The 72089-nt window shown below is 34.5% G+C and overlaps 1 long non-coding RNA gene and 2 pseudogenes across 1 annotated transcript; 1 reads left to right on the top strand and 2 right to left on the bottom strand.

Moving 5' to 3' along the window:
* Nucleotides 1-19511: 19511 nt before the first annotated feature.
* On the bottom strand, nt 19512-21103 carry LOC105771589 (protein SRG1-like; annotated as a pseudogene).
* A 28314-nt stretch (nt 21104-49417) lies between these two features.
* Nucleotides 49418-50834, bottom strand: LOC105771710 (protein SRG1-like; annotated as a pseudogene).
* A 14385-nt stretch (nt 50835-65219) lies between these two features.
* On the top strand, nt 65220-66260 carry LOC128041813 (uncharacterized). Its single transcript, XR_008196668.1, has 2 exons — nt 65220-65645; nt 65933-66260. It is a non-coding gene; the product is annotated as an uncharacterized LOC128041813 (long non-coding RNA).
* The last annotated feature ends 5829 nt before the right edge of the window (nt 66261-72089 follow it).

The following is a 72089-nucleotide window of genomic DNA, read 5'->3' as shown; positions in this document are numbered from 1 at the left end:
AGTATAGTGTAGTAGAACAACTACACAAACAACCAGCTCACATATCAATATTAGCCTTGCTCTTGAGCTTAGAGACACATCGTAACTCATTGATGAAGGTGTTAAATGAAACTTATGTCACTGATAATATTTCTGTAAACAAGCTAGATCGTTTGGTTAACAATCTGAGTACCAATAATTTCATCTTCTTCAATGATGATGAAATACCTTTAAGGGGCATGGGATCTAAGAAGGCTCTACACATCACTACTTGCTGCAAATGATATACATTGCTAGGAGTGTTAATCGACAATGGATTTGTACTGAACGTCTTGCCTCTATCCACACTGAATAGGTTGCCAGTGGATAGCTATCACATGAAGACGTGCCAAAATATAGTGAGAGCATTCAGTGGTACAGAAAGGAAGGTGATGGAGAGAATTGAAATACCACTCTTAATTGGTCCGAACACATATGAGGTAGACTTTTTTGTAATGGATATCAAACCCTCTTATAACTGCTTGTTGGGCAGGTATTGGATTCATTCGGCTGGGGCAGTGCCATTGTCACTGCACCAAAAACTGAAGTTGGTAACGGAGGGTCGACTGGTAACAATAAACGCTGAAGAGGACATCATTGCATCCGTAACTATTGACGCATCATACATAGGAGCGGATGAAGAGGCAATAGAATATTCCTTTTGATCACTGGAATTTGTTAATGTAACTTTTATTGTTGAAGGAAATAAGATCACAGTGCCAAAAATATCCAAAACCATGAGGATGGGTCTGCAATTGACCGTCGGGAAATGAGCTTTGCCTAGAAGAGGGCTTGAAAAATACCTTTAAGGAAGAGTCGAGGCACCAATGCTGGTGGACAAACAACACTGTTTTGGCTTAGGGCACAAGCCAGATGCGAGACAGTAGAAGAAGAAACTGAAAAAGAAGCAAGAAAGAAGAAGTTCACGACTAAGTGGGGGAGAGGTAAACTTGAGCATCAATGCCATATCTGAAGAAGGAATTGGGGAAGAAAACTTATAAGGCATTTGCCCTTATATCCTCGGAAGTGTTCTGAACAATTGGACTGCGGAAGAGATCCCTGTAATTTTTAGAACTAATTCAGAGTAATGTTCAAAACACACTTATTGCTCTAAGCATGGGAGCAATAGGAATCATTTTGTGAAAAAGGCATATGTCCACTATTTTAATTTCAATAGAATAATGCATCCTCGTGTCTCATTTGGAAAATATTCTTTTATTTTTTCATTTCATTCATACTCATACCACACAAATAATTATTCTTAGATTCATTTTTCTTTGGTTCTTCTTTTATTCCTATAATAGGTCTCCGGATATCAATGATACGAGCGACGCTGCTGTTGACTCAGAATCTCCTTTTGAGTAGGATATGTGTCTAGAGGAACCTCAAGACTTTGAAGATGATCGATATTATAACTTATCTCCCAACTTGTTAAGGATGGTACAAAAGGATAAGAAACAGATCCTACCTTACAAAGAGTTGATGAAAATTGTGAGCTTAGGAGACAAACAAGAAAAGAAAGAGGTGAAGATCAGAGCTTACATCACTGCAGAGACAGCGAGACCTCATGAGTTACTCCGAGAATTCAAAGATGTCTTCGCATGGTCGTATCAAGACATGCCTAGTCTAAGTATTGATATCATAGTACACCAGCTTCTCATAAAGAAATAATGCAAGTCGGTTCAACAGAAACTCCGAAGGATGAAGCCCGACGTCCTGTTGAAGATAAAAGAAGAGGTCAAGAAACAATTCGACGCTGGTTTCCTACAAGTGGTTAAATACTCAGAGTGGGTAACCAATATAGTCCCCATCCCTAAGAAAGATGGAAAAGTACGAATATGTGTAGACTACAGTGATTTAAATAAAGCCAGCCTGAAGGATAATTTATTGTTACCTCACATCAACACCTTAGTGGACAACACGATAGGTTATTATTCACTGTTCTCCTTCATGGATGGATTCTCCGGATACAACCAGATAAAGATACATCCTAAAGATATGGAAAAGACCACATTCGTAACCATGTGGGGAACATTTTGCTATAAAGTGAAACCATTCGACTGAAAAATATGGGAGCGACATATCAAAGAGCCATGGTAACTTTGTTTCATGATATGATGCACAAAAAATCGAGTTTTATGTCGATGATATGATCGCAAAATCCCGAACAGAAAATGAGTATGTACAAGTTTTGGAGGTTGAGAAAATTCCAGCTAAAGCTAAATCTAGCAAAATGTACCTTCGGGGACACGTCAGGAAAATTGTTAGGATTTATAGTCAGCGAAAAGGGATCGAGATAGACCTGGATAAAGTCAAGGCTATATAGGAGTTGCCTCCGCCACGCTATCAAAAGGAAGTCCGAGGTTTCTTAGGGAGATTAAATTACACTGCCCGGTTCATTTCACAACTAATCTAGAAATGCGACCCCATATCCCATCTCCTTAAGAAACATAATCCAGATGTATGGGATGATGAATGCCAGAAGACCTTCAACAGGTTAAACATTACTTGTCCAATGCCCTAGTACTGATGCCACCTAGCCCAGATAAGCCACTGATATTGTACTTTGGAGTATTTGGGAATTCTATGGGATGCGTGCTTAGCCAACATGATGAGTTAGGGAGGAAAAAATAGTGATATATTATCTCAGTAAAAAATTTACTGAATGTGAGATAAGATATTCGCCAATTTAGAAGTTATGTTGTGTATTAATCTAGACAACCCGAAGATTGAAACAATACATGTTGTACCATACGACTTGGCTCATCTCGAAAATGGACCCTCTAAAGTACATGATGGAGTCGATTGCTTTAAATGGAAGAATGGTCTGATAGCAAATTCTACTCTCCAAATTTGATATAATCTATGTGAACCATAAGGCAGTAAAAGGGAGTGTAGTAGCAGATTTTCTAGCCAGTAGAGCTCTAGAAGATTACGAGCCTTTAAAATTTAATTTCCCAAATAAATATCTAATGTATGTTGCAACCATTGAAGAAGGTGCTCCAAGAGAATATCCCTAGAAACTAAATTTTGATGGAACCTTAAACGCCGTGCGTAATGGAATTGAGGCAGTCCTGGTATCCCCAGACGGATATCATTATCCTTTCACCAGTAAACTTGACTTTGATTGCACAAATAACATGGTAGAATACGAAGCATGCATCATTGGTATTCGTGCAGCTATAGAACGCAAGATCAAGGTGCTGAAGGTATATAGGGATTCTGCACTAATGATCTATCAACTCAAAGGTGAATGGAAGACAAGAGTTCCTAATTTGATCGAGTATAGAAGGTTGTCCTAGAGTTAATTAAAGAGTTTGATGACATCACCTTCTACTACCTCCCGCGAGATAAAAATCAGATGGTCGATGCCTTGGCTACTTTAGCTTTCATGGTTAAAGTAAACAAACAAGAGGGTGTAAAATCTATCTAGATGAGTATTTATGAGTCTCGACACATTGTTACAACATCGAGGAAGAAGAAAAGGATGATCACCCTTGGTACCACGACATACTGCAATATGTAAAGAACCGTGAATACCCTGAGCAAGCAACTGAGAATGATAAAAGGATACTAAGAAGGATGGCCAACGAGTATGTCCTAGACGAGGAGATCCTATAAAAAAGAAGAAAGTATCAGGTGATACTAAGATGCATAGATGTTGTTAAAGCAAAAAAAATATTAAAAGAAGTCCATGAGAGTGTTTGTGGAACACATGCTAATGGTTTTACAATGGCCAAGAAAATCATGAGATTCAGATATGATTGGTCCACCATGGAAGAAGATTGTATTAATTATGCCAATAGATGTCATAAATGCTAAATTTATGGAGACAAAATTCATGTGCCTCCTTCACATCTTCATGTTATGATTTCTCTACGGCCTTTCTCTATGTGGGGCATAGATGTCATTGGGTCAATCTGGCCAAAAGCTTCCAATGGGCATCGATTTATCTTTGTGGTCATTGACTACTTCACCAAGTGGGTAGAAGCCACTTCTTATGTCAATTTCACGAAATCGACAGTTAGCAAATTCTTGAAGAAAGAGATCATATGTTGATATAGAATGCCAAAAAGGATCATATCTGACAACGCATTGAATTTGAACAACAATACAATGTCAAGTCTACAGTTAATTCAAGATCAAACATCACAACTTGTCACTATATCATCCAAAAATAGAATATGCAGTTGAGGCAGCCAATAAGAACATTAAGAAGATCATGGAGAAAATGACAGAAACTTATAAAGATTGGCATGAGAAGTTACCATTTTCCCTTTATGTTTATCGAACGCCTGTCAGAACCTCCACTGGGGCAACACCTTTCTTATTGGTTTATGGAATTGAGGTTGTCTTACCCATTGAAGTCGAGATTTCTTCTCTCCAAGTTTTATCAAAGTTAAAGTTAGATGAAGCAGAATGGATCTAATCTCGATATGATCAGTTGAACTTGATCGAATAGAAAAAGCTAAAAGCTATCCGTCATGGTCAGATGTACCAAAAACGGATGATGTGAGCTTATGGCAAAAAGGTTCGCCCCAGAGAATTCTATGAGGGGGACTTGGTATTGAAAAAGATCCTACAAATAAAAAAGACTTTAGAGGAAAATTGATGCCGAATTGAGAATGATCTTATGTCGTAAAGAAATCTTTTTCTAGAGGAGCATTGATTCTCACCTAGATGGATTGTAAAAACTTGCCCAATCCCTTGAATTCAGATTCAGTCAAGAAATACTTTACCTAAAAAATGGGGGAGAGGCCAAAGCGAAAACTCGCAAAAGGCGCCTTGACACCAAAGGGGTTTTGAGTTGAAAACTTGGGAAAGGACAGCTCAGATTTGGATCGAAGATTGAGCATGTGGTAGTCGTGTCTTCTCAGAAGGAGAAACGTTGCATCTTGGGGCATCAAAATAGTCCAAACTTCTTAGACACATATCAAGCTCAAAATGGTCCTCAGATATAAATTGAATTTACTATAGCAAATATTATCTCCCTGAAGTTGCAGTGGAGCAAATTGAAGCTACAAATCTCATCTCCCTGTAGTTACAGTGGAGCAGATTAAAGCGACAAATCCTATACCTCTGAAGTTGCAGTGGGTCAGATTAAATCTACCATAGTGAGTCTTATTTCCCTGAAGTTGTTGTGCAACAAGATGAAGCTACATCTCTTATACCGCTGAAGTTGCAGTGGGTCGGAATAAAACTACAACAACAAATCTTACCCTCTTGAAGTTGTAATGGAGCAAGATTTTGCCTTCCTAAAGTTGTATTGAAGCAGATACAACGAAGTAGAGTAACCAATGAAAGAGTGGGTTACTTGAAAAAGGGAAGCACTAGAGAAGGCTTGATTCAGCGAGACCGGACAGAACTGGTCCTCTTTTAAGATCTTTGCTCCCTTTCCGTTACACAACAACGAGCAAAGAGGGGCAGCTGTAAAGACCCAAATTTGTCTGGCCCAATAAACAAAACAAATAATAATAATAACAAAAGTTCAGTCCATCATACAAGCCCAAATCGAGGCTCAAATATATTACCCAATCTAATAAAACCCTGAAAGCCTAATAATATATCAACCTAAGCCCAAAACCCTAAAGACTAACAGAAATCTTAACAGCTTTGACGCCGTTCCTTCGCCACGTCAGTGGACACGTTGCCTAAGGTCTCTCCCCCTCATTTCATCGAAATGGCAAGGCGCGACTCCTCAACGCCATTGACCTCTACCACCACCACCTGTAAAGGAAAAAAAGATACGAGACAAACGATAGAGATAGTAGAAAAAAAGAAAAAGAAAAGAAGAAAATATATATAATCGGCTATAAAAGCCTCATAAACAGATTGTATTTTTACAGACAGAGAAATACAAAAAAAAAAGATTTTGAAATAGCAGGAACAAAGAAAACAAACAAAGGTAGTTTATTATTATTTTTAGAAAAGAACATAAAAAAATAAAAGATCTTTTTACCTGTCATTTCGCCTTCTGTCGCCGTCGGAGACCATCTCCGGCCCCAAATACCTCAGAACCGATTAGAGTTCTAACAAAGGTTCGATAAATATGGTGAGGCCGAGAGTTTTTTTTGTTATTTTCCCTTTTTTTATTTTAGAAGGCATTAGCCTTCAAATCTGAGTCCTAGGGGTAAAAAGAGGCTAAAAAGGTAATTTTTTTGTAACTCCAGCCACCGAAGGTGACGTCGCTGTCGCCGTTGCCATCACTAATGACCAATGGCCACGACAGGGCAACGATGGCCCTATGGCCGGACTCAGGGACACCTTCAAAGAAAAAAAAAGGATTTTTTTTAAACAGTTTAGAAATGATTTTTTTAAAAAACATTTTTGACTTAAAATAGGGTCACCTAAACGACGTCGTTTCATCGTGGCCCTAAACACCTCAAAATGGTGTCATTTTAGGGTCGACCCGATGACCCGACTCGAAATCCCTTAAGATCTACATGTTTTTAAAGAGGAGGGTCTAATTGCTACTTTGACCCTTCCGCTTTTTTGCTAATTTTCAATTTCGTCCTATAGTTTATTATTTTTACTTCTATTTTTTCCCTTTTGTTTTGCTTTTGCGCAATTTAGTTCCCCTAACCCATTGATGATCCCTCTGGGAATGGCACATGTAAATGGGGTTGGGATAATTTCCCTCTGAGTCTTTGTATTTTCCATTTTATTCTAATTTAGTCCTTTATGTTCTGTTTTTGTAACACCCCTATACCATGTTCGACTTAAGGAACCTGATATAGGAATATTACATTTGGTGCCAAATTAATTCTTGGCTAATTACTAATATAATTGAACATAAAAACTAATAGTTGGAACATACCTAATATTTTTCCTAAGTACATGCCATTCTAATCAAAACTTTAAAACATACCTTGTTGTTGCTTGAAGATGTGATGAGATGAAAACTTGCAATCTCAAATTCAACTCTTCAAAAATTTTTGTACCTAATCTATGTATGGAAATAAATTGTACGCTGAGTATACACCCAAAGATATTACTATAATTCAAATACTTAAGGTAAAAACAACATATATATATACACATTAAATCTTACCATTATTTTACCATTAATAAATTATTCATGCATTTAAAATTTAATTTAATTTTAATAATATGTATTTTAAAATAGTTTCTCTTCATTGTAATTTATATATCTTCTTACTATATCAATATCCATTTCATAAAATCATTATTTCATATATTTCATTTCTATATCTCGGTTTAATAACTTATTCTATTTCATATCTAAAACCTTACAACATTAGTCTTTCAATGTCTATTTCACATTCATTTCAATTTCCCATTCCATTTTAATAATTCATCCATCATCGATTTCAAAGGTCAATTTGTTCTTTTATATTCAATTTACAGATTGTAGTCTTTAAATACTCAATTCATAATTAAATCCATAAATATATTTCAATAACTTGTATTCAATTAAATTCAAGTATTATTTCACTATTTCAAATCATTTTATTTTCACTTCTCATTTTTACATAATTTCATATTACCAAAAACTATTTCATAAAATTTATCCTTATCTATTTCTTGAACCATAATTCTTACCTTTCACATATGTCATATTATTCAGATTTAGTTTTATCAGTAAATTTATTTCATTTGCCCCTATTAACTTGACTCGGACTCGGCGAATACACAGATTCCAACCAACACACCAATATGGCACATAGTGCCTAAAACGGTACAAAGTACCTGATCAGTATCAGTAACGGTAGCAGTAACAGTAACAGTAACAATATTCAACACACAAAGTGTTGAATCTGTAACAGTAACGATAACAGTATTCAACACATGAAGTATCGAATCAGTAACAGTAACAGTAGTCAGCACATAAGTGCCTGATTAGTAAGCCGACAAAAACCCGTACTCTTCCATATCCTATGACATGCCAACTATATCCGACTAGCCCGACTAGTTAATAGGGTATTTAATTTACTTTTCAGTACAATTTCCATCTTAGTTCAGTATCAATTAAAATTCCTTATTTCAATCAGTTTCACAGTATTGCAGTAATCCATTACTTCAGTATTCCATAATTCAGTTCAGTATCAGTCTCACATTTCAATTTCCACTTTCTCAATTCAATTCCAATAAAATCCATATCAATCACCAATTTCAATATTCCAATTCAATTCAATAATTCAATTTAAACCATTTCAATTTCTATTCAATAATCACATTTCAATTTCACTTTCTTAATTCAATATTCATCTCAATTACGCACATATAATCACAATTCAATCTAATTTCATTCAATTCAATATCAACTTATTTGATGAGCCAAAATTATGAAAAATTTATAGTAAGAAGATATGTGAGTCTAGTTTCGGGTAAAATTAACGGATCTTAATTTAGAGCTCTGTAGCTCAAGATATAAATAAATTAGTGACTCAGACTCAGACAGACAACTTGAATTTACATACAAGAAAATAATGAAAGAATGAATAATGTTGTTTAAGTGTGTTATACACATTAAGGATGTGGAATGGAGAGGGGGAGGAGGAAAATTGAAAAAATATATGAATGATTCATGTATAATTGGTCATATGCTCGATTATAATTGATAAATGATTAAATAGAAATTATGCTTATATTTGTGCATTATTGGTCATGGTTTAAGCTCGTATGGGAAAATAAAGTTTCATAGTATGTATGTATGGTATATTTGGTATATGATTTGGCATGAAGTAATGTCATGAATGGTTTATGAATTAACACATGTTGGTATGTTTGATACGTGAATAAATGCCATGGTAAGTGATTGAGGTGAGAATTATTGTTTTTTACAATTGAAATGGATTGTCTTGATATGTGATGAATTTATATTGGTTGAATCGAATTGAATATATATATTATAAACGCTGAATTGAATTTTAATGGATATATGTGTAAATGTTGAATTATTTTATGCACGGGAGAATTCTTTACAAGCTTGATACGATTGAATTATGATGTCTGAAAGCCCCGTACGAACCATAGGATTCTGATATGTGATTTTGTGTAAGACCATGTCTGGGACGTTGGCATCGACTAGGGATTTACGTGTAAGACCATGTCTGGGACATTGACATCGTATATGATTACGTGTAACACTCTGTCTGGGACAATGGCATCGTTATTTGATTAAATGTAAGACCACGTCTGGGACGTTGGCATTGTACGAGCTTTTTGAGCTATCCGCGTATCCTTTTGACTCCAAATGGTTCTACGGGGAAAGACATGGCAAGATTGAATGTGAGTTCATTTTAAATGATTGAGGTAAGTATTAAGTTTATACGAACTTTGAAAAAAAAGGTAAGTGTTAATAATTTTGAAAGTTTTAATTTAGATGAAATTTTATAACTCAGTTAAATACGTTTACAACTATATATGTTCTGGTAATGCCTCGTACCCTATTTCGGTGTCGAATATGGGTAAGGGGTGTTACACATTGGGTCTTGAAGGATCATCAAACTTTACAATCCCCATCTTGATGAACCTCTCGATCAACTTTTTGAATGCAGTGCAGATCTCAATCAAGTGTCCCGTTATTCCTACGTGGTACTAGCATTGAGCATTCGCATCATACCACTTTGGGAACGGAGGTTGAATGGGTTTTAAGTAAAATGAAGATACTACATTCGCGTTGAACAAATTCTGATATAACTCTCCATATGTCATCAGGATAGGTGTGAATTAGAGTTTTTCTATGTTTGTCCTTGAGTTATATTCTTGCCTCGAAGGGCCTTGATGACTGGTTGTCATGGTCCTTGGTTGGCCTACAATGACCAGTTTTGAATAGCTCTTATTATACACTCGCGGTGTTTACTTCATTTTCTTTCTTTCTTGAGGCAAACCTTTTAGCGTTTTCCTCGCATCTATTTTCTCACTCCTTACTACATTTTCAATCATTTCTTCGACATTACTATATCTGAAAAGCTCTTGGTAGCACTACCCAGCATATGGTTAATGAATAGGGCTTTCAAAGTATTTATGAAAAGCATTGTCATCTCCTTTTTCAGAAGAGGTGGCTGAACTTGTGTTGACACCTCTCTCTATCTTTGAGCACATTGCCTAAAGCTTTCACTTTGCTTCTTCTCCATATTTTACAATGTAATTCTATCGAGTGTCATGTCAATCACATGTCTGTATTATTTTATGAAAGCCTATGCCAAGTCTTTCCATGAATTGATTTTGGAACGGCTTAGCAGATTGTACCATTTGGCAGCCGACCCGATCAAACTATCTTGAAAGCAATGGATTAACAATTGGTCGTTATTGACGTATCTCATCATTCTTCAGCAGAACATTGTGATATGGGCTTCAGGACAACTAGTTCTATTGTATTTTTGAATTCTAGAGTTTTGAATTTTGGTAGGAGCACTAGATTTGGAACTAAACTCAATTCCTTAACATCGACCCTACAAAGGTAGTCAGCACTCTCCATAGCTTTGAATTTCTCCTCCAACCACTTGCACTAATCTTCTAGCTATTTTGGCAATTCTACTCTTACTCTATCCATTTCCGCCATGTCGTCCAAATCTGGAACAACGGGGTTGGTCAGATTATCTCCGGGATTGAAACCTGAACCTACTGGGTAATTCACCGGTCCTGAGGTGCCGGCCTGGTATTGTTGTGGTCTTATGGTAACGAGTACTCTTAGTGGATATGTATCTGGTTGGGCTTAGATATTCACTGGAGTTAAACTTGAGGGTATTGTTTAACTAAATTAAATTTAATAGAAAAGACCTTATTTCGAGTTAATCGAGAAGAAAGACCATGCCCTTGAGTTAGGACACGATGCCTCAATTCTCGAAAACCAAAATAATCGTCATTTGATCATTACTTAAATATTGCTTTTGTTATTTTAAATAAGATATTCGATCACTTCGGTTCTAAGAAGATGTCATACTCCGTAAGTTTGGAGCACGACTCCTCGAATTCCGAAATAATGAACATTGCCTCAATTTTAAGTATTGTCTATACGTTAAATAAAACGAAGGTAACTTTTAAAACGATATACATTTAATTTATTTGGGCATAGTGTAAAAATGAATAAATATATTTTAACATGATGGCATGGTGATTAACAAAATAAAGTAAAATAGTAGGAGGTAAAGAAATGAAATGATGATATTAGAATAATAAATAAATGAATAAAGAGAAAAACAAATGAAAAGGTAAAATAAAATAATGTTATGCTAGTGAATAATACTAATGCAACTATAAATGATAATAAAAATACATCAATTTATAGTAATAATAGCAATAATCATGTCATGATTATTATCATGATACTAATATGAATGATAATAATAATGATAAAATACAAAATGCATAAAAAAGGAAATATAAATAACATAAATTTTAAATGTTAAAATAAAAGATATAGTAAATAAAGAGGCAAAATTAAATAAATGAGGGATTAAATTGAAATTTAAACGAAACTTAAAGCATGAATTGTGAAATAAACAAAGAAAGGGGAAACGAAGGATTGAACTGAAAACATAACAAAATTTAAAGTCTAAATTATAAGAAAATATCATATAAAGGACTAAATTAGAATAAAATGGAAAATACAGAGATTTAGAGGGCAATTATCCCAACCCTATTTACACGTGCCATTCCCAAAGGGATCATCAATGGGTTAGGGGGACCAAATTGCACAAGAGCAAAATAAAAGGGCAAAAATAGAAGTAAAAATAATAAATTATAAGACGAAATTGAAAAATAGAAAAAAGTGAAAGGGTCAAAGTAGCAATTAGACCCTCCCCTTTAAGAACACGCAGATCCTAAGGGAATCCGGGTCGGGTCATCTGGTCGGCCCCAAAACGACACTGTTTTGGGGTGTTTAGGGACGACGTCGTTTAGGTGACATTATTTAAGTCAAAAATGTTTTTAAAAATCATTTCCAAACTGTTTTAAAAAAATCCTTTTCTTTTTTTTCTTTGAAGGTGTCCTCGAGTCCAAATATAAAGGTCATCATCGCTTCATTGTGGCCACCATCATCGCCGATCGCGACCATCGCCTTTGGTGGCCGGAGTTACAAAAAAATTACCTTTTTTAGCTCATTTTTACCCCTAGGACCCAGATCTGAAGGCTAATGCCTTCTAAAATTAAAAAAGGGGGGATAACAAAAAAACTCTCGGCCTCGCCATATTCATCGAACCCACGTCAGAACTCTAGTGGTTTTTGAGGTATTCGAGGGCCGGAGATGGTCTCTAACGGTGGCAGAAGGCGAAACGATAGGTAAAAAGATCTTTCTTTTTATTTTATTTTATGCTCTTTTTAAAAAATAAGAAAAAATAAACTACCTTTGTTTGTTTTCTTTGTTCTTGCTATTTCAAAATCACATTTTTTTGTATTTCTCTGTCTGTATAAATACAATCTGTTCATTAGGCTTTTATAGCTGATTACATATATTTTTTCTTTTCTTTTTTGTTGTTTCTTCTATTTCTGTCCTCTGTCTCATTTCTTTTTTTCTTTGCAGGTGGTGATGGTAGAGGTCAACGGCGTTGGGGAGCCGCGCCTTTTCATTTTGGTGAACGGAGGGGGAGAGACCTCAGGCGGCGTGTCCACTAACGTGGCGAAGGAGCGGCGCCGAAACTGTTAGGGTTTCTGTTAGTCTTTAGGGTTTTGGGCTTGGGTTGATGTAATATTGGGCTTTTAGGGTTTTGTTAGGTTAGATAATATATTTGGGTCTCAGTTTGGGCTTGTATGATGGATGGACTTTTGTTATTATTATTAATTGTTTTGTTTTGTTTATTTGGCCAAACGGACTTGGGCCTTTACTTTATGAATAGTTTTAAATATTCACAGCTAAACAATTTTTGTACAAAAATAACATTTTGTCAATAAATTGTTTTAAATAATAATTAACTTTTCATTAAATTCTATCTATCCATAGCTTTTTTAATTAATATTAATTTGAGTTTTTTATACAAATTTCACTTAAAATTTTACTAATTTAATTTTGTAGCCCAAATTATCTTATGTATTCTCATATTCTTTACAATACGATGTCGTATTTTTAGAGTGAGCAAAAAATATTAAGATACCAAAATCAACTTAACTAAGCATAACAATTGGATTGTGAATTTGGATATCCGTAGATATCTAATTCACTTTTAGATTTAAATGTTATTCAAAATAAGATTTTAAAATTATTATTTGTTGCCGATTTAGAGTTAACGCAGATAAATATTACGAGTTTCGTTGTTCAATTGCATTACTTATTCAAATAATGGATTAGGATTCGATATCATAGTCCACCTTATATTTTTAACTTTTAGCATATCTCGAATTTAAATTTTATGAATTTGAATATTAAAAAATGATTGAAAATTTTGAAATTAATTTTTATATATTCAAATATTCACATATAATAATATTTAACTCAAATTCAATAGTAATCTTGAATAATTTATGAAAAATAAATGTGTTTCGATTCTTAGTCAAAATTGCGGATTCAAACTTAGATATTAAGAAAAATGTAGATTTTCAATTCACTGTTTTTCTTAAATCTTACTCGAAGTATTTATACAGTTTATATCGAAATAAGTGGATGATAACGGCCTTTTTACCAAAAAAAGCCCTTTTTTTTCAAAATTTACCGAAATGGATCACTTTTTTAATTATTTACCGGAATGGGCCAATTCCGCGAAATCGCTGCCACGTAAGAGCGATGTCAGGGTACGTGAGAGGGCGCGATTTCCTTTCACGCCGCCAGGTCGCTACCGACGTGACGCTGATGACACGCTGTGCGTGAATAAGATGTTCAACGGTCAAAAATTTGACCGTTGCCCCCCCCCAACGGTCACAATTTTTTTACTATAAAACCCCCTATCCCTTATTTTTTCACAAACAAATATTCTCTCAATTTCCTTCCAAAATCCTCTCAATTTCCTTCAAAAAATCTCTCAAATCCATATTTAATTTCCTTTTCCATTCAATTTCATTTTTTTAAAGAAAATTTTAAATATTTTTATTTTTTAAAAATAATTTTAAAAATTTTAATATTTTCAACAATGGCCGGATCATTGATTCGTCTTGATAGGAATCACATATCGGTGGAGCAAATGAAAATGGTAAGTATTAAATTTAAATTTTAAATTTTATTTAAGATATTTTTATTTCTGTATTTTTAGATAATTATTAATTTATTTTTTGTTATAAAAGTCTAAAGATCGGGTATTGGAATGCAATATTCGGAATATGCATGGTCTTCCATCACCGTTAGTAGAGAACTACCTGCGGGAAGCGGGATTTTGGCACGTGGCGATGGTAGGCCGGGGATGCAAGTTGGAGCCAAAACTGATCAGTGCGTTAATCGAGAGGTGGAGACCCGAGACGCACACATTTCATCTTCCATGTGGAGAGTGCACTATCACTCTGGAAGATGTCCATCTGCGTTTGGGATTACCGATGGACGGGCACCCAGTTACCGGGTCTGCCCAATCTAGCAATTGGGAGGCGGTGTGCTACGAGCTTTTGGGCACTGTTCCGGATAAAATGGATGGAGGTAAGGTGGAGATGGGCTGGTTACATGCCACCTTCCCCGATCTGAATGAAAATTCAACCGAAATTGAAGAATCCGATATGCTCGATCATACATTCTTCAAATAATTGGAGGCTATCTGATGGCCGACACGTCACGGAGCCGTGTACATCTAAGGTGGCTGCTAAAACTCGTTGATTTTAGAGTAGCCGGTGAATTAAGTTGGGGGTCTGCCGTCTTGGCAACATTATATCGGGAGATGTGCGGGGCGACCAAACCGAGGAGAGCAAAAATCGGAGGTTGCCTGTCACTACTGCAATCATGGGCACGGTTTCGCTTTCCATTTCTACGTCCTCGAGTAAACCACCCATATAAATTCCTACTCGTAACGAGGTAAATTTTATATTACATTTTGAAATTGTTATGTAGATTTTGTAAGAACAAAAGTATGCTAAAAATTTATTTAATTAGGTGGAACCATCCGACAAGTTATCGTGGATTACCGTCTGAACTTGAAGATATCTGGCTTCTATTGGAGCAACGATCGAAGGGTATAAGTATTATTGCAAATAGATATTTCCATACATTCGCTAGTGGATTGATATTTAGTATTTAGTATTATGTATATAAGTAATATTTCTATCATGTTCATGTAGTTTCAAAGGACACCATACGAGGATCCGGCAGTCCGGGCAGTAATCCCGGAAGAGTTTTTACAAAATCCGAACGCTTGGAACGTGAAAGTGGTGTTGATAAACTATGCAACCGTGGAGCCCCACCAGACAGACAGAGTCCTACGTCAGTTTGGATGTAGACAACCGATCCCTGCGGACCTTGAGGTGTTTGACGAGCACCACAAAATCGACCTTCGGCTATTAGGTACGGATTGGACTAGATACTGGTCAGAGTACACAGAAATGTGGGAAAATCAGCATGAATATCTACCTACTCGGGAACAAATCATCGTTCCCGAGTTAGTGTGTGTTCCAGAATACATGCCATGGTTTAGGATCCATGGGAAGCCGTATTTACTTACGCCAGAGGAGAGGCAACAGCAAATACGTGTCCGAAGGGAAAGGCGCGGGCCTCTAAATCCAAGGGGACAAGACTACGAGGGCAGCCCCTCAACGAGGCCCAGACATTCACCTAGTTCATCATCAGCGGCCATGCAATCACCGTCTCCAACGAGAGCACCGACGCAGTCACCTGACGCAGCAATTCAACAGATGGTACCCACGCATTCGCCTTTCCCTATGATGCCAGGTATGTTTCCTAGCCCTTATATGTACCCTAACCCGTACATGTATCCTTTTCTGAATCCTATGGCAGGTTAAAGCCAAATGCCCGGATTAGCTCCATTTCCTGTAATGCCGAGCAGATCACCGATAACTAGGCCAGCGGCGCAGGAGGGGTCGCAAGGGGGGCCGTCGGGGAGCTCTCCTTTTTACCAATCGCCAGCAATGCATGGCTTTCAAACTCCATCGCCGTTCATGATGCAAACACCTCCACATACACTATTCTTTGAAGGTGGATCATCGTCCCAAGTCCGACAACCAGATGCCGAACTGGAAGAACAACAAACACCACCGGAGGAAGAACAACCGCCGCCGGAAGCTAGAGGAAGGAGGAATCTAGCGCGTAACCATCGACGACCGCCATGTGGAACCGAATCCCCCAGTCATAGACATTGATTACCGTATTAAAATTTATCATTTGATGTAATGAAAATACAAGTTTATGACGATGTAATACACATAGAAATTTTTCCAAATTATTTTGATATTATTTGATTAAAAACCCTAACCTAATTTAATTTAATTAAAAACCCTAACCCTAATTTAATTTAATTAAAAACCCTAACCCTAATTTAATTTAATTAAAAACCTAACCCTAACCCATTTTAATTAAAAACCTAACCCTAGTTTAATTTAATTAAAACCCTAACCCTAATTTAATTTAATTAAAAACCCTAACCTAATTTAATTTAATCAAAACCCTAACCCTAATTTGATTTAATTAAAACCTAACCCTAACCCATTTTAATTAAAAACCCTAACCATAGTTTAATTTAATTAAAAACCCTAACCCTAGTTTAATTTAATTAAAAACCCTAACCCTAGTTTAATTTAATTAAAACCCTAACCCTAATTTAATTTAATTAAAACCCTAACCCTAACCCATTTTAATTAAAACCCTAACCCTAGTTTAATTTAATTAAAAACCTAACCCTAATTTAATTTAATTAAAACCCTAACCCTAATTTAATTTAATTAAAAACCTAACCCTAACCCATTTTAATTAAAACCCTAACCTAGTTTAATTTAATTAAAACCCTAACCCTAGTTTAATTTAATTAAAACCTTAAACCCTAACTTAATTTAATTAAAACCTAAACCCTAACCTAATTTGATTAAAACCCTAACCCTAGTTTAATTTAATTAAAACCCTAACCCTAGTTTAATTTAATTAAAACCCTAAACCCTAACTTAATTTAATTAAAACCCTAAACCCTAACCTAATTTGATTAAAAACCTAACCCTAGTTTAATTTAATTAAAACCCTAAACCCTAACCTAATTTAATTAAAAACCCTAACCCTAACCCATTTTAATTAAAAACCCTAACCCTAAACTAATTTAAGTTAAAACCCATTTTAATTAACAAAAGTTTTTGGGCATAATAATTTTACACAGTTTTACAAGTTATGTTGGATTTCGTAAAATGTTTATTTGGTACTAACATTTAAGAAATTGTAGTAATTTGATAATTTTACTAACAATTAATACAATTATCAAATAGTAATTGAATAAAATGTAATTGCATCTAAAATTACATTCAACTATTACGATTAGGGCATGATCGACTTGTATGGCCTGGGTTCCTACACCATCCGCACAACTTCTGTTGATTGGCTGTTTCTCGGATATCCATATTGTTCCGTATTCTAGTGGAGCAAGGTCGACCCGGAAACGCGCTACGTGACAGATCATCGCGTCCATGTCAGCGCGACCTGCTGACGTGGACGCGATGATCTGTCACGTACCCTGACATCGCACTTACATGGCAGCGATTTCGCGGAAAATGGCCCATTCCGGTAAATAATTAAAAAAGTGGCCCATTTTGGTAATTTTTTTAAAAAAAATGGCTTTTTTTGGTAAAAAGGCCGATGATAACAAGGTGATAGAACAAATTAAGTCTGAGTTTCAAACTAGGATAATAATAACGGTAAAAGAGAGAGAATATCCGTAAAAGAAAAAAGTAATCTGGTTTGATTTTTGAAACATGAAAATCCAAATTCAATTATTTATGACATTAATTTTTTCAATTTTTTCATATAAAAATTTGAATAAAATATTAATTATTTTTATTTTGGGCACAATTAAATTGTATAACTATAAATACAGTTAACACCAAATTGGTATTTACCATACAAGTACTCAATTATTCATTCCTTCCAATCAATTATATATTGCACACACTAAAGAACAGTAAATTGTGTGACAAGCCTTTTTGGCATAGTTTACCAAATCTTGACTACTAGGTCCTATTTAATTTTCAACATGCCTCCCTTCCAAAGAAAAAATGTCGCCTTTTTATTTTTATTTTGTTGAAATCCTAGCCACCCAAGGGATGTACAATTGCCATAGCCATCTTCTTCGGCCCAAATAGTAGTATCGAAATGTAGTTCTCTCCTTCCTCTTTCACCTCATTTGGTCAAGTTTAGCTAAAAGAATTCCAAAATCCAAAGATCTCCAAACGAGATACAAAGAAATGTTTCTCCAATCAACCATCTCTACCATCCAATGAGTCTAGTTTCGAATTATATTTCTCTTTTCTCTTTGATTGGTTTTTATTCTCAATTTGCTTTTACTAGTTCCATTTTATTTAAGGGTTACGGGTCTTAAATGATTCTTTAGGGATATCATTTCGGGTTAGATGAGGGTTGATAATATCTATAGTTGAAACGTTTGGTTGGGTTTGTTGATTTGCATGTAAGGATAAGTTTCCTGTTGAAAGGTTAAAAGGTGCAAATGTTACTGAAGGATTTACGCAATTGATGTTATTATAATAACGAGAAGTTGTTAGAAATAAAAATTGGTAACAGAGGTGGCTATGGTAGAGATGGTGAGTGGATAGATTGGTAGATGGTGGTTCGACTTAATGGATGAAAGTCGATGATGGAGGTGGTATGGTGATTGGACTACTGAAAGGGGTTTGATGCGCAGTGTTTGTAATGTACAAAGACTCGAGATAGGTCAGCTAAGAACAATTTACTAATTTTTCTTTAAAAATTCTAATCGCTAACCCCTCATTCTCCGTTAGATATGCTGTTTTATCCTAGAATTTGAGAGTAGCTAGCATGAGGCATGGTAATCTTGCAATAGTTGTGTATTTGGCCAAAGAGTATTGTTAGATTGGGGTCACTGGGTGGCTGGCAAGGTCACAACTTACCCAAAATAGTTGAGGGATCAAATTTTAAAACATAGAAAAACTATTTTTTTTTTGTAAATTTTCCTTTTCCTTTTTACTTTTTGCAATATTTGGTTTCTCTGTAATTGTATGAAATATAATATATAAACTCAAAATTATATAAATTCAACATTAATTAGATAAAATTAAAAAATCAATATTGAAATAAAATGAAAATTATATCTATAAAAAGTACCTATTAATCCAAATTTCAATCAGGTTTTTAAAACAATAAATTTACTGAGTTCATTTTAATTCTTATTTAATAAAGTCATTTTTCTAAAAAAATGGTAAGGCTTTTTGTACAAATTTATAAACCTTTTCTCACTATTCTATAAAATAATATTTTTCATATTAAAGTTTTTTAAAAAATATTAATCATTTTCTAAAATTAATAGTTTTTTTTGACAAATTTATAAGTGTTTCTCATTATTTTATAAAATAATATTTTAAAGGATACAAATAATTAGACCGTGCATTATACGAATATGCAAACTAAAAAAATGTAGTAACACATTTTACATGAAAAATTAGTACCAATCAAAAATAATTATATATTCTTATACTTAAAAAGAAAGTCTGACTACATTGAAAAACAAAAACAAAATGAAAATCTCACACATTAATTTAAACGAACAATTGATACACTGTAAATTATTAGTAAATTAAATTATTTTCATATAGTTTACTTGGGTTTAATGTTATTTTGTATTGATTTCCTCATTTTGAAGTCTGAAGACATCCACATAGGATTTTCCACGAGCTCGCGGGAGAAAAAACCTTTGAAGTAATCAGCAACGCCTATTTTTGTGAACAGCGGTGGAGTTTGTGGAGTAATTAGGCTTGGTGCTGGACCCATATCCCCCTCCAATTTGGGGCTGTAGAATGTAGCAACTGAGACCCTTTCTTTAACTGAATTCACTGTCGCACGATGCTCAATGCTTCGGTAAATCCCATTGGAAACAATCTGCAAACTCGGTACAACCAATCCTATTAATCTACTGACCACTATGGAGTAGAAATTGGTGGACATAAATTAATAATTACCTCCATTATGTCTCCGATGTTGATCACAAATGCATTTGGAAGTGGTTTAATCGGAACCCAAATCCCATTTTTCCTTATCTGGAGGCCTTCCATGTCGTTGATCTGGAGTAGAATGGTGAGGCCAGTGGCATCAGAGTGGGAGTTGAGACCAATTGCAAGCTCTGGCTGTGGACATGGGGGATAATAGTTCATCCTCATCCCTTGGTGCCCTTCCTCAAACAACACTCTCAAGTCATTAGGGTCCATCCCTAGAGCTTTTCCCATAACCTCTAACAGTCTCATGGCAAGATGTTTCAGTTCTACAGAATAAGCTTCCAAGGTTTCTCTGCAATTAATTAATATTGAAAGAAAAGAGAACAATAAATCATTTACCCATCAATAAAAGGGATACTATTAGTCATTTACAGATGCAGAAAAAGAACCTGAAGGTGAGTGGGAGATTAGGGAACAAGTGAGGTTTTCTTAAATAAGTTGGAAGGGTGATCATATAGAACATATCTCCCCAGTTAAGCTTCTGCTCCTCAGACACAACAAAGGCCTGTCCATATCCCTCTACTTCATCTGGTTTTTGCCAAACCTTCCTTTTCTCCTCCATTGGAAGATTGAAAAACTCTTGGGTCTCCATCTACATTTTTTCCACCAATAAAGGGCTTACTCCATGGTTGATTAACTGCAACAAAGTTCCATGTTTAAAATTCTAACCCGAAAATCTCATACCCTGCTGCCAAATATCAGTCAATAGTATTTCCCTGATACTTAATTTCGACCTGCAGATAGCTACGACTGGGAGTAAACAAAAAAGTACCTGGAAGAAACCCCACTCTTTGCATGCATAATGCAGCGGCTCCAGTTCTTCTTCGGAAGATAGCTTCTGCATATCTATGACAGGAACTTGTGGAAACGGGTTTGTGTGAGATATAATGGGTGAGTCTTCATCAGTGCGTAGGTATCGAGGTGGAACTTCTTTCAATGGGTTCTTTGCTAACTCTTGGACACTAGACACCAAGAGTGAGCTTCCTAACTTTGGTACCTCTAAGTTCATAGTCATTACTTTGAGAATGGCTTTGCTTATCTCTCCAAAATCATCCAATTTTAAAGAAGAATAAGTGGTCCTAATACATGCACGTGTATACATATGAATTTTTAAAATTTAAAAGGGTATTTTAATATTCTTTAAAAAGTCTTAATAGAATTATTAATTTATAAAAAATATATAAATTTTATTTTCATTTCAATCTTAAATAATTTAAAAATAGTTTTGTTATCTCTTTGCCACACATATATGTGTTAATATCACATTCTTTGTTGATTTAAGTGTTGACTCCATTTTTTTTACTGAAAAAACCCGTACTCAAAAAAGGTTTTTTTGAGCACGAATTTTTTTTGGTCTAAGTGTATCTTGTCTTTAACACGAATTATTTTCCTTGGTTAACAACAATTGTACTTTTTTAATTGGACGATCCATTAATTCAGCTGGCGAAAGATTATAAATGGATTTTTTTTTTCTACTGGAGATTGGGAATAGATGGACTTTCTGTAGGGCTCATTTTACTAACAGGATTTATCACCACTTTAGCGACTTTGGCGGCTTGGCCAGTTACTCAAGATTCGCGATTATTTCATTTCCTGATACTAGCAATGTACAGTGGTCAAATAGGATCATTTTCTTCTCGAGACCTTTTACTTTTTTTTTCATCATGTGGGAGTCTATTTAACTCCTAGTGAAAATGCACATTCAAGACAATAAGGAGTCTGTTTAGGTAAAAGAATCCTATATTAATAAATCTCCATGATACACGTCCATGATTATATTTTACGCATTTAGCGAGACTGAACGTATATCTTAGCACATCATACTAACAGATAAGAGGAGATCTCCTATAAATTCCCTAGCAAACGATGGAAAAAGGATCGATTCTCTAGCACCCTAAAGTCATCCTAAGCAGTTGTTTTCTTGATCAACCTGTCATTTTGTCATTGTTTCGACTCTCGACCTCTTATTGTGAATTGGCCTCCATTGCACCACCGTGATCTTCTCCTCTCTCTTCCCTATCTTCTTCTCTTGTACCCTGTATCAATAAGTTTATAATTGAAAATATGAAAATATACACCAAATCTGAAAAAGATTAAAAGTAAAATCGGAATCCCAAATCATTATAATTGTTAAATCAAATTTTCACGTAGTGAATTAAATTCCTTACCAAGCAAAAGTCGGTTTCTTGGACCACCTGTGATGTAAAACTTATTGAGACATTGTATCCATAAACGCATAGAACATTTTTGGTCAAAATAAAGAAATAGAGAAGAAATATATTATATATAACCAAAGAGAATAAAAGTCGTGACTTATAAGAGAGGATTGCGGCAGAATAGGTCTTGTATTGGAGAAAAGAAAACGAAAGCGCCAAAGATAAAAAGATGGAGAAGAGGTACTTTCATATCAATAAAAATCTTTTATCAACGTACTTTCATATCAATAAAAATCTTTTAGCAATCCTCTAAATTTCACGTGTCAACAGAAAATATTGGTGACAGGAAATAAAAGTTACACAAATATGAGCCCACATATAAAACTTTGCTCACGTCATTATTAATTATTTTAAAATTTTTAAAAATTAAAATTATATAAAAATATTTTTAAGATATTTAAAAGAGTGTAAAAATTATTAAAAAGTATTTTTAAATATTTTTATGCTTTTAAAAATTAATTTATTGTCAACATGACATAAACGTAAGTTACTATGTAGATACTATAGTAACCCAATTTTGCCCTGCCCAATACATAAACCCAAATAAAGACAAAATAAAAACAAAATAAATAAAACTCAAATTACAAGCCCAAACCAATACAAAACCCTAAAAGCCCAATCAACCCAAGCCCAAAACCTTAAAAAAACAAAAATCCTAGCAGCTTTGGCGCCGCTCCCTCGCCACTTTCACCAAAATGGCAAGGCGCGGCTCTCCAACGCCGTTGACCTTGCCACAAATACCTGCAAAGAAAAAGGGACAGAGAGCAGAAAGCAGAAATGGCAGAAAAAGCAAAGAAAAGATAAAGTATTTTGTAACATATGGCTATAAAAGCCATAGCAATGGCATGTAATCTTTTACTAAGAGAAATACAAAAAAAAACTGAGATTTTGAAATAACAAATAGTAAAGAAAATAGAAGGCATTTTTTATTTAATTTTTTAAAATCACGCATATACAAAAAATTAAAAAAATAAGTTTTTTACTATTGCCGTCGTCATCGGCGTCTCCTCTAGTCTGAGAGGTTATCGAATTCTTGGGGATTCGCCCAAGGCTGCGGCGGAGGACGACTAGAACCGAAAGCCTTTTTTATGTTTTCGAAGTTTGACCGGACCTAGGGATTTTGACCCTAGATCCAAATTCCCTAGAAGATAGGGACAAAAGGGGACTTTTTTTTGTAACTCCGGCCACCGGAGGCAACGGTTGCTGTCACCGATGACCGGTGGCCATGGCGGACTTGTGGCGGCCCCATGGCCGGACAATGCGAGGACTTAAGAGAAAAAAAAACAAGAAGAAATTTTTGTTGAGGCTAGATACAAATGATTTTATTATTATTTTTTGGTTTATATATCCCTATAAAACGGCGTCGTTTTGGACATGATCCGCCAACCCGACCCAACACCCTTTAGATTCACGCACTTTTTAAAAGGGGGATAATTGTTGCCTAGGTCCTCCCGCTTTTGAGTGTGTCTTGATGTAGTCCTACTTTAGTTTTTATTTTTTATTTTACCATTTCATTTTATTTTATTTCCATTTTGGTCCATGGATCATTTTTGGAAATGGACACCCAAAATGACGTTGTTTTGACGTGATCCAAGGACCCAACCCGAGCACCATCAGGATCTACATGTTTCTTGAGAATGGGTCTAATTGCTGCTTTGGCCCTTCTGCTTTTTTTCTATTTTTCAATTTTGTCCTACAGCTTATTATTTTTACTTTTATTTTCGCCCTTTTATTTTACTCTTGTGCAATTTGGTCCCCCTCACTCATTGATGATCCCTCTAGGAATGACACATGTAAATAAGGTTGGGATAATTGCCCTCTGAGTCCCCGTATTTTTCATTTTATTTTAATTTAGTCCTTTGTGTTCTGTCTTCTTGCAATTTAGACTTTAAATTTTGTTATGCCATCAATTTAATCCTTTGTTTCCTTTTTCTTCGTTTATTTCACAATTCATGCTTCAAGTTTCGTTTAAATTTCAATTTAATCCCTCATTTATTTAACTTTGCCTATTTATTTATTATATCTTTTATTTTAACATTTATATGTTATTTATATTTCCTTTTTTATGCATTTTTATTTTACCATTATTATTTTATTATTCATATTAATATTATGATAGTAATTATAACATTATTATCGTTATTAGTACTATAAATTGATGTTTTTGCTATCATTATAGTTGCATTATTATTCACTAGCATAGCAATTTTATTTTATCTTTTATTTATTTATTTGTTCGTTTATTTATTTACCTATCATTTTAATATCATTATTTCATTTTTTTATCCGCTACTATGTTACTTTATTTTGCTAATATCCATGCCGTGTATCGTGTCAAAACATATTCATCCATTTTATTACTAGACCTAGGCAAATTAAAAAGCATATCATTTTAAAAAGTTGTATTCGTTTTACCTAATGAACAGGAAAGATTTGGAACCGAGGCAATGTTCATTATTTTTTGGAATTAGAGGAGTCGTGCTCTAATGTACGGAGTATGGCCTCTTTCTAAAACTGAAGTAATTGAATATCCATTTAAAAAAATAAAAACGAGATTTAAATAATGATCAAATGGTGATTATTCTTGTTTTCGAGGATTTAAAGCTTCGTATCCTAACTTACGGGCATGATCTTTTCTTCTCGGTTAACTTGAAATAAGGCATTTTCATGAAAATTAATTTAGTTAAGCGATATTTTAATAAAAAATCATGCTAAAAGGGATCGTATTTTAAATTTTCTTCGAATTTTCAATTTTCGACATCAAAACATCAAGTAACCAATTAGGTACCAATTTTGGGTGTTATGAGAGTGTTGATCCTTCCTCATACGTAACCGACTACCGAACTCATATTCTTGGATTTAGTAGGCTAAAAATTATCGTTTTAGTAAAATCTAATATTTTACTAAGATAATTAAATTTTGAGGTGACTCGATTACACCTAATAAAAAATATCGATGGCGACTCCATTTTCGTTTTTTAAAATAAAAGTCAATTTCCAAAAAAGGTTTCAACAGTTTGGCAACTCTGCTGGGGACAAATAAGAGGGTCAAGTCGCGAGTTGATTACTTTTTGGTATTTTTGTTGAAAATTGATAATTCGGTTTAAATTAACAATCCATTCTTTGTATTTCATCCTTCACGTTTTATTTTAGTGGTAAATAATGTCTTTGTTATCTCAGGTTACACAATGATTTAGTATGCCTGCTTTATTGGTTTGAGTTTCTCTTGGTATATTTTTGCATATTGCATGGCATAATCGTTCCATTTTACCCTTCTTAACTGGAAGTGGGAAGTTATCCCTTCGTGAGGTCTTCACTTCGTATAAGATAGTGGATTGTTTTCGAGATACATTCGTACCTATGTATTCATGAGGTCTTCACCTCCGTAAAACTATAGGGAAATGTATTCCCCTAAACTGAACTCAACCCGTATGAGCCTATAATAGGTGAGGATTGAGGAATCTATTGGTTCAGGCACTCTTAGTTTAAAATCAAACCGCATATAATGAGCCTTAAAGAACCTACCCTAGGTAGAACTATATCAAACCTTTAATGGTCACCCGAATAGATGTTCTATTTATTATTTCTTGATGTGTATTCTATCTATGTATGAAATATGCTGACTTGTTTCGTTTTGTTTTGGTTGTGTTTGCATTGCATTTTCATCATAGAAAATGGTGTTGATTTGCGTTCAGTTGCTAAATAGAAAACTTGTCATGGAAAAGAGATTTCTTGATAAAGTGGAAGACAATGTGGCCGTACGAATATAGTCCGAGAAGACACAACAAGAGAAGGGTGACAGCCTGACGGAAGGGTACATGTCGAATTATGAGATCTCACCTGCATTAGTGTGACTCAGAATAGTCTTCAAGAGTTGAAGAAGATATGGGACCAACGGGGTGACGGAACCAAGTAGTTATTCTACCGTGAATATGGTGATTTACCTTATTTACTCGATGTCGAAGAGGATAAGCACATATTTCGAGCTCTTGTCCAATATTGGAATCCGCCTATAGCTGCTTCAGTTTTGGGAAGGTAGGCTTGGTGCCCACCGTAAAAGAGTACTCAAATCTGCTCTGTTGCCCAAGGATCCAAATCGACAAAGCTTATTCTAGAGCGACAACCGTTTCGACATTATTAAAAGGACTAATGAACATAACTGGGATGAGCGAGCAATGGGTCACAGCCCGGATTAAACAAAAGGGGGATAGTAAATGCATCCATTGGAAAAGTCTGCGGGATTTGATCTTGGTACATTTAGATTTGAAGAAAGGAGTCAACATTTTCGCCTTGAGTATTTATGGGTTAGTCATCTTCCCCAAAGCAATAGGGCACGTTGATAATGCAGTTTCAGATCTATTTGACCGACTTGATAAAAGGGTCACGTCCGTCCCAATAATTTTGGCTGAAACTTTTAGATCTTTAACTGCATGTCGAAGAGCGGGTGAAGAAAGATTTATCGGGTGTGCACAGCTCTTGCTAGGCTGGTTCCATGCCCGAGTTCGAGTTCGAGATCGAGAATATGCTCTAAAAAGGGTACCTTATCATTTCAACCCGAGAATATGCTCTGAAGAAAGATAACTTTATTATCTTGGGTTACATAATGATTAAATATGTCTACTTTATTGGTTCGAGTTTCTCTCGGTATATTTTCACACATTGCATGGCATAATTGTTCCATTTTGCCTTAATTAAATGGGAGTGAGAAGTTATTCCTTCGTAAGGTCTTCACCTCCGTATAGGATAATGGATCGCTTTGGGTTATATCCGTGCCTATGTCTTCATGAGGTCTTCATCTCTGTACAGCCATAGGGAAATGTATTCCTTGAACATAACTCAATCCGTATGAGCCTATAATAGGTGAGGATCGAGGAATATGTTGGTTTAGGCACCTTTACTTTAGAACCAAACCGCATATAATGAGCCCTAAAGAACCTACCCTAGGTAGAACCATATAAAACCTTTAGGGGTCACTCGAATAGATGCTCTATTTATTATTTAATGCTGTGTATTCTAGCTTTGTATAAAATGTACTGACTTGTTTCATTTTATTTTAGCTGTGTTTGCATTGCATTTTCATCATAGAAAAGGGTGTTGATTAACATTCAGTTGCTAAATAGAAAGCTTGTCATGGAAAATAGATTTCTTGATAAAATGGAAGACAATGCGACTGTATGAATATGGTCCGAGAAAGCACAACAAGAGAAGGGCGACAGCCTGAATGAGGGATATCTGACAGAATTATGGGATTTTACCCGCATTAGTGTGACTCAGAAAAATCTCCAAGATTTGAAAGAAATATGGAACCAATGAGATGACGAAATCAAGCAATTATTTTACCATGAATACGGTGATTTGCCTTATTTATTGGATGTCGAAGTGGATAAGCACTTATTTCGAGCTCTTGCCCAATATTAGAATCCAGCCTATAGCTGCTTCACTTTTGGAAGGTAGACGTTGTGCCCACCATAAAAGAATACACAAATCTGCTCGTTGCCCTAGGATTCAAGTCGACAAAGCTTATTCTAAAGCAGCCAATGTCCCAACTTTCTTAAAGAGACTAATGAACAAAACTGGGATGAACGAGCAATAGGTCGTGGCCCGGATTAAGCAAAAGGGGATAGTAAATGCATCCTTTGAAAAAGTCTGCGGGATTTGATCTTCGTACATCCGGATGTGAGGAAAGTAGTCGATGTTTTCGCCTTGAGTATTTATGGGTTAGTCCTTTTCCCTAAAGCACTAAGGCATGTTGATGACGCAGTTTCAAATATATTTGACCGACTTGACAAAAGTGTCACGCCCGTCCTTGCAATTTTGGCTCAAACTTTTAGATCTTTAAGTGTATATCGGAGAGCGAGTGAAGGAAGATTTATCGGGTGTGCAGAACTCTTGCTAGCCTGGTTCCATAGCCAGTTTCGAATGGTAGAAAAAGTCTCTTATCGAGTGTTCTCTGAAAACTACTCTCCATTGAAAGAACTTATAGCTATCCCAAGATGAGACAACATTTCTGAAGAAAAGTGGATGGCAATTCTCTAGAGTCTCCAAGACGAAGACGTTGAATAGAGGGATGATCCCTGATGAAATTTTGTATAGATATGGAGACTTTGACTAGGTCCATCTACTTGGGATATGGGGAGCTGTTGGATATGCCCCTCTACTTGTATTGAGACGTATAGGTCGAGGCAGTTTATACCAGTAGTACAAGGGTTGGTTTAATGTAAGTTTGCATACAAATGTGATAATTACAAAAAAAAGGGGTTCATGAAATATCAAACGCTCGAAACCAAACTCACAAAATGAAAAGATTTACCGCAAATCTCATGACGACCCCTGAATATGATGAGTGGTGGGGTAAATGAATCATTAACATCGTCCCTTCATCATGTCAAGAAAACACTCGGCCGATAGAAGGACACTTCCAAGTGATCCCATCTGAGTTAGAGATCGTAAAGCAAGACTTCGAAAAGAAGAGTTTGGAGCTGGGGAAAAGGATAGAAAAGTTGGATGAGGAAAAGATTTAGGTAGGATTAGACGTCGACGTCCAAAATTTAGAAGCCAAGAAAATGAGAAAAGGAAAAAAAAGGCTGAGGAAGACTTGGACAGTTTAAAAACAGATTATAAGAAACTACGTCTGTTAATGAAGACTGTTAGGTTGGGTAAAACATCAGAACAACGGCGGAAAGAAATCTAAGAAGAAAATATTAAAGCTGATCAGTGGGAAAAGAAATTCCAAGATGCTCAAGTCTGAGAAGATGCTCTAAAAAGAGTTTGTTAGAAAGTCAATATAGAAAGGTTGGGTTAAGAGCCCATGTAGCGGAATTAGAAAGGTCACTGCATCAACATCGTAGTCGCAACTCTATGATCGAGTTAAAAGCAAGCCTAACTAAGATTGAAAATTTGAATGGAACAATAGAAGAGCTCGAGGCCACACTACAAAATTGTAAACTTCGAGTTGAGCTTCTTGAAACGAACAATGAACATTGGAAAGAGCAACTCGAATGCTCTCAAGGTCAGATCAAGGATAGAGATCACATCATGGGAGAAGCTTTGACTCAGGTACGGGAAGTAGCCGAACATTTGCAAACCCTAGCGGTTTAAGCTGACGTGCTAGGCTTGAGATATAAATCGAAATCAAATTGGGGCCGAGAATTAGATGGCTTCTTAGAAAATTCAAGGCTTTGAGTATTAGGGCAATGCCGTATATGTAAAATGTATCTATTTTATGCAAAGAAATTTGTTTTCTAGTAAAGTTTTTCTAATATAATTGAATCAGAATCAATGCCTCTTTTTTCATTCATTTTTCATTCATAGCATTTCATTTCATCATATGCATTAAATTTCATAAAAAGACCTTAATGAATCAAAATTATGACAGTTACCCTGGAAACCAACAAGAATCTGCCAACTGAATATCGTTACGGTACCTACTGTAAAACCAAAGTCATGGATCAAAGATTAGAGAGACTAGATCAAATTCAGAAAGACATGTAAGATCAATTGCAAATGCAACTGCAGGACCAATTAGCTAAGGTACAACAAGACAAGAAAGACCAAATACAAGAGTTCCAACGAAGCATAATAAGCCAGTTGACCCAGTTACTGGCTAGAGGTATTGAAAAAGGAAAGAGTACTCTGATTAATTTTGGGGATGATAATGACGACCCTACATACCCCTAGGCTTTACCCTAGTAAATGTCTAAGCCCAACTGATACATATCCACGAAGGGTACCCGTTACTATAAGACCACATCAATACCAGGCTAGCACCTCAAGGCCGGAGAATTACCCAACAGGTTTAGGTTCTAATACAGGAGATAATTTGACCAACCCTGTTGTTCCAGATTTGGATGACATGGCGAAATGGATAGAGTAAGAGTAGAATTGCAAAAACAACTAGAAGATCGGTGCAAGTGGTTAGAGGATAAATTCAGAGCATTGAAGAGTGTTGACTACCTTTACGAGGTCGATGCTAAGGAATTTAGTTTAGTCCTGGATCTAGTGCTCCCACCAAAATTCAAAACTCTAGAATTCGAAAAATACAATGGGTCTAGTTGTCCTGAATCTCATATCACAATATTCTATCGAAGAATGACGGGATACGTTAATAACGATCAATTATTAATCCATTGCTTCAGAGATAGTTTGATCGAGTCAGCGCCAAATGGTACAATCAACTAAGCCGTGCCAAAATCAATACATGAAAAAACTTGGCACAGGCTTTCATGAAACAATACAGACCATGTGATCGACATGACACCCAATAGAATTATGCTGCAAAACATGGAGAAGAAGCAAAGTGATAACTTTAGGAAATATATTTAAAGATGAAGAGAGGTGGCAACACAAGTTCAGCAACCTCTTCTAGAAAAGGAGACAACAATACTTTTTACAAACACTTTGAAAGCCCCGTTCATTAACCATAAGCTGGGTAGTGCTACCAAAAGTTTTTCAGATATAGTTATGTCCGGAGTAATGATTGAAAATATAATAAGGAGTGGGAAAATAGACGCGGCGAAAATGCTAAAAGGTCTGCCCCAAGAAAGAAAGAAAATGAAGTAAACACCAAGAGTGTGTATAATAAGAGTTATTCAAAATCGGTCACTGTAGGCCAACAAAGGACCATGATGACTAGCTAACAAGACCCTTCGAGGCAAGAATCTAACTTAAGGCCAAATACGAAAAAACTCTTTCACTCTTATCCCAATGACATATGGAGAGTTATATCAAAATTTGTTCAATGCATATGTTATCTCCGTTTACTTAAAACCCATGCAACCTCCATTCCCAAAATGGTGTGATGCGAATGCTCAATGTGAGTACCACACAGGAATAACGAGACACTCGATTGATAATTGCACTACATTCAAAACATTGATCGAGAGGTTCATCAAGATTGGGATTGTTAGGTTCGATGATCCCTCAGGACTTAATATAGTAGGAAATCCATTACCCAGACATTCTGACTAAGGGGTAAACACGATAATCGATAGTGCGGGCAAGAGGAACAAAACCGATATTGTAGAGGTGAAATCCCCACTAAAATGGGTTTGGTAAAAAATGATAGACATGGAATTAATCATGCAAGATTTAGAGAAGATGCCCAAAGGAGTGAGGAGCTATTGTGAGTTCCACACTAAAGAGGGTTATGAGATCCAATAGTGCACCAAATTCAAATGGATAACAAAGAATTGGAATTCTTTGAAGATATCAAATACTCGGAGAGAGTAGATAAGTCATTGATACTATACATGGCATATGGGATGAGGAATAACAAAATAATGAAGTGGCATTAGACAAGTAATGTTTACAAGGATCAACAGTCAAATACCGTTGACCCATATCAAATATGGGATGAGGAATGCCAAAACGATCAACAGTCAAATACCGAGAAATGAGACCCATATTCTGTCTCTTTAAGAAACATAATCCAGGTCTATGGGATGGGGAATGACAAAAGAATTTCGACAATGTCAAACATTACTTGTCTAATGCCCTAGCACTACTGCCACCTAGCCCAGATAAGCCATTGATACTATACCTGGCAGTATTTGAGAATTTTATGAGATGTGTGCTTGGCCAACATGATGAGTCAGGGAGGAAGAAGTTTACTGAATGTGAGACAAGATACTCACCAATTGAGAAGTTGTGTTGCGCCTTTACCTGGACAACCCGAAGACTGAGACAATACATGTTGTATCATACCACTTGGCCAATCTAAAAAATAGACCCTCTAAAGTACATGATGAAGTCGACTACTTTGAATAGAAGAATGGCCCGATGGCAAATTCTATTTTCTAAATTTGATATAATTTATGTGAACCAGAAGGCAGTAAAGGGGAGTGCAATAGCAGATTTCCTAGCCAATAGAGCTTTAGAAGATTACCAGCTTTTGAACTTTGATTCCCCGAATGAAGATCTGATATATGTTGCAACCACTGAAGAAGGTGCTCTAGGAGAATATCACTGGAAACTAAATTTTGATGGAGCCTCAAATGCCATAAGTAACAGAATTAGGGCAGTTCCGGTATCCCTAGACAGAGATTATTATCCTTTCACTAGTAAACTTGACTTTGATTGCACAAATAAAATGGCAGAATACAAAGCATGCATCATGGGTATTTGTGCAGCTATAGAATGCAAGATCTATCAACTCAAAGGTGAATGGGAGACAAGAGATCCTAAGTTGATCGAGTATAGAAGGCTGGTCCTGGAGTTAATTAAAGGGTTTGATGACTTCACCTTCTGCTACCTCCCGCAAGATAAAAATTAAATGGTCGATGCATTGGCTACCTTAGCTTCCATGGTTAAAGTAAACAAACAAGAAAATGTAAAACCTATCCAAATGAGTATTTATGAGGCTCCAGCATATTGTTAAAACATCGAGAAAAAGAAAGGGGTGATCACCCTTGGTACCACGACATATTGCACTATGTAAAGAACTGTGAATACCCTAAGTAGGCAACAGAGAATGATAAAAAGACGCTAAGAAGGCTGACCAATGAGTATGTCCTAGATGGAGAGATCCTATACAAAAAAAGAAAGGATCATGTATTACTAAGATGTGTGGACGTTGTTGAAGCCAAGAAAATCTTAGAAGAAGTCCATAAGGGTGTTTGTGGAACACATGCTAATTGTTTTACAATGGCCAGGTAAATCATGAGATTCAGATATTATTGTTTCACCATGGGAGGGAATTGTATCAGTTATGCCAAAAGATGTCAAAAGTGCCAAATTTATGGAAACAAAATTCATGTGCCTCATTCACCTCTTTATGTTATGACTTCTCCAAGGTCATTCTCCATGTGGGGCATGGATTTCATTGGGCCGACCTCGCCAAAAGCTTCCAATGGGCATCGATTACCTTACCAAGTGGGTAGAGGCCGTTTCCTATGCCAATGTCAAGAAGTCGGCAGACAGTAAATTCTTGAAGAAAGAGATCATATGTCAGTATGGAATGCCAGAAAGGATCATATATGACAATGCATTGAATTTGAACAGCAACACGATAGCGGAGGTCTGTAGTCAATTCAAGATCAAACATCATAAATCATCATCATATCACCCAAAAATAAATGTTGCAATGGAGGCAGCCAATAAGAACATTAAGAAGATCGTGGGGAAAAATGATAGAGACTTATAAAGATTGGCATGAGAAGTTACCATTTTCCCTCTATGCTTATTGAGCGTCTGTTAAAACCTCCACCGGGGCAACGCCTTTCTCGTTGGTTTAAGGAATGAATGTGGTTTTACCCCTTAAAATCGAGATTCCTTCTCTCCGAGTTTTGTCAGAGTTGAAGTTAGACGAAGTAGAATGGATCCAATCTTGATATGATTAGTTAGACTTGATCGAAAAGAAGAGGCTAAAAGCTATTTTTCATGGTCAGATGTTCCAAAAATGAATGATGCGAGCTTATGACAAAAAGGTTCGTCCAAGAGAATTCCATGAAAGGGACCTGGTGTCGAAACAAATCATGTCCATACAAAAAAACTTTAGAGAAAAATGAATGCCTAATTGGGAAGGACCTTATGTGGTAAAGAAAGCTTTTTCTAGAGGAGCGTTGACTCTCGCCGAGATGGATGGCAAAAACTTTCCCAATCTCGTGAATTTAAATTCAGTCAATAAATACTTTACCTAAAAAAAGGGAGAGGCCAAGGCGAAAACTTGCAAAAGGGCGCCTTGAGACCAAATATGTTTTGAGTTGAAAACCAGGAAAAGGGTGGCTCAAATTTTGATCAAAGATAGGGTATGTGGTAGTCTTGTCCCCTCAAAGGTAACAAGGAGGAGAAAATTTGCATCTTGAAGCATCAACGAAGTACTCTAGATCTCCTAGACACATATTAAGCTCAAAACAGTCCTCAAGAAGTTTGTGCAGGGAAGCTCATGCTGCGATAAATGGGGAACCTAATTTCATTTTACTCACTTTGTGTTTTAGCAATGCTTGCTATATTGATTAATCTTTTCATTTCGAGCTTTGCTCACAATAAATTTCAATTTTGTCCATTGTTACGACCTTTTTCAAGCAGTTTTATATTGAAATAACAATTAATGGACTAACAATATTCAAGTAAGTGGATATTTGCATATTGCTCTGAAAGGTTTCTAAATAGTACAAGGACCTGAAACAGGACCACTAGTTAAAACTAGAGGTGATCATGGGCCGGGCCGCGCCGGGCTTGGATAAAATTTTATGCCCATATTTTGGGTCGGGCCGAGCCCGAGCCTAGAAAACGGGCCTAAAATTTTGTCCAAGCCCAGCCCAAAAGAAAATTGCTAAGCCCTAGCCCGGCCCATATTAAATTTTTTTAGTTTATTTCATTAAATAAAAAATTTTAAAACAAATATTAAAACAAAAACAAATAAAAATGAGACTAAAATAATTCTTAAAACAATACACAAATTTAAAATATAATAAAAAGTGGTTATATTAAAATTGAAACAAATTAGAACTAAAATAATAGCCAAATTAATAATAAAACAAAAGTATATTTGATTAAAAGGAAAATTATATATTTAATATATAATTCGGGCCGGACCGGGTCGGGCCCGGGCCAAAAAAGTTTTACCCGAGGCCCGGCTCGTTTTCTAAACGGGTCTCTTTTTTGCCCAAACCCATATTTCGGGCCTATATTTTATCCGAACCCTCCTATTTTTTGGGTGGGCCGTCGAGCTAGGCCGAGTAGCCCAACCCATGATCACCTCTAGTTAGAACTAACAAAATCTAAGGGTTGGAAATATCTGGGAACAAATAGTCTAAATTGTGATTGCTTCTTCGAGTTTCCTATCAAATATACCAAATTTGAACAAGAAGGCATGGTAACACATCAATGATAGAACCTTAACGAACAACAAGCAATGTCAACCTAAGCACTAAAAATGAGATTATTCTCGAAAATGACATTTTGTATTCATACAAATATCATTCATATACATTTAGTTAGGAGCATTTGATTCATTCTAATCAGAACATCCTAATCACTTGGCACAAATATATGCCTATGAAATGGATTCTACAGGTCATGTTCCCTAGAGAACGGTGTAACAGATAAGTAAAACCACAAACCATATACCCCTGAAGTTATAGTGGGTCGGATTGAAGTCATAATAACAAATCTTATCTCTCTGAAGTTGCAATAGAGCAGATTGAAGCTACAAATCCTATACCCATGAAGTTGCAGTGGGTCGGATTGAGTCTACCATAGCGAATCTTATCTCCCTGAAGTTGTAGTGGAACAGATTGAAGCTACAAATCTTATCTCTCCGAAGTTACAGTGAAGCAATTTAAAGCAACAAATCTTATCTCCCTGAAGTTGTAGTAGAGCAAGATGCAGCTACAATTCTTATAGCCCTGAAGTTGCAGTGAGTTGAAATGAAGCTACAACTACAAATCCTATATCCCTGAAGTTGTAGCAAGTTAGATTGAATTTATTATAGCGAATCTTATCTCCTTGAAGTTGCAGTGGAGTAAGATGAAGCTATAACTCTCATATCCCTGAAGTTGCAGTGGATCGAATTGAAACTACAATTCCTATATCCCTGAGGTTGCAGTGGGTTAGAATGAAGATACAACAACAAATCTTATCTCTTTGAAGTTGTAATGGAGCAAGATGAAGCAGTGATACTAAATCTTGCCTTCCTGAAGTTATAGCAAAGCAGATGCAGTAAAGTAAAGTAAACAATTGATGGAAAGAATGAGCTACTTGAGGAGCACCAAAGAAGTTGAGATTCAACAGGACCAGACAAAATTGGCCCTTTCTAAAGTCTTTTCTCCATTCTCGTTACACGACAATGAGCAAAGAGGGGCAGCTGTTGTAATGACTCAAAATTCACGGGCACCGAAAAAGTACATTATTGGGCCTCCGTATTAATAAACTGAGTCATAAATAATTATTAGAAGTAATTATGAGTTTAGCTGAGTGCTTAATTAGGTATTAATTAGGTGAATTTAGTCTAATTAAGAATAATTAGGAAAAAGGATTACATAGAGTAAAGGGTAAAAGTTTACTTATAGATTAAAAGAAAGTATAAATGTTCAAAATGGCAATTAAGTCATTCTTGGAATATGAGGTGGCAAACATTAAAACAAAAATCTAAGATTTTTGTTAAGTTATAAATTATAAATATATTATTTTAGTTATAAATTATATTAAATTAATTCAAAATAACTATATTATAAAAATTTTATATGATAAATAAGTTATGATTTTGACAAATGGATGGTGATAAAATAATACATGTGTAATTAAAATATGTATAGATTTGTAGTTTATAGATTTAATTTACTTATTAATTAAGCATAAGATATTTATTATTTATTATTAATTATTATTAAATTAAAAGATATTTAATGATTAAATAATTAGTATAAGATTTTGGTTAATAATAAATGATGATTTTGCCAAGTGTATGGTAAAAATAAAATACAAGTGTATTACATTTATTTATTTACTTGAAAGTTAAGTAGTGATAATTGTATGGTATTGATGGTGTACAAATGTGAATATATGATTAAATATTTAATAGATATTTAGAATAAAATATATTATATTATTATAATATAAAGTAAATAAAATAAAATGAAATAAAAGAAATGACGAAACAGAATAGGCAAGGGACGAAACAGAGAAGAAACAGGGGAGAAAGAAAGAAAGAAAAAGACAAAGACAAAGAAAGGAAAAACTAGAGTTTAAGGTTTTAAAGCTTTAAAGGTAAGTCAATCAAGTCCTTTTCTTTTAATTTTGATGTTTTAGAAGTCTTAGAACAAAGTTTTGTTGAATTTAAGCTAAACTTTTGTAAGAACATGATTCATGTTGAACAAATTGTTAAATTAGGGGTTTGGTTGATAGAATTTCTAGTTAGAATTGATAAAAGGATTAAATTGTAAACTAGGTTATAAGTTTTACATATTTGGGATTAAGTTGTAAGAAGTTTTAAATTAGGGTTTTATTATGAATATTGAATAGTTGAGTTAAATATGGCAAAGAATTAAGTAGAAAAGAAATATGAATTAAGTTAGAAAAGTAAGTAAACTTAGTAGAATTAAATTGGGAATAAGTAGGAATTGAATAAAATTTAATTGTTATTATTATTATTTTTATAATTTAATGCTATAATTAATAGTGAAAATAATTATTATTTTCGTAGCTAACAAAGAACTCGAGGCATCGACAACGAAAGGAAAGGAGAAAGCTATCGAGGACTAAAATGGGAGATTTACGGTTTGTATTACAATAATTCAAATCACTTTTTATTAAATTTTATATTTAATAAATGAGTATAAGGTAAGTATTAATATTTGAGTTGAATGAGAATTGGATTGGATGGTGAATGTGTATGTATAATTGAATTGTATATTGATTTGAATGTGAAATTGAATATTGACTTGAAAAAAAAAATGGAAAGGTGAATTTTGAATTGAATTGTGATTGAAAGTGAAAAAGCGGAATTGAATTGAAATGTGAATTTGGAGACCCTATTAGCTAGTCAGGCTGAGTCGTATATAGTTGGCATGCCATAGGATTAGAAGAGTTCAGGGATACTTCGACCTCGAGTCGATAAGACATTGAGTGTCACTATATTTCTTCGGATAGATTCGATGAGGTACTGTAACACCCCAAACCCGGCCTAAACATTAGGGCCGAATCTGGTGATGTCACATTGTAACACCTCTTATCCGTATTCAACGCTGGAATAGGGTACGAGGCATTACAAAAATAAATACACTTATAGACATATTAAATCGAGTTATAAAATTTCATCCAAATTAAAAACTTTCAAATTATTATCTTCGAGTCGCTAATTACGGTATATAAGGCCCAATACATACCCATTCATATGCTCAATATATTCGTTAAATCAATCCAATATTGAAGAATCCACTTTATGTCAGAATCAATATTAATAACAATCATAAATCTTTTCATGTTAATTTCATATATCACTTATCGAACTTCGAATGTTAATTTACAAATATGTAATTCACTAACACATTCTGGTATACACAATGTTTAATTGATGAAATCATTTAATTGAGCTAAATTTCATGTTCATTCCAAATTTTCTTCTCAATCCATAAATGCTTCCACTTACCATTTACCTTATTAATTTCTCGAACCAAGCTATCACAAACAATAATACATCACATGTGCTTCATGAATTCAATATTCGATTCTTATCACCATCAAATCCATGTCATTCGAACACTTAAAGTTTATTCAAGCATATATTATTACGTTTCATAAACCAAGCATATGCCAAAATTACGAATACGCAATCAATTCATTTGTCATTTATTTGACTAGCAAATTAACTTCAAAATTTATAACATTCCATTACTTAAGATATGTCATAAAACACTCCCTTAACATAAACTAACACCATGACCGAATTTTCATTCTATTATGCTATTTATTACCATTTTTCGGAATCACATAGAAAAATATTACAAATATGTATATATTTGAACACTATAATTATGCATCAACTTTCCAACCTAAGTTAATTCATGAACCACTCATGACATTACTTCATGCCAAATATACCACACACATATGCTATGAAACTTTATTTTCTCTCGTGAGTTTACCATGACCAGTAATGTACTAATATAAGCATCACTCTTATTTCAACGTTTATCGATGATAATCAGACATATAACCAATTATACACAATTCATTCATATACTTTATTGTCCTCCTCCTCCTCTCCATTCCACATCCTTTATGTAATTTCACTATTCACTTATATTTAAATAGCATTATACGTAATTTCACTATTCACTTATATTTAAATCCAAAGTTGTCTATTTGAGTCAGAGTCACTAAATCATTTTTATCTGGAGCTACAGAGCTTCAAATTAAGATCCGTTAGTTTTCCCCGAAACTAGACTCACATATCTTATTACCATAAAATTTTCAGAATTTTTAGCTTGGCCAATTAGTACAGTTTATTGTTTAAAGTCGCCCCTGTTTCACTGCTCAACATCTCTGACCTCTCTTCACTAAAAATGAATTATCTCATTGTACAGATTTTGGATGATATTTCCGTTTGTTTCTTTTGAAAATAGACTCATTAAGGATTCTAAGTATAAAATATAACTCATAATTATTTTTGTACAATTTTCAATTATTTTCCAAAGTCAGAACAGGGGATTCCGGAATCAATCTGACACTGTCTTACTAAAATTTAAATATCTCAAAATTTATAACTCTTTTACTTACTCTATTTCTTCCATATGAAAATAAACTCAATAAGCTTGAATTTCATATTTTTTTCAACATTGAATTCACTTTCCACTATTTTTGGTGAATTTCCAAAGTGATACATTGCACGCTATCCAAACACTTTTTATTGCTAATTTTATTCAATCATGTTTTCTTTGCATTAATTCTCACTTACATTCACATAACACTAAAGTATATTCATAATTAGCCATGCCAATAGCTATTCATCATCAATTATTTACAAATTTTCATTGTAACACTTGTTCCATGTCAACTTCACTCAAGTTTGACCACATATCGCGCACATTGCCCACCACATATTCATATTCATATTCATTTGCACTTAATCATTTTCCGGTTGAACACTTAGGAATATTATTGGAAACGTCAAAAATTTGCACATAAGTGCCACTCTTGTAGTAAAAGCTACTTCACATCATTTTTCACATAAAAGCTGGTTCTCGAGCAATTCAATTTCACGGGTGTGCTCACACAAGCTGTCAGTCTTTTGTTACTACTCAGTGCTACTCACACAAGTTGTCAGGTATCCGCAACATATGCCGATATACCCAGCCACCGGTAGAACTTAAGACCAGCACCCGAGTTCACATTAATCACAGTTTCGCATCACGGGCCTGCTCACACAAGCTATTAGTCATTCGTTACTACTCAGTGCTGCTCACACCAGAACTCAACTTTTGTACTTTTTACAATTTAGTCCTTTTGGCTAAATTGAGTGCCCAAACGTCGAAATTTTTGAACGAAACTTTTACGAAATCATTTAGTGAAATTGTAGACCATAAAAATATAATAAAAAAATTTTTTTCCTCATCGAATTTGTGGTCCCGAAACCATTGTTCTGACTAGGCCTAAAATCGGGCTATTACAACTCTCCCCCCTTTAGGGATTTTCGTCCCCGAAAATCTTACTAGATAGTAGATTAATGAGTTGCTTCCACACAGTACATTTAAAATTCACACATGATTTTGGATTTTCATATCTTTTACAGATAATCACATAGATTCATAAGAAAATCAGGATAGCGATATTTCAGCATCTGAAGTTACACAATGTATCAAAAAATTACAATCCATATAGAATGTTATCCATTTCGATGATAAAAAAATTTCTAGAAAGATCAATGTCACTCATAATTGATGGAATCCAAAGTAACAGAAGCAATATAATCTTCACGTATATTAAATAGAACAATAACCAGTAGAAATAAAATATTAGCCTCACTCAGACCTTACCGTCAATTTTCATATTCACACAAGGGAATAAATACCAGAAAAAGACATGGCGATGTCGAACATAACCCAAACAAACCAATAATTCTTTCATCTATTATGTTTAGTTAATGTTCTCATACGATAAGAATTCTTTTTGAAACTAAACACTCACATATACTTCTGAGGATAATTGTACACACAGAATGTCTAAAAGGATTCATAATAATTACCCATTATAGCTATTGTACTCAGCTATTATTATAATACAAACATTACTCAATTGTCTAATTCTGTCATCAAAATTTTCACATTATCTCTTTATTAACAAAAATCGATACAGAAAAACTTTCGGTTAATTCTTTCTTTAAATAACATACCTGAATAAATTATTTAATCGGATTTAACTTCTTTTGTGACAGTAACTTTGCATAATCTGAGTAGTTTTTTGAACTATCCAATATCTCTTTCTTTTTTTTTAATATATTGTGTTCATTTGCTAATTCATTCGCTTTTCCGACCACATTATTAATCTTCCGTACACAAACTTCTGTAACACTACAATCGTAAGCTTATTCAACCCAAATCTTACACATTTCATTGTAACATTTTACTAATATGGGGGGTGAGTGTAGTAAAGCCTTCAAATTTATCTTACACATAAATGCGCATAACACATACCATCATAAATAGCCAGTTCATTGCTAATTTCACATTCTCAAAACATTTAATAAACATTTGTTTTCAATCACTTTTGTTCTTAACACATAATTTATATGTCAACTTAAATTACTAATTCACAATTGAAATTTCTATATAGCATTATAATCCAAATATCATAACTCTTGTGCTCATAAAATTATAACATTTATCAATAACAAAATGTTATACTCTTTGACTTGATCCATACCTTTACGAGTTTCAACTCATAACCAATACATTTTCACTTAAACATTTAAGTGTTTACTTCTGTACTATCAGAATTAACTTAGTTGGAAAACATATTTGTCTCATCAAGATAATTTTCTTCATAAAACAATACTGATAAGGGGTGATGGGGAAGTCATAAAGCTTTTAACTTGCTCTCATAGATACATATATATATGACTTTGCATTCATCATCAATGTAATATCATCATAACCACGTAATTCATTCCAAGCAAATTAACACATCTATTACTTAGCTTCCATTTTACTTACCGACATTTATTCAATTAGAGAACGTCTTACAGAATTGAATACTTCGTTTTCTCTATGCCATAGTCCAACTATGGTCTTACATTTACATATTGATGCCATAGCCCAGCTATGGTCTTGCACAGTAGCACATATCACACCGATGCCATATCACAAATATGGTCTTATACGGAAATCACATATCACATGATGTCGTGGTCCAACCATGGTCTTTTTCGTCAATTCATCACATATCACTGAACGAAAGTACTTATTCTTGCGTTCTAGTCAATTTAATCTTCCAATTCAATTTTCATACTATTATAATATTCATGGTTTAATAGTAAAGACATAAAACAAAATATCTTATTATCTTTAATTTAACAATTTAAACTTAAGATTCTATCATATGAACGTACTGATTTCACTTATTCAAGCAGATGTACATAAACACACATTCCATATATTTAAGTAAATTCGCTTATCATATTCACTTAATCAAATATGTTGAGCACATAGCATCATATAATCACCAACATACTTGGATGAGCTTATCACAACATAAACTCTTTTTTTTTAACTTATGATCATCTCTTTTCATACATGAACACATACATATCACGAATTTTTATTCTTACCATTCCAAATTCCAACATAACGTGAGCATATTTCATTTATCTCAAAATCATTTTCAGTATTATCGAAAATAGCTCGATTGAAAATCATCTCTGTCTTAACAAAAGAATTTCGTTAGAGCCCGGAGATATCACATCATCACGAGTAATAACATGGCATGTATAGCTAGACTCGCATATGCTACGTTTGGTCCAAGAACTGACTAAACCATAGCTCTGATACCACTAAATGTAACACCCTAAACCCGGCCTAAACATTAGGGCCAAATTTGGTGATGTCACATTGTAACACCTCTTACCCGTATTCAACGCTGGAATAGGGTACTAGGCATTACAAAAATAAATACACTTATAGACATATTAAATCGAGTTATAAAATTTCATCCAAATTTAAAACTTTCAAATTATTATCTTTGAGTCGCTAATTACAGTATACAAGGCCCAATATATACCCATTCATATGCTCAATATATTCGTTAAATCAATCCAATATTGAAGAATCCACTTTATGTCAGAATCAATATTAATAACAATCATAAATCTTTTCATGTTAATTTCATATATCACTTACCGAACTTCGAATGTTAATTTACAAATATGTAATTCACTAACACGTTCTGGTATACACAATGTTTAATTGATGAAATCATTTAATTGAGCTAAATTTGATGTTCATTTCAAATTTTCTTCTAAATCCATAAATGCTTACACTTACCATTTACCTAACCAATTTCTCAAACCAAGCTATCACACAACAATAATACACCACTTGTGCTTCATGAATTCAATATTCGATTCTTATCACCATCAAATCCATGTCATTCGAATACTTAAAGTTTATTCAAGCATATATTATTACATTTCATATTCCAAGCATATGCCAAAATTACGAATAAGCAATCAATTCATTTGTCATTTATTTGACTAGCAAATTAACCTCAAAATTTATAACATTTCATTACTTAAGATATGTCATAAAACACTTCCTTAACATAAACTAACACCATGACCGAATTTTCATTCTATTATGCTATTTATTACCCTTTTTCCGAATCACATAGCAAAGTATTACAAATATGTATATATTTGAATACTATAATTATGCATCAACTTTCCAACCTAAGTTAATTCATGAACCACTCATGACATCACTTCATCCCAAATATACCACACACATATGCTATGAAACTTTTTTTTCTCTCGTGAATTTACCATGACCAGTAATGTACCAATATAAGCATCACTCCTATTTCAACATTTATCGATGATAATCAGACATATAACCAATTATACACAATTCATTCATATACTATATTGTCCTCCTCCTCCTCTCCATTCCGCATCCTTTATGTATATAACATGCTTAAATAGTATTATATGTAATTTCACTATTCACTTATATTTAAATTTAAAGCTGTCTATTTGAGTCAGAGTCACTAAATCATTTTTATCTGGCGCTACAGAGCTCCAAATTAAGATCCGTTAATTTTATCCGAAACTAGACTCATGTATCTTCTTACCATAAAATTTTTAGAATTTTTAGCTTGGCCAATTAGTACAGTTTATTATTTAAAGTCACCCCTGTTTCACTGCTCAACGTTTCTCACCTCTCTTCACTAAAAATGAATTATCTCATTGTACAGATTTCGGATGATATTTCTATTTGTTTGTTTTTTTGAAAATAGACTCATTAGGGATTCTAAGCATATAAAACATAACTCATAATTATTTTTTTACAATTTTCAATTATTTTCCAAATTCAGAATAGAGGATTACGAAATCAATCGACAATCGTCTTACTAAAATTTAAATATCTCAAAATTTATAACTCTTTTACTACTCTATTTCTTCCATATGAAAATAGACTCAATAATCTTGAATGTCATATTTTTTCAACATTGAATTCACCTTCCACTATTTTTGGTGATTTTCCAAATTGATAACTTTACATGCTGTCCAAACACTTTTTATTGCTAATTTTATTCATTCATGTTTTCTTTGCATTAATTCTCACTTACACTCACATAACACTAAAGTATATTCATAATTAGCCATGCCAATAGCTATTCATCATCAATTATTTACAAATTTTCATTGTAACACTTGTTCCATATCAACTTCACTCAAGTTTGACCACATATCGCGCACATTGCCCACCACATATTCATATTCATTTGCACTTAATCATTTTCCGGTTGAACACTTTAGGAATATTATTGGAAACGTCAGAAATTTGCACATAAGTGCCACTCTTGTAGCAAAAGCTACTTCACATCATTTTTCACTTAAAAGCTGGTTCTCGAGCTATTCAATTTCACAGGTCTGCTTACACAAGCTGTCAGTCTTTTGTTACTACTCAGTGCTGCTCACACAAGCTGTCAAGTATCCGCAACATATGCCGATATACCCAGCCACTGGTAGAACTTAAGACCAGCACCCGAGTTCACATTAATCACAGTTTCGCATCACGGGCCTGCTCACACAAGCTATTAGTCATTCGTTACTACTCAGTGCTGCTCACACAAGCTGTCAGGTATCCGCAACATATGACGGTATACCTAGCCACTGGTAGAACTTATGACCAGCGCCAGAATCCACTTTATTCACAATTTCACATAGATCTCTAATGACATGCCACTTGTATCCCATTCTATTCAATCGAGCTTGGAAGCTTGAAAATCCTAACCATGGCTTCCCCCTTGCTATTTTCATTCATCATGGAGAAGATTGACAAATTTTTGGCTATTTTGGCCTTTTTAATTCTTTTAATTATTAAATGACCAAAATGCCCCCAACTTAAAAATATCCTATTTCACTTATCTCTTGTCCATTTTTGTCCAACAAGTTAACCAATGGTCTAATTACCATTTAAGGACCTCCAATTTAAAATTTCATAACAATTTGACACTTCTAACATGCAGAACTCGACTTTTGCACTTTTTACAATTTAGTTTTGGCTAAATTGAGTGTCCAAGCGTCAAAATTTTTGAACAAAATTTTTACGAAATCATTCTGTGAAATTGTAAACCATAAAAATATAATAAAAAAATTTTTCCTCATCGAATTTGTGGTCCCAAAACCACTGTTCCGACTAGGCCTAAAATCGGGTTGTTATAGGTACTGGGTACCAACTTTCTTCGACTTTGCCGATGAGACATTGGGTGTCAACTATTGCTTCGAACTATTCGATGAGGCACTGGGTGCCATACTGGAGTGTTTGGTTGGATCCGTGTATCCGTCAAAGTCCGAGTTTTGTTAATAGGGTAAATAACGAAATGATAAACTGAATGAGTTGATCAATTGAGCTACTGAAATAAGATGAAAAAGTTGAATTGTGAATTGAAATGTGAAATGAGATTGAGGAAGGAACCTAAGGTTCGTAATGTGTCTAAATTCAAATTGTGGATATATGATATTAATTGATGAATTGTTATTGTAGAAATATGAAATTTGAGTTTAAATTTGTATGTACGATTTTACGCATTACATGTTTATTAATATTATAAATTGAATTAAGGTAATACCACTGAGTATGAAATACTCAGCGTACGATTGTTTCTGTGCGCAAGTCATTAGAGTTCAAGGTCCAGTTCAGCATCCAGAAAGATCCCGACTCCATCAAGAAAATTTTGGTGATGTATTTCTTCCTTTTGTTTAAGTGGCATGTACTAGATTGTACATGGGTCGTATATATATATATATATATGTGTGTGTGTGTGTGTGTGTGTGTGTGTGTGTGTGTAAATATATATGCTAAATGATCTTGGTTGTAAATAAATGGTTATAATCTTTTGGATGATAAATAAAGTTTAAAAGTTATAAATTAGTAAACTTAGTATTAAATCTTGAAATGAAATGAAAGATATGAATTAGTTTTTTTTACATGTTAACTTTAACCTTTTATAATTAAAGTAGTAAATCAATTTATTAAGTATGATTTAGTAGCGTTTTAAAGTATAAAATCACCGATTAAAATATTGGTATTGGTTTATTTTTGGTTTTAAGTTTGCGGGGGTTTTATTTAAAATAAGCGAAATCTTGTTGAAATTTTAAAAAATAAAAAATAAAAAATGAATGAAGCCAATTAGCATAAATTTATATGAATTTATATTCATTTTATAATATGTTTGTTATTTATTTAAGAATTATTTGTAAATTGTCCGAGATATTCGGTAATGCCTCGTAACCCTATTTCGATGACGGTTTGGGGTTAAGGGGTGTTACAGCTGTAATAGCCCAATTTTACCTGGCCCAACACCAATAAATAAACCCAAACCAAAACAAAACAAAAACAATATAATTAAAGTCCATTTACAAAAAAATGCACTGGCCCAAATTACAAGCCCAAAGCCCAAAACTTAAACAAATTTCAGAAACCCTGAGAAAAAAACCCTAACTTTAGTCGCCGCCACTCCTCTGCCTTGGCCACATCAGCAGACGCATTGCTCGAGGCTTGCCTCTCCCTTTCACCGAAATAGTAAGGCACGGCTCCCTAGCGCCGTTGACCTTGCCACAAATGCCTATAAAGAAAAAGAAGAAACGAGACAGAGGATAGAAATAACAAAAACAACGAAAAAAAGAAAAAAAATATGTAATCGGCTACAAAAGTCTTAACAACAAGGTTGTATTTTTTACACAGGATTTGAAATAGCAAGAACATAAAAAAAACAAACGTTAAAAGAAAAGGATAGTTTATTTCGCTTTTTTTTTAATAGCATAAATAAAAAAATTTATTTTCTTACTCATGTTGTTTTGCTTTCCGCCATCGTCGGAGGTCTTTTCTGACCCCATATGCCTCAAAACCCATTAGGGTTCCGCTTGGGCTTCGACAAAGAAGGGGGGCATGCGTTCAAAAAAAGGGAAGGGCTGGAATTTTTTTTATTTTCTTTTTCGAGTTTAGAAGGCACTGCTTTCAGATAGGGATCAAAAAAGGTAGAAAAGCTTTTATTTTTACAACTCCGACCACCGGAGGCGACGGTCGCCGTCGCCGATGATCGGTGGCCACGGCGGATGCGCGGCAACCCTTGGTCGAACGGGGAGGGAGTTGAGAGAATAAAAAAGAAAAGGAAAAGTTTTTTTTTAAAAGAGGAGAAATAATTTTTTTAGGGTTTTTAACTTATATAAGGGTCCAATAAAATGCCGTTTTGGGTTTGACTTCCATACGCCCAAAACGACGTCGTTTAAAGACCGACCCAAAATCCAACCCGTCATAGGATCCGCATGTTTTTTAAGGAGGGGTTTAATTGCTGCCTAAGTCCCTCAGCTTTTAGGCACTATTTAATGTGGTCCTAATTTTGATTTTCTCTCCTTTTTAATTATGTCATTTAATTTTATTTTATTTTCATTTTGGTCCTCTGACCATTGGTCACTCCTAGAAACAACACGTGTACTGGGTTTGGAATAACTACCCATTTGGTCCCTGTTCCTTTTCGCATGTTCTATTTTAGTACTTTATTTCGCTTTATTTATTTATTTTATATAATTCATGCTTTAAATTCCATTTAAATTTAATTTAATCATTCATTTACTTAATTTCACCCTTTAATCATTGTTTTTTTTTATATTTAGCACTTAACATTTATGTCGTTTACATTCCTTTTATACATTTTGGGTGGTTATTACATATTTTTATTTATTTATTTATTTATTTTGGTATTATGTTAGTGATATGACTATTGCCATTAGTATTATGAATTAACATTTATTATTATTATAATTACATTATTATTATTATGGTATATATTTATTTATTATTTATCATTCTAATATAGATGTTTTACCCACATTGCTATTTTATATTATTTTGCTATCACTAAATCATGCATTATGTTTAAATATATTTGTCCATTTTCATACTATGTCCAAATAAGTTAAATGCACATCACTTTAAATGTTACATTTATTTTTACTCGATGCATAAAACAGAGAAAATTTTAAAATCGAGGCAACATTCTTTATTTAGAGATTCGAGAAGTTGTTCCCTAACTTAAGGGGTTTGACTTTCTCTTTGAACTTAAATAACCGAACATCCTTTTTAAAACTAAAAACACATGAGATTTAAATAATAAGCAATCTTATTTTCAAGGATTCGAGATGTCGTGCCCTAACTTACGGGACATGACCTTTTCGTTTTGCTTACCTCAAGATAAGAAGGCCTTTTACATAAGTTTTAATTTAGTTAAGTGATTTTAATTAAAAAGAACATCATGCAAAGAGGGATCGTATTTTAATTTCTCTTCGAAATTTCAACTTTCGACACTAAGACATTAAGTAATAAATTAGCTATCAATTTTGGGCGTTGTGAGAGTGCTTATCCTTCCTTATACGTAACGTACTCCTGAACCCATTTTTTGGATTTTTGTAGACCGAAAATAATTTTAATAAATCTAACAATTTATTAAATGACAAAACCTTGAGGTGATCCGATCACACCTAATTAAAAAAAAATTGGTGGCAACTCCATTTTTTATTTTAAAAATAAAAAGTCCATTTCCAAAAAAATGTTTCGACACTCTATATTATCATGTATTTTTACATCAATAGCTTGACAAAGGTGACGATCCTTGGAGAGTAAAAAGGAGAAAAGAATGAAAGAAATAGATACACTTATTAGTAATATTTTTTTTGAAAAAAAAAATCATTAGAACAAATACAATATATATATAAATATATGTCCGACTAATTACAATATAAAATTCAATTAATACAATACACGGTAAAGATGAACTACTCCAAAAGAAATTGAATAAAACTCACACGTAACATACGCAGATACTCATACAAAATAATTACGGATGGTGGGAATTGAAACTCAACTTTCAAAATTCGATACATTATCTATTATCAACTCTGTGAAAACTTTATTAGCACCTATTAGAAAATTATTAAACAAAGTGGCACACTTTTTATTTTTATAAAATCATAATAAAGTGACATTTTAATTCATTCTATATAAAATATTTTAATTCATTCTATATAAAATTATCTATAATTATATGAAATATGAAGTCTCAAGACATCTAAATAGGATTTCCCACAGAGCTCGCGGGAGAAAAGACCCTTGAAGTAATCAGCAACGCCTATACTCCTGAACGGTGATGGAGTTTGTGGAGTAATCAGGCTTGGTGCTGGACCCATATCCCTCCTCCAATTTAGGGCTGTAGAAGGTAGCAACTGAAACCCTTTCTTTAACTGAGTTCACTGTCGCACGATGCTCAATGCTTCGGTAAATCCCATTGGAAACAATCTGCAAACTCGGTACAACCAATCCTATTAATCTGCTGCCTACTATGGAGTAGAAATTGGTGGACATAAATTAATAATTACCTCCATGATGTCTCCTATGTTGATCACAAATGCGTTTGGAAGTGGTTTAATCGGAACCCAAATCCCATTTTTCCTTATCTGAAGGCCTTCCATGTCGTTGATCTGGAGTAGAATGGTGAGGCCAACGGCATCAGAGTGGGAGTTGAAACCAATTGCAAGCTCTGGCTGTGGACATGGGGGATAATAGTTCATCCTCATCCCTTGGTGCCCTTCCTCAAACAAGACTCTCAAGTCATTAGGGTCCATCCCTAGAGCTTTTCCCATAACCTCTTAACAGTTTCATGGCAAGATGTTTCAGTTCTACAGAATAAGCTTCCAAGGTTTCTCAGCAATTAATTAATATTGAAAGAAAAGAGAACAATAAATTATTTACCCATCAATAAAAGGGATACTATTAGTCATTGACAGATGCAGAAAAAGAACCTGAAGGCGAGTGGGAGATTAGGGAACAAGTGAGGTTTTCTTAAACAAGTTGGAAGGGTGATCATATAGAACATATCTCCGCAGTTGAGCTTCTGCTCCTCAGACACAACAAAGGCCTGTCCATATCTTTCTACTTCATCTGGTTTTTGCCAAACCTTCTTTTTCTCCTCCATTGGAAGATTGAAAAACTCTTGGGTCTCCATCTTCAATTTTTCCACCAATAAAGGGCTTACTCCATGGTTGATTAACTGCAACAAAGTTCCATGTTTAAAATTCTAACTAGAAAATCTCATACCCTGCTGCCAAATCTCAGTCAATAGTATTTTCCTGATACTTAATGGAGCTTCTCCAGTTCTTGTTGGGAAGATAACTTTTGCATATCTATGACAGGAACTTGTGGCAACGGATTTAGGTGAGATATGATGGTAGAGTCTTCATCAGTTCGTACGTATCGAGGTGGAACGTCTTTACTAGGCACCAAGAGTGAGCTTCCTAGCTTTGCTAACTCTGGGTTCATAGTCATTGCTTTGAGAAAGGCTTTTCTACTGCTCCCCCCATAATCAACCAATTTTAAAGAAGAGTGAGTGGTTCCTAATAAATGCACGTGTGCACAAATCGATTTGTTAAAATTAAAAATATATTTCACAAAAAAAAGTTTAAAATATATTTTACTGACCAAAATAAAATTAAAAGATATTTTAATATTCTTACAAAATTTTGAATAGAATTATTAATTTATAAAAATATATAATTTTTATATTTATAAATTTTATTTTCATTTGAATGTTGAATAATTTGAAAATAGTTGTTATATCCAACGCTTCTCAGACACGTGCCACAGACACGTGCCAATACCAAGATATATCGTTGGCCTAAGCGTTGATTCTTTCTGAAGAAGTACCTCCACATACCACTCGTCCTCAACTACCCATTCAACTCAGAAGAAGGCACCTACTCTACTCGTTTTTGAGTGTGAACACTCTCTTTGTGTGAATACACTTCCAAAATAATGAGGAATCTATTTAGGTGAAACAACTTTATATTGATAAAACTCCATGACACACGTCCTTGATTAACTTTTATGCATTTAGCGAGACATACTAACAGGTAAGAGGATATCTCTTATAAATGCCTTGACAAATGATGGAAAAAGGATCGATTCTCTAGCACCTTAAAATCACTTTGAACAATTGTTTTCTTGATCAATCTGTCATCTTGTTTTTATTTCGGCTCTCGACCTCTTTATTTAAATTGATCTCCATTTCATCACCGTTATCTTTTGCTTGCATTATAATTGTTAAATCAAAATTTCAAGTAGTGAATTGAATTCCTATCAAGCAAAAGTCGGTTTTTGGACCAGCATGTGATGTAAAACTTATTGTGACATTGTATCCATAAATGCATATTGTTTGCTCAAAATAAAGAAATAGGGAAGAAATATATATATAACTAAAGAGAATAAAAGTCATGACTTACGGGAGAGGATAGCAGCAAAAAAGGTCTTGTAATGGAGAAAATAAACGAAAACTCCAAAGATATAACGAGGATATGAAAGATGGAGAAGAGGTACTCTTATATCAATAAGAATCTTTTAGCAATTCTCTAGATTTTACTACGAAGAATATTGAGTTGATATCATCTTTTAATTAAATTTCAACTTAGTTAAGTCATTATTGAAAATCTTTTATTTTTACATAAAATAATAATAGTTATTTTTTACTGTATTTAAAGGGTTTATTAGGTTAGAGATAACTTTCAATCGAGTTCTAATTCAGTTGATCAATTATTGATAACTTCTTTTTATAAAGGCATATTAACTTATTTGGCCTTTCAATTTTATAAAAAGACATTTTAGCCATTCATTTAATATTTTGTCTCTTTTAGCCCTTAAACTTGCGATATTTATCAAATTAACTCAAAATAGATGGAAAAATTAGCATTTGTTAACTTTATTAACGTGTAATACACGTGTATGTCATGATAATAATTAATTATTTTTAAAAATTAAAAATATAAAAATATAAAATATATTTTAAAAGTATAAAATATATATACATTTAAATATTTTAAACTTTTAAAAATGAATTCATTGCTAAAATGACATAAACATGGACTACCATGTGGATACCATGTCAACAAAGTTAACAAACAATGCAAGATAAACAATGCAAGTTCAAGAGCTAAAATAGGTAACAAAAATAAATGGGGTTGAAATGACTTTTGTAAAGTTGGAGGATTAAATAAGCCATTGTGCCTTTTATAAACTAATAAACATTACTCTGAGATATTTTTGTCATTTTAAATCATGTGAAATCTAAAATAACGTGCTTGATGATATTCGAACCCAAAACATTATAATTTGTAATGTATTTACCATTTCAACTAAAACTTCATTTGAATTTTAAATCAATTTTTCTATAAATATATTTGTTAAATAATTTTTTTCAACCACATTATTAATATGTCATATTCTAGTAATATTAATATCATGTGATGTTTGTATCATACCCGAGTTTATCAATCGTGGCCTATAAACACTTTTTACTAAAAACCAATCAAGCTTATGGTTGTTGAAATTGGATTAATTAAACTAGTCGGTCAGGTCAATTAGATTAGCAATTAATTGGCACACTAGTCCAAAATAAGGTGGATAACTAATTGACTTAAAAACTAGTACAAATCACAATTAAACTGCGAATTGTCAATTAAATAAATCAATTAAAAACAGGTTAAATTGATTTTTACAATTTTGGGCCAAATTTGTTGACACCATTTTTTGGATGGAAAACGGGGTCGACTTGGGTTTTGAAAAATGAAACGGGAGTCGCCACCAATCTTTTTTTATGAGGTGTGATTGGATCACCTTGAAAAGTGGTTGTTTTTAATAAACGGTTTGATTTTATTAAAACAACAGGTTTGGTCCACGAAATTCAGAAAAACGGGTTCGGGAGTCGGTTACGCACGAGGAAGGATTAGCACCCTCGATACGCCCAAAATTGGTACCTTAGTTGATTATTTAATGTCTTAATGTCGAAAAGCTGAAAACTTTAAAGAAATTTAAAAATACGATCATTGTATTAAAAAGTTGAAAATTTTGGAAAAAAGGGCATATTTCATGTGAGAAAGAGAATCATATCCAGTAAGTTAGGATACAATGTCTCGAATTCCCGATATACGAACGAATGCCAAAATTTACTTATTTAAAAGATATTTTTTAGCTATCTCGGATTTAAAAAAGGATATCACGACCAGTAAGTTAGAACGCGATTTTTTAAATCTCGAGATTACTAAAAACTTGAGTTTGAAAAGAGTCGTGCATTTAGATGTGTTGTGAAGATCGAAACCCAGTAAGTTAGGGCACGATCTTCTCGAATCTAAACACGATGCTATTTATTTAAAACAAACTTCGGTATATCGAATAAAATAAAACGCAAAATCGTAGTAAAATGTGAGAACAAATTACATTGTTGTTATGCATGACAAAACCATAATGAATACAAAAGTATAAAAATAATACAAGCAATAGCAACAATATAAAATAAATAAAAAGTCAAATCTACAACATACGAAAATAACCAAGTATATAAACGAATAAAATTAAACATTCATTCAAAATAATAATGGAAATAAAATAAATAAATAATGAAAACAAACGAAGAAAATATATAAAACTATAAAATATAAAAGATATACATGTATATATATACATAAAATTATGGAAATATGAAAATGCATGTATGTACATAAAGTATATAGATGATATACAAGTATGTATATATATATACAAAAATAAAAAATATGTACGTATATATATAAATATGTATACGAAAGTTATAAAATAAAAGTATGTATATTATATAAAAATGTATGCATATATTTTAAAATATGTATAAAAATACGTATGCATTAATACATTTTAAAATTATCAAATATAAAAGGTATATATGTATGTTGTAGAAATGTATGCATGTATGTATATGCATCATAAGAATTATAAAACATAAAAGATGTTCATGTATGTATATACGAACTATGTAAATATATATGAGTATATCTGTATATATTATAAAAGTATGTGTAAGCGTATATTTAAATTATAAAATATACAAACTATGGAAGTATGTGTAAATATTATAAAATAATAATACAAATACATATATAGGTACGTACATATATGTATAAATAAATTATGAAAAATATACACATGCGTATATATACTTTAAGCTTATAAAATAAGAGTATGGAACATCCATATATATATATATATATAAGCTTAAAATAATAAAAAACTAATTAATATATTAACAATAGTAATGAATAAATAAAAAGAAAAAAACTGATAATAATAAATAGTAATAATAATAATATAAAATAATTAATTAAACAATAAAAATGCTGAAAAAGGGCTAGATTGAAATAAAGACAAAAGTACCGGTAAATTCGAAAATAAAAAAACAAAGAGGATCAAGTAAAAGCGCGTCAAAAGTAAGGGACTGATTGGGAAAATTCCCGTCCCTTATGCGCATCGTTTTGTGCAGGATTAGATTGAACAGGCGTCAAATTATGTGGTCAAAATTAAGTGAAAATAAAAGAGTGCAATCAATGTCCACAGAATTGGAGGGACTAATTATGTAAAATGCCCATTAAGACAAAATGTGCAGCTCTCCAAGCTTTCAAACGGCACAGTTTAAAATCTTATATAAAAAGAAAAATAAAACACTAAAAGAGAAATCAGCCCCATTTCTTTCTTCCTTTTTTTAAAAAAGCGAAGATCCCAAATCCCTCAACCCCTTTTCTCGGCCGCTCCTAATCGCCGCCATGGCCGGTGGCGGCGCCATGTGAAAGATCCCCGATCCGCGCATTTGAGGCATATTCAGAGCACTGAACTTTGAAAAGGGAAGTCGAGGAGAAAACACGGTCTTTGGCCCCTCTCGAGCCCGAATCCGACGACGGCAATGGACCATCGCCACTGCTCAAGGGCGATTTAGGTATTCTTTCCTTTTTCTTTTTTTATTTGGTAACCTTTTTAAAAAGATTTAAAAAAAGTAAATAGAAAGAATAACAAAAAAACGAAAAGAACGGTTTGCAAAAAGAAAAAAATCAACCTTTAGAATTTGGTTTCGAGTTTGATTCACTTGTGTGCGTTTTTACAAAGAAAATCCCCATTATTACAATTCGGTTCGGCTTTTTATGGCCATTTACAACACTTTTTTATCTATTTTCTAATGTTTCTCTTGCGTGCTTGTTCTTCCTTGTGGAGTGGTTGGCCGGCAAGCGAGTTGGTGGCATTGGTAGGCATGGCGAGAGGCTAGGGCGGCGGCTAGGGTTATGGAGGCTAGGTTTTTGTTTTGTTTTTTTTTCGATTTGGTTTAGGTGTTTTGCGCTAGGTTAGGTTATTGGGCTTGTGGGTATTGGGTTAGTGTTAGGTTTTGGGTCTGCTGGAAATGGGTTGGGTATTGGGTTCTTTTGGTTTTGTTATTGTTTTATTTGTTGGGCCCGGGCAAAATTTGGGTCTTACAGCTGCCCCTCTTTGCTCGTTGTCGTGTAACGAGAACAGAGCAAAGACTAAGTAAGACCAATTTTGTTTGGTCTCGCCGTGTCTTGACTTCTTGGTGCCTTTCTTCTTCGGGTAGCCTAATTCAAATCCACTGTGTCCTGTTGCTTCAATCCGCTCCACTGCACTTCAAGGGGATCTGACTTGGACGTGATCTACTCTACTGTAACTTCAGAGAGATAAGATCTGTGGTTTTAATCCGCTCCATTGTAACTTTAGGGAGATAGGATAGTGTCTTCAATCTGCTCCACTGTAATCTCAGGGAGATAAGACCTGAAATTCTTCGGTCCACTCCACTGTAACCTCAGGGAGATAAGACTTGATACGATCTACTCTACTGTAACTTCAGAGAGATAAGATCCTTTATTTTAATCCACTCCATTGTAACTTCAAGGAGATAGGATTATGTCTTCGATCTGCTCCGCTGTAATCTTAGGGAGATAAGATCTGAAAGTCTTCGGTCTACTCCACTGTAACCTCAGGGAGATAAGACCTGATGCGATCTACTCTACTGTAACTTCAGAGAGATAAGATCCTTTATTCTAATCCACTCCTCTGTAACTTCAGGGAGATAGGATTATGTCTTTGATCTACCCCGCTGTAACCTCAGGGAGATAATATCTGAAAGTCTTCGGTCTACTCCACTGTAACCTCAGGGAGATAAGACCTGATGTGATCTACTCTACTGTAACTTCAGAGAGATAAGATCCTTTATTCTAATCCACTCCACTGTAACTTCAGGGAGATAGGATTATGTCTTTGATCTACCCCGCTGTAACCTCAGGGAGATAAGATCTGAAAGTCTTGATCTACTCCACTTTGTAACCTCGGGAGATAAGACCGATGCGATCTACTCTACTGTAACTTCAGAGAGATAAGATCCTTTATTCTAATCCGCTCCACTGTAACTTCAGGGAGATAGGATTATGTCTTTGATCTACCCCGCTGTAACCTCAGGGAGATAAGATCCTTTATTCTAATCCGCTCCACTGTAACTTCAGGGAGATAGGATTATGTCTTTGATCTACCCCGCTGTAACCTCAGGGAGATAAGATCTGAAAGTCTTCGGTCTACTCCACTGTAACCTCAGGGAGATAAGACCTGATGCGATCTACTTTACTGTAACTTCAGAGAGATAAGATCCTTTATTTTAATCCACTCCACTGTAACTTCAGGGAGATAGGATTATGTCTTCGATCTGCTCCGCTGTAATCTCAGGGAGATAAGATCTGAAAGTCTTCGGTCTACTCCACTGTAACCTCAGGGAGATAAGACCTGATGCGATCTACTCTACTGTAACTTCAGAGAGATAAGATCCTTTATTCTAATCCGCTCCACTGTAACTTCAAGGAGATAGGATTATGTCTTCGATCTGCTCCGCTATAACCTCAGGGAGATAAGATCTGAAAGTCTTCGGTCTACTCCACTGTAACCTCAGGGAGATAAGACTTGATACGATCTACTCTACTGTAACTTCAGAGAGATAAGATCCTTCATTTTAATCCACTCCACTATAATCTAGGGAGATAGGATTACTAACTTCAATCTGCTCCGCTGTAATCTCAGGGAGATAAGATCTGACATGATCTACTCTACTGTAATTTCAGAGAGATAAGATCCTTTATTTTAATCCGCTCCACTGTAATCTCAGGGAGATAGGATTACTATCTTCGATCTGCTCCGCTGTAATCTCAGGGAGATAAGATCTGAAATTCTTCGGTCTGTTCCACTATAATCTCAGGGAAATAAGACCTGACGCGATCTATTCTGCTGTAACTTCAGAGAGATAAGATCCTTTCTTCAATCAGCTTCATTGCAACCAATAGAGGCAAGGCTTTGTTTTCGATCTACTTTGTTGTTAACGCAGGAAGGCAAGATCTGCTATCTTCAATCAACTCCACTACAACCGATGGAGATAAGGCTTTGTTTTCAATCTGCTTCGCTGTTAACGCAAGAAGGCCAGATCTGCTATCTTCAATCAACTCCACTACAACCGATGGATACAAGGCTTTGTTTTCAATCTGCTTCGCTGTTAACGCAGGAATGCCAGATCTGCTATCTTCAATCAACTCCACTACAACCGATGGAGACAAGGCTTTGTTTTCAATCTGCTTCGCTGTTAACGCAGGAAGGCCAGATCTGCTATCTTTAACCAGTTCCACCGCAACCGATGAAGACAAAGCTTGTATCTTCGATCTGCTTCACTATCAAGGCAGGACGGCAAGATCTGTTGTCTTTGATCTGCTTCGCAGTCAGTACAGGAAAGCAAGATCTGATGTCTTCATTGATCTGTTCTCTAGGGAACATGACCTGTATGTTCTATTTTATGAACCTAATTATGCCTAATGATTAGGATGGCATGATCAAAATGAATCAAATGCTCCTAACTAGACATGTGTGAATTTTGCTTGAATGCAGAATTTTATTTTTTCGAGAATGATCCTGCTTAGGTTGTCATTACTTGAAGTTTATTAAGGCTCTGTGACTGACGTGCTATAACGCCTCTTGCTTGACTGACTTTTCTAAAGAAACATTTAGCCAGGTTGCCCCTACTGTAGACCTCAAAGTTTAATCCATTGGGGCACAAAATTTGTACCATCATTCTCCCACTGTAATCCAATGGTAGAAATATGGTTTTTCCTCAATCCTATCTTATCACAAATCAAGGATACAAGACCTAAATCGTTCTGGTTTCTTACACCATTCTCAGGGTGTCATACCGAAGACTTATGCGCAGATGAAGGCTTTCTTCTCCGAGGTAACCTCTTCCTACTGCCTGATGATTATTGCTTGCTTATTCATTTAAGCTTTGTCATTAACCCGTCATCTTATCAATGCATTTGACAACGAAATCCAAAGAGAATGTCCAAATTTAGACTCTTCCTTCTCAAATTTCCAACCTTTACCTGGTGTGTTCTAAACAATCGTCCTGTTTCAGGTTCCTGTGTTATTTAGAAACTTTCTAGAGTAATATGCAAAACTTCCTTTGTGAAAGTTTTATTAGTCCATTAATTATTATTCTAATGCAACATGCTTGCAAAAAGGGTCATAACAATGGATAAGAATAAAGTAGGTTCTGAGCATAACTCGAAAGAAAAATTATTGAAAATAGTAAAGAAGGATGACAAAGAAATTAATTGGGAATGTATATCTTGGAAAGGAAAAAATTATTCCAAGAATAACAAATAATATGAGAATCGGGTGCCCCAGATATCGCAGCTTGAACTCCTCTGTACAAACTTTCTGAAGGCCATTTTGAGTTGCACATGTGTTTAGGAGATCTACAGTGCTCTGTCGATGCCCCAAGATGTCGCCTATCCTTTCCTGTTGATTCAGGCAAGCAAAACCGCCACATGCCTAATTTGGTCAAGATTCGAGTTACTTTGATTACCTCATGCCCCGCTTTAATCAATATTCGAACCGCCCTTTTCGGGTTTTCAACTCAAATCCCCTTTGGCCTAAGATGCCCTTTGCGGGTTTTCCCCTTAGCCTCTCCATTTTTTTTCATTTTTTCATTCTCATTTTTCATTTTTTTGACTTAGAGTGCCCTTTGCAGGTTTTCACGTTGGTCCTTCCTTCTTCTTTAAATGAAGTGTTTCTTGACTGGATCTGAATTTATAGGATTAGCAATCTCACTCAGGATCAGTGCTCCTCTAAAAATGGTCTTCTTTACAACATAGGGACTTTCCTAGTTTGGCATTCATTTCCCTTTAGAATCATTTCGTTAAAGAAGAATCTTTTTCAACATCCAGCCCTCTTGTGGAATTCTCTGAGACGAGCCTGTTTATTATGGGCTCATATTATTTATTTATGGTACATCCGACTCTAATAAATAACTTTTAATCCCTTTTCCTAGGGCCAACTAATCACATCGCGATTGGATCCCTCCAACAAGCAGTGCAGGGATCTTAATAGGTAAAACTACCTCAATCCTGTAAACCAAAAAGAGAGGCGTTGCCCCAGTACCGATATTCGACAAACAATGAGGGCAAATGGTAATTTCTCATGCCAGTCTTTGTCTACCTCTAAGTAATTCGGTGACAAAATGTGGTGTCTGTTTTTGAATTGATTTTAGACCTCAGTTATCATGCTATTGTTTAAGCTCAATGCATTCTCCAATACCTTCTTCTCTGAAATTCTGTATCGGTATAGGATGACTTTGGCTAATGAAGTAGCCTCTCAAAATGAAGCAATGCCCATTAGAATTCTTCGATAATGGTGATGTCCATGCCCCATCTTGCTCAAAATTTGAGTTGCCCTTTTTCGGGTTTTCAACTCAGATTCACCTTTGATTAAAGCGCCATTTGCGGGTTTTCGCCTTGACCTCTCCTTTTCTTTTTCTTTTTCTTTTTCTTTTTTCTTCTTTCTTTTTCTCCTATTTTTCTTTAATTTTTTTGATTATTTTTTTATTTTTTTATTTTTTTTGATTTTTTGAATTTTTTTTTGAGTCTGAACTCATGAGATCAGGCAAGTCCTGGTCATGTTTTTCGACCAGAATCAATGTTATTCTAAAGTCTTCCACTTTCATCTTGTATGTGAAAAATCTTCTTTGGTACCAAATTTCTTTCATAGAGCCCTTTTGGGACGCAACTACGACAGAAAAGTTTGGATCTTCCTCTTTAATCCGGACAAAATCTAACATCTTGAAGGGATGGAAACTCGACTTCAAATGGGCAAAGCTATGCTGACTCAACGAGAGAGGCATTGCCCCGGCAAAGAATTGCATCGTCAGACCGTAAATTTCGACATCGTCTTTGTTATGCGTGCTTTATTATAAGAATCGAGGCATACCCTGGTATGATCATACAAAGACATCTTTGAACTCTAGAGGTAACTCAACAAGGTCTTGCTTCGTCTCTGTGGTCAAGTCAATTCTAGTATTCACCAAGCTCACAATTTCTAATGATTCATTGAGAGGTAGGATCTGTTTATCCTCTTGTTCTACCATCCTCAACAAGTCCGGAGATAGGCTACAATCTGTGTCATCTTCAAAGTCGTGAGATCCCTCTAAACACATGTCTCGCTCAAAAGGAGATTTTAAGTCTGTAGCAGTGTCATTCATGTCGTTGATATTCAGGGACCTATAGCAAGTACCAAAGAATATACAAAAGAATGTATAGATTCATGGATAATTATTTGTATCATATAATTATGAATGAATGAATGATGGTTTGGAAGAAAATTCAAAAGAATGAAAGAATCAAAAATAATTATTCAAAAAGAATGAAAGAATATTAGCTCAAAAAGGAATACAAAGATGTATTTTATTAGAATAATGACGTTCAGACATTAGCCTATTTCACAAAGAAATTTCTATCGCTTTAGGCTAAAAACAACAAAAAAGTTCTGGACATTACTCTAAATAAGCCCTGATAACTACAGGGATTTCTTCCACCAGCTAATTGCTTAAAACACTCCAGATTTATAAGGGCAGGTACCTAACAAGGTCTCTTTTCCTTTGTGTCTTCATGTATGGCATGGATGTGAACGCTTCCCAACACTGCTTCATACATCTCATTCATCTCGTGGTCAACATGATTGGGTAGATGGCTTTTTGCACTAGATGAATCACCCAACTTGACAATACCCATGTTGATGAATTTTTCGACTAGCTTCTTGAAGGCAATGCAATTCTCTATTGAATGCCCCGTAATTCCCGCATGGTAGTCACATTGTGCGTTCATGTCATACCATTTGGGATACGGGGGTTGTATGGGTTTTAAGTAATGAGGAGCAACAACATGCGCATCGAACAAGCTTTGATACAGCTCCTTATATGACATCGAAATTGGCGTGAACTGGAGGTTCTCAGTGCCTTGTTTCACTCGAGATTCTTGCTTTAAAGGGCTCTGATGGCTGGTGGTCTCCGTCTTTGGTCGGCCCGCAGTGATTGGTTTGGAGTGGCCCTTGTTATACCTGCCCGCATTATCCCATTTATTCCCCTCCTTCCTTGGGGCCTTTGTGGTACTTAGGTATTCCACCCTCGCCTGCTTTGTTTCAGCCAGGTTGTCGAGAGCAATAGGAAAATTGTTCCTCACTTTGGACCTTGGGTCCGTCAAGCAACCCACTGGTGTTGCTGTACCAGTCTGATACCGTTGTGATCTGATAGTAAAGGGTGCCCCGTGTGAACGCTCATCTGGCTGGATCTGTGCACTTATCGGAGTACAATCTAGGGAATAAGCAAAATCCTCATTATCAACCCCAGAGTCGTCTATCAAGTCCTTCCCTTTTTCTCCAGCTAGCAATCGGTTGAACTGGCTCATCATGGTTATCTGTAATTCTAGCATCTGATCTCTCATCTTCTGTTGAAAATTCGACCAATTGCTCATGTATCTGTATCTGCATTCGCTCTAATTTTTCCAACCTTTGTTCCATTTCTCTAGTTCCTGTTCGAGTAGCGCAAGGGTGTTGGTTTGGTAAGTTGGTTTCCATTAACTCTGAAATGATTTCGTTTGATTAGGGTCTTTTAGTGAAATTTGATGCATGCAATGAAATGCAATGCAGATGCATGAAATGAATGCAAAAAAAGAGACGTTGATCCTTGGTTCAATTCTATTAGAACAACTTTACTAGAAAACAAATCTCTTTACATAAAGCGGATATATATACGGTTTTGCCCTTATGTTCCAAGAGAACGATCCTTTTCTTCATTCGAGCGTTAAGATAAATCTCACGAACTCTTCAAAAGGAATGTCTCTTCTATCTCCATTTTGCTTGACTCGGGCCGTTGCTCACTCATCCTCGTGATGCTCGTTAGCTTTTCTTTAAGAAAGTTCAGCGGCTCTCGAATGATCTTTGTCACCTTGGATCCTCGGGGCAACAAAGCAATAGTTTTGTTGTCCTCTATTAAACTATCATCTTTCTCTTGTTGTGTTTTCTCAGAACATATTCGAACAACCGTATTATCATCCACTTTATCAAGAAACCCATTTCCTTATGACAAGCTCTCTATTTAACAACCGAACGTGAATCAACACCTCTTTTTATAATGAAAATGCAATACAATCATAACAAAAAGAAAACATGTTAGTACAAAGCAAAAGCAAGCAAGAATAAATAGAACACCTATTTGGGTGAATACTAGGGGCTCCAAGTGGTTCTACCTAGGGTGGGCTCCTAAGGTTCACTACATGAGGTTTGGTTCTAAAGTAAGGGTACCCTAACCAACAGATTCCTCGATCCTCACCCATTATAGGCTCATGCGGACCGAGTTCGGTTCAGGGGAATACATTTCCCTATGGCTGCACGGAGATGAAAATCTCACGAAGACATAGGTACGGATGTATCCCGAAAGTGATCCACTATCCTGCACGAAGGTGAAAACCTCACGAAGGACTAGCTTTTCACTCCCACTTAAGAAGGTGTGACCAACAGTCATGCAATGCAATGCAGAAAGGCATAAAAAAATTTAAAATACAAAATAAGATGAAAACTATAACTCAAAACAAATGAAATGCAATGGGAGGATCGTATATTTAAATCACATTTTCAACTTTCGACAAAAAGACAAGAAATAATCAACTCGTGGCTTGACTCTCTTATTTAAAGTCCCCAGCGGAGTCGCCAAGCTGTTGACACCATTTTTTGGATGGAAAACGGGGTCGACTTGGGTTTTGAAAAATGAAACGGGAGTCGCCACCAATCTTTTTTTATGAGGTGTGATTGGATCACCTTGAAAAGTGGTTATTTTTAATAAACGGTTTGATTTTATTAAAACAACAGGTTTGGTCCATGAAATTCAGAAAAACGGGTTCAGGAGTCGGTTACGCACGAGGAAGGATTAGCACCCTCGATACGCCCAAAATTGGTACCTTAGTTGATTATTTAATGTCTTAATGTCGAAAAGCTGAAAACTTTAAAGAAATTTAAAAATACGATCCTTGTATTAAAAGTTAAAATTTTGGAAAAAGGGCATATTTCATGTGAGAAAGAGAATCATATCCAAGAAGTTAGGATACAATGTCTCGAATTCCCGATACACGAACGAATGCCAAAATTTACTTATTTAAAAGATATTTTAGCTATCTCGGATTTAAAAAGGATATCACGACCAAGAAGTTAGAACGTGATTTTTAAATCTCGAGATTACTAAAACTTGAGTTTGAAAAGAGTGCATTTAGATGTGTTGTGAAGATCGAAACCCAGAAGTTAGGGCACGATCTTCTCGAATCTAAACACGATGCTATTTATTTAAAACAAACTTCGGTATATCGAATAAAATAAAATGCAAAATCGTAGTAAAATGTGAGAACAAATTACATTGTTGTTATGCATGACAAAACCATAATGAATACAAAAGTATAAAAATAATACAAGCAATAGCAACAATATAAAATAAATAAAAGTCAAATCTACAACATACGAAAATAACCAAGTATATAAACGAATAAAATTAAACATTCATTTAAAATAATAATGGAAATAAAATAAATAAATAATGAAAACAAACGAAGAAAATATATAAAACTATAAAATATAAAAGATATACATGTGTATATATACATAAAATTATGGAAATATGAAAATGCATGTATGTACATAAAGTATATAGATGATATACAAGTATGTATATATATATACAAAAATAAAAAATATGTACGTATATATATAAATATGTATACGAAAGTTATAAAATAAAAGTATGTATATTATATAAAAATGTATGCATATATTTTAAAATATGTATAAAAATATGTATGCATTAATACATTTTAAAATTATCAAATATAAAAGGTATATATGTATGTTGTAGAAATGTATGCATGTATGTATATGCATCATAAGAATTATAAAACATAAAAGATGTTCATGTATGTATATACGAACTATGTAAATATATATGAGTATATCTGTATATATTATAAAAGTATGTGTAAGCGTATATTTAAATTATAAAATATACAAAGTATGGAAGTATGTGTAAATATTATAAAATAATAATACAAATACATATATAGGTACGTACATATATGTATAAATAAATTATGAAAAATATACACATGCGTATATATACTTTAAGCTTATAAAATAAGAGTATGGAACATCCATATATATATATATATATAAAGCTTAAAATAATAAAAAAACTAATTAATATATTAACAATAGTAATGAATAAATAAAAGGAAAAAAAACTGATAATAATAAATAGTAATAATAATAATATAAAAATAATTAATTAAACAATAAAAATGCTGAAAAAAGGGCTAGATTGAAATAAAGACAAAAGTACCGGGTAAATTCGAAAATAAAAAAAACAAAGAGGACTGAAGTAAAACGCGCGTCAAAAGTAAGGGACTGATTGGGAAAATTCCACGTCCCTTATGCGCATCGTTTTGTGCAGGATCAGATTGGAACGGGCGTCAAATTATGTGGTCAAAATTAAGTGAAAATAAAAGAGTGCACCGAATGTCCACAGAATTGGAGGGACTAATTGCGTAAAATGCCCATTAAGACAAAAATGTGCAGCTCTCCAAGCTTTCAAACGGCACAGTTTAAAATCTTATATAAATAGAAAAAATAAAACCCTAAAAAGAGAAATCAGCCCCCATTTCTTTCTTCCCTTTTTTTTAAAAACTGAAGATCCCAAATCCCCTCAACCCCTTTTCTCGGCCGCTCCTAATCGTCGCCATGGCCGGTGGCCGGCGCCGCGCGACGGCATCCCCGATCCGCGCATTTGAGGCATATTCAGAGCACCTGAACTTTGAAAAGGGAAGTTGAGGAGAAAACACGGTCTTTGGCCCCCTCTCGAGCCCGAATCCGACGACGGCAATGGACCATCGCCGGCCGTTCAAGGGCCGATTCAGGTATTTCTTTCCTTTTTCTTTTTTTATTTGGTAACCTTTTTTAAAAAATATTTTAAAAAAGTAAATAGAAAGAATAACAAAAAAAAACGAAAAGAACAGTTTGCAAAAAGAAAAAAAAAATCAACCTTTAGAATTTGGTTTCTGAGTTTCGATTCACTTGTGTGCGTTTTTTTACAAAAAAAATCCCCGCCATTATTACAATTCGGTTCTGGCTTTTTATGGCCATTTACAACACTTTTTTTATCTATTTTCTAATGTTTCTCTTGTGTGCTTGTTCTTCCTTGCAGGGAGTGGTTGGCCGGTGGCAGAGTTGGTGGCATTGGTAGGCATGGCAGAGGCTAGGGCGGCGGCTAGGGTTATGGAGGCTAGGTTTTTGTTTTGTTTTTTTTTTCTGATTTGGTTTAGGGTGTTTTGCGCTAGGGTTAGGTTATTGGGCTTGTGGGTATTGGGTTAGTGTTAGGTTTTGGGTCTGCTGGAAATGGGTTGGGTATTGGGTTCTTTTGGTTTTGTTATTGTTTTATTTGTTGGGCCCGGGCAAAATTTGAATCTTACAAAATTATCCAGACCTAAATAATAATAATAATAATAATAAACCACATCTTTGTTTTCACGAAATCAACCAAGTCAAGCAAAAAAGTTTCTCCCTCCAATTCTCTATAATATCACGTCTTTTTACATCAATAGCTTGACAAAGATGACAGTCTTTGAGAGTAAAAAAGAGAAAAGAATGAAAGAAATAGATAATAAATTGAACTGATGGCTTTTAAAGAGATAATGGTAGGTCGGTAATTAAGTTTTTCCAAGTAGAGTTTTGTCTCTTTAATTGTTAAGTCTCTCTACACAAGAAAAAAGGTTAGAGGTTTTCTCTAAAGTCTTCATTTATTTCTTAGTTAGTGCCTAGTGGTTGTAGGTTTTTAAAGTGGGTTAGGTCTTCTATGTAATGAATGCTTCCCAAATGTAATGCATGATTTGAAATAAATGATATCAGTATTTATTCAATATAAAATAATAATAAAATAGCTATTTTAGTAAAAACACTATGTTATATTTTATTTCAGTATGTTTATTCACAACTCTATAATCAATTGCATACTTACAAAACAATGTTTAAGGTATGTTTACATGTTTTAATTTCCAATGTATAGTTACTTTTCTTATCTTCTAACACTTGTGAAGAATTATCGATGTTCAACCTACTTCTTTCCCACAAGTAAAATTTTCTATCAATGGTTAAGTAATGTAATTGAAAATCCATCATTAGATCCTTGAAATCTTGTAACAAAGAAACACCACTGAACAAATTTGAGTTATGGTTAGTTAAAACATAACCATTCCTCATTTTTGCATGGATATTTTCTTGCTTTTCATTTTCTTGCTTTTCGTTTTCTTTTCCCACTTGAGAACTCTCCAATTTTACCTCATATATATTTACACTTACCAAAATTGGACCATCAAGACTTTTATCACTTAAGGTATCTTTTAAAATTTTTCTTTCTCCTTAACCCCTTACAGAATTTCATTATTTTTAGTTGGTCCTTATACACATGTTTAGGTTCCAAAGGGGATAAAGCGTATTTTTTTTTCCTTTAAACACAAGGGACTAATGATTCAATTTGTCATGGTGTACCACGTCACAATCATATTGCCATGGTCTTCTAAGAAGCAAATGGGCGCCATGCATGGGAACTACATCACACCAAACCTCATCAGAAGAATTTCCAATTTTGAATGTAATTAAGGATTGTTTAACTACCTTAACTTCTGAACCTTTGTTAAGCCATTGTAAGTGATAAGTGTCAAAAGTAACATGTTTTAATCCCATTATTAATGCGCTTTTGCATGATTAGTCAATGTAAAATGGTGAATTTATGCTCTTAATCCTTTAAATTTCTCGTTTCTATACTTCGGAGATCATTTGGGAGCAAAACCAGCGAAAATCGGACAATTTGAGCATATTTTAGGAGCCACACGGATTGGGCCTTCCTACACGGGCTGGGCACACGGCCGTGTGAGCCACACGAACTACCACACGACCACATGCTAGACCATGTGGACTTCGCAATTTGCATTTCAAATAAGTGGAAAACTCAATTTTTAGGTTTTTCAAGCATTTTAAGACCTATATATTGTAACACCCTATAACCTCAAACCGTCGCCGAAACCGGGTTACAAGGCATTATCGTATATCTTGGATAATTTACAAAAAAAAATTTAAATAACAAACATATATAATCAAAAATTCATATAAATTCTTACTAATTGACTTCATTTTTAAAAAAAAATTTGAATATAACCCCTTTATAACTATTGAACTTTCCCTGCAAATTTCAAATTTCAACCAATGCATTTGTATAAGCCCAAATATGCCCGGCCCAAATAAATATACATCAGGCCCAACTAAACCCAATAAGGCCCAAAACTAGTAACCCTAGCACCAGCCCAAAATACAACCCTAGTGCAAAGAAGCTTAACGCAGCTGCGTTACCTTCTTCCAACAATGCAAAGTTGTTCGACGTTTGTTTCCTCACAAGACCTCATAAAATGTCGCACACGCCGCACATATCTCCTACAAATCTGCAACAAGATCACAAATAGTAGATAGCAGAAAAGAAGATGGAAAGAATGAAGGGATTTTTTTTTTATTTCTTTAAGATTCGGGTATAAAATCGAATGAGAAAAATCTGTAAAAGGGGGAGGATTTTTCGGTGTAAAATATATTCGAAAACAGAGAGAATATTGAGAATACAAAGAATATTTTTCAAAAGGTGATTATTAGTCTTTTTAGAGTTATTTTCTTTTTTTGTTTTGATTTAGTGTTAAAATATACGGAAAAAAATAGAAAGGAAAGGCTTACCTTGGCGAGCCTCCGGCCATTGGTTGCGGCCAAACCACTACAGATGATTTGCAAGCAAGAAGTCGTAAGCGAAACCCTAGCAGAGGGTGTTTTTGTTCTTTTTTATTTTTTTCTTTTCCTCTTGCAAAACCGAGGTTTCGTGAAAAAAGCGCTTTAAATAGTAGATCAAAACGACGCCGTTTGATGGCCTTGACCCGCGCGGTGACCCGACCAGGAGGGGAGGATCCGCGCGTCCTGGCCTGAGGGGTAAAATTGCGCAATTAGCTCCTCCTGGTTACGACGCACTTCAATTAAGCCCATTTTATTTTTTTAAAAATTTGGGCCGCAGATTTGACTTTTGTTTCAATTTGGTCCCTCACTGCGCAGCGTTTTGGAAAGAGGGGATAATTTCCCTTTCGGTCCTCCACTGTTACGCTCATATTTAAGTTGGTCCTATTTTCTAAATTTTTCTAAATCTGCCCTATTTTTTTTCCGTTTTTAAGTTCAATTTAGCCTTTTTTAGTTATTTTATTCATTTGAATTTTTATTATAATTAAGTTATACTTTTTATTGTTATTATAATTATTATTATTTCATTCATACACGTATCATTTCTATATATGCATGTTTTATATAGCATACTTGCATGGTTTTTAATATATAATATATATACATTTTATAGTATTCACATAATCTTTTCTTATATAATATATATATACATATTTTCATGGTTTACCTATACATATACTTATGCATTTTTGTAAATATATACACGTATACATACTTTTTATTTTCACATACATATGCATATATACATATTTTTTAGAAATTATTTTTTTGTCTTACATATTTCATTTTTTCTTTTTATATGTATACTTGTATACGTGTATTAAATATATGCATACAGATTCTCAAATTTACTTGTATATTGTGCTTGTATATACATATTTTGTAAATACATGTACATATATACTTAAATTAAAGTTTTTGTTTCATATTATGCATTAACTTTTAACATACATTTTGGGAAATATATTTTGGTTTTATCGAAGCATTAAAATCATCATATTTTTACAAATTTCCAAAATATTTGGCATTCATGATTCTAGGGAAAGATTGTGTCCTAACTTACTGGATTGCGATTATTTTTCGATGAATTTAGAAAGCCAAGTGTTTGTTTGCAATAAATTCACAAATTTCAAATAAAAGCTTATTCTCGGGAATTCAAAAATGTTGGGTCCTAACTTACTGGTCATGACATTTTCTTCTCGGAATAAGAATTTTCAAAAGCAAAAGGCAATATTCGGGTATTTTGAGGATTTAAAAACATTGTGCCCTAACTCACTGGGTGTGGTGTTTTATTTCTTTGAAATAAGAATGTCTTATCATTTTAATTCATTCATGAAATAAAAAGTTTCCTTTTAAAATCTTTTCAAATTTTCGACACCAAGGCATTAAAAAAATCGATTTGGTACCAATTTTGGGCGTTACGAGGGTGCTAATCCTTCCTCGTGCGTAACTGACTCCCAAACCTGTTTTCTCAAATTTCGCAGACCAAAATTATTTTTAAGGTGAGCCGATCACACCTTAATCAAGGATCGGTGGCGACTCCAATTTTGTGTTTTAAAAAATCGACAGTAAAATTTTGTTTTCAAAAAAACGGTTTCGACAACTTGGCGACTCCGCTGGGGACTTTAGAGAGTCGAGCCATAAACTGATTATGTTTGTCTTTGTGTCGAAAATCAAAAGTTTTTTTCAAAAATTCATGAGTTCCCTTCGCACTCATTGATTTTTCATCATGGTATGTTGGTAGTTTTGCATTTGCATTTTGCATTTGCATTTTGCATTTTACCCTTTAAGTGGGAGCGAAAAACTAGTCCTTCGTGAGGTTTTCACCTCCGTGCAGGGTAGTGGACCACTTCTGGGATACATCCGTACCTATGTCTTCGTGAGATTTTCATCTCCGTGCAGCCATAGGGAAATGTATTCCCCTGAACTGAACTTGATCTATATGAGCCTATAATGGGTGAAGATCGAGGAATCTGCTGGTTCGGGTACCCTTGCTCTAGAAACTAAGCCTCATATAGTGAGCTTTAGGAACTTGCCCTAGGTAGAGCTATACCAAACCCTAGTGGATTCCTGAATAAATGTTCTTGCTATTTCATGTTTGTATTGGATTATATCTTTTTGGGTGTGATACTGACTTGGGTTTATTTTGTTTTGATTGCATGACATCATGATTGCATTGCATTTGCATCTGAGAAAAGAGATGTTGATTTAAGTTCGATTACTAGATTAGAAAGCTTGTTATGGAATACGAGTTTCTTGATAAGGTGGAAGATAATACGGTGGTCCGAAGAAAACATGACACGAAAAGCCTAACAAGAGGAGTATACGACTTTGCTGCATGACTTGAGGATCCAAATAGTCAAAGTTTATTCAAAAGTCATCAAATGTCCCAATTTTTTTTAAGAAGCTAATGAACGTGAGTGAGCAACGGGTTGCGACCTAGATCGAACAAAAAGGAGCTCAAATTCGCGAGTTGTATCTTAATATCTGAAGGGTCGGTGTCTTCACTTGGAGTACGAGGGTAAAGCCGTATATATATATCTGCTTTGTGTAAAGAGATTTGTTTTCTAACGAAGTTTTTCTAGTAAAGAATTGAACAGGAATCAACGTCTCTTTTTGCATTCATTTCATGCATTTGCATTTCATTACATCACATGCATTAGACACCGTTTAATTGATCCTAACTAACTAAAATCATTATTCAGTTAACCTGGAAACCAACCAACCAACCCCACACCGATACGACACTCGGGCAAAGACGAAAGATATGGATCAGAGATTGGAAAAGCTCGAACAATATCAGAAGGAGATGCAGGACCGACTTCAGCTACAGGTGCAGGAGCAGTTAGACAAGATGAAACAAGAGATGTCTGAGAAGATGCGAGAATCCCAAGAAGATATAGTGGCAAAGTTAACTCAACTGATAACTAAGGGAAGTGATAAAGGAAAGGGCCCCATGACTGATGTCAAAGAGGGTAATGAACCACTCTATCCTCCAGGCTTTACTCCTCCATATGTTCGAACTCAAGCTGAATATCCGTACAAACCCACTGTCACAATCAGGCCTCAGCAATCCCAGGCCAGTGCTTCGAACTTTCAAGCTAGATTGGGCTCTAACCCTGAAAACTACCCTGTTAACTTTGCCATTCCTGACTTCGATGAAGTGACTGAAAAGGAAAGAATAAATGAGGGGTTACCAAAGCAGCTAGAGGAAAGGTGCAAGTGGCTCGAGGAGAAATTTAAGGCGATGGAGGTCACTGAAGGCTATCGTGGGATTGACGCTAAAGAGCTGAGTTTAGTTCCGGATTTGGTACTCCCCCATAAGTTTAAGATGCCAGAATTCGAGAAGTACAATGGGGCAAGTTGCCCAGAAGCACATATCACCATGTTTTGTAGGAGAATGGCTGGATATGTTAACAATGACCACCATCGATTCATTGTTTCCGTGATAGCCTCATGTAGGCAAGATCTAAGTGGTACAATCAATCGAGTCGTACTACGATTTGTTCATGGAGGATTTGGCTCAAGCATTCATGAAACAA

The sequence above is a fragment of the Gossypium raimondii genome, chromosome 6 (genome assembly GCF_025698545.1).
Source record: "Gossypium raimondii isolate GPD5lz chromosome 6, ASM2569854v1, whole genome shotgun sequence".
Classification (NCBI taxonomy): domain Eukaryota; kingdom Viridiplantae; phylum Streptophyta; class Magnoliopsida; order Malvales; family Malvaceae; genus Gossypium; species Gossypium raimondii.
The sequence above is the reverse complement of the archived record's forward strand: the minus strand, read 5'-3'. Positions and strand labels throughout refer to the sequence as shown.